Source organism: Lampetra planeri, chromosome 4, assembly GCF_965212315.1.
Source record: "Lampetra planeri chromosome 4, kcLamPlan1.2.h2, whole genome shotgun sequence".
NCBI classification, from domain to species: domain Eukaryota; kingdom Metazoa; phylum Chordata; class Hyperoartia; order Petromyzontiformes; family Petromyzontidae; genus Lampetra; species Lampetra planeri.
The window spans coordinates 25880588-25952288 of NC_136110.1; the positions used below are offsets into that span (position 1 = coordinate 25880588).

The 71701-nt window shown below is 49.8% G+C and overlaps 2 protein-coding genes across 2 annotated transcripts; both read right to left on the minus strand.

Moving 5' to 3' along the window:
* Positions 1 to 370: 370 nt before the first annotated feature.
* LOC144718014 (matrilin-3-like) lies at positions 371 to 6680 on the minus strand. Its single transcript, XM_078593872.1, has 4 exons — positions 6584 to 6680; positions 3955 to 4048; positions 1993 to 2106; positions 371 to 1133 (listed from the first exon to the last, which is right to left on the minus strand). The coding sequence occupies exons 2-4, from the start codon at positions 4040 to 4042 to the stop codon at positions 460 to 462; spliced, it is 876 nt and encodes a 291-aa protein (XP_078449998.1). The 5' UTR covers positions 4043 to 4048; positions 6584 to 6680; the 3' UTR covers positions 371 to 459.
* A 6170-nt stretch (positions 6681 to 12850) lies between these two features.
* LOC144717978 (uncharacterized) lies at positions 12851 to 42480 on the minus strand. The gene is made up of 29 exons (XM_078593837.1): positions 42359 to 42480; positions 41663 to 41807; positions 40374 to 40457; positions 38849 to 38956; positions 37459 to 37524; positions 36986 to 37108; positions 36061 to 36152; positions 33673 to 33799; positions 32502 to 32685; positions 32168 to 32319; positions 30377 to 30528; positions 29324 to 29462; positions 28179 to 28372; positions 27335 to 27497; positions 26938 to 27021; positions 26388 to 26483; positions 26056 to 26154; positions 25612 to 25737; positions 25354 to 25451; positions 25050 to 25176; positions 23889 to 24072; positions 22924 to 23081; positions 22166 to 22344; positions 20583 to 20721; positions 19096 to 19289; positions 17368 to 17530; positions 16601 to 16684; positions 15811 to 15915; positions 12851 to 14561 (listed from the first exon to the last, which is right to left on the minus strand). Exons 1-29 carry the CDS (start codon positions 42478 to 42480, stop codon positions 14268 to 14270), a joined length of 3981 nt encoding a protein of 1326 aa, XP_078449963.1. The 3' UTR covers positions 12851 to 14267.
* Between the last annotated feature and the right edge of the window lie 29221 nt (positions 42481 to 71701).

Here is a 71701-nt window from a genome sequence, read left to right on the forward strand (position 1 = left end):
GCTTGTTGTGCTATACGGCTCGCCGATGTATTCTCGGGTTGTACCGGTGTTGTTTCGGCATTAATATCTGACGTTTCCTTCCGTGTGCTTGTAGTTTCTTCAGGAATAAAGGAAAAGTAGGTCAAGCTCCAAGGACATGGAGCGAAACTTCGGACGTAGTACTGAACAACACGCCTTATATCCTGAAAACTCATTGAAGACATGTGCAGCACAACCACGAAAATCTACGCAGTAGTGCATTTAAGAAAAGCTGTGAACCCAACCTGAGCTATTTTCAGTTCAAAAGCTCTAAGCCAGGTGAATTTCTAGACTCGGGTTAAGCCAATAGCAAGCACCCTGCTGAAGCTGTGGTTATGCATGTGGAACACTCTGGCGGATCAATGTCTGTGCATCATTAACCGCGTTATGGGGCTGTGCTTGGTACAAGGGAACTGCCGTTTCAAAAATCAGATAATGAAATCACGAATTCGGGCGTCTTATTTCAGTCGGCGCATGCACGCTCTGGGAGGTCGGGCCGCGCTTGCCTGGCGCGTTCTGCCGCCCGACGGTGCCCCCGCACACGTTGCCCTCGCATATCTGCCTGGCCAGACGCAGCTGCAGCTCGTCCAGGAGACCGAAGTTGTCCACGTGGTGCACGTGCGTCTCCGACGGCTCCGAGGCGATGGCCCGCAGCTCCGCGTCGTCCACGCTGTCCGTGACGCCCACGGCGAACACGGTGACGCCGGCGGCGTGCGCGGCGCCGGCGGCCTCCCGCACGCTGTCCGCCGAGCGCCCGTCCGTCACCACGACGGCGACGCGGTGGGCGCCGATGCGGGCGCCCCCGGCCTCGCCGTAGGCGCTCTCCGTCAGGTGCCGCAGGGCCCCGCCCGTGACGGTGCCCTCGCCCACGTAGGCGATGGCGCGCACCGCCTGCTTGAGCTCCTCCTTCGTCTGGTGGGCGTCGAGCGGGAAGGCGACCTCCACCCGGCTGCTGTACTGGACGACGGACACGTGCGTGGCGGAGGGCCCCACGTCGAAGGCGTCGATGAGCTGCACGACGAAGTCCTTCACCTTCTCGAAGTTGGGCGCCAGCACGCTCCGCGAGCCGTCCAGCATGAACACGAGGTCCATCGGCACGTCCTTGCACAGGCCGCCTGTTGAGGGATGAGGAGGAGAGGGGAGAAAGGAGGAGGAGGAGGGAAGAAGAGGGACGAGGAGGGGAGGGAGGAGAGGGGAGGAGGAGGGAGGAGGAATAGTGCCACTTTTTTCCCACTGGCACATCCGAGCTGAGCCAACGCGGGGGCCCTTGCTCTACGAACGTTTTTTCCAACTGCGAAATTTGCCGAGCCCGAGCCAGAACGGAGCCGTAAAACTCTGGACTCGTGAGGCGATCTGAGTGTTGCCTCTCGTGCCCAAGCAGGGCCGGCGAGAGGAGTCAACGACGCTTTCACTGCGTGTCCGTGAATACGCCGTGAGGACGTGGCGTCACTCCGTCGCCGACATGCGTTGCTGCGTGTGGCATCATCGGCACGGCTCAGCTTCTGCACGCGGACAGTCATTCTGGCGCCTCCTGAGCTGCTCGGTTTTACAGTGGACAAATAGCTCTGGCTCTTGACAAAAAACACACCAATGCCATGATCTTGTGTTCCACCAAAACTGCTCTCATATTTTTCAAAAAGATGCATTTCTGTCATCAGCAATTCAAAGTCCACACATGTTGTCACTTTTATATTGTATACATATTTGCGAACAATGTTGCAGCATTTGGTATGTCGAGGCCCCGTCGAGACATCTGACACCCTGTTGACATCATTGCCATTCCTGTAAACGGGCTATAATCGTTAATTCTCCACACCGGCTGCCACCACAGGCACTGCACTGCACCCAACGCCGGACTACTGCACGTTTAATGAAGGCTGCCCACCATACTGACGGTATTTCACTCCCAAAACACCGCAGTGGGTGTTTCCCTTTACACACGTCTGAAGCTGTCCGCTCCGTGTTTCGCAATACCTGCAGGTGCCCTCTCCGCATTGGGGTCTGGGCTCCCTCTCTGGTGCCAGTCCACGGGGGGGTACGGGCGCTCCTCACCCCCGGAGCCAACGCCGAGGCCCGAGCTGTCACCATCTGCGACGCGGCATCGAAGGTGACAGCAACAGCACCACAAGCGAACGGGCCGACAGAGAGCGGCATTCACCATAAAGGTTTTCGTGGGGGTTAGATCGCGTAAGTATAAATGCGTCGTAACCCTCCACTACCCGACACAGCAAGTAAGGTTTGTCACGTAAACAAAACGCCAATTAGTTACCACTTCAGCCCACCGGTGTGTTGGAGAGTAAATCCACAACATTTGAAATTTGAGTACGACGTTTCGCTGGTAATTACATCCAGGATCATCGGGCGATTTACTCTCCAACACACCGGTGGGCCGTAGTAGTGACTAACTGGTGCGTTGTTTACGTGACGAACCTTCCTGGCTGTGTCGGGTGGTGGAGGGTTTATTACGAATAATATTGGTCGCGAAAGCCTCCGTGTTAAGCAGAGAACAGCATGCAAACGGATACGGCGGCTCATGGTCTCCCGGGATAATACTTGCTTCCTCTGTGGCTTAGACTGCGATAAAGAGGTTAAAAGTAAAAGAATATATAAAGGTGCAGCCCTGAAATTTCCTGCTCGCGAAACTGCCCGGTGGCATTACCGCCACCAGAGGGAAGCGAGAGAGAGAGAGCGGCTATCTCGAGGCTTTGGCTGACTCTCTAGGCTGGGGAAGACGTCTTGGAAGAGGTGGGCCTACCCACACTTTACCTCCCATCCAAACACGACCTGCTGATCAACGAAATGGTCGCGTGGCCATTCCACGCCTCCCCCCCCCCGATTTCCCGCACCTCCCGATGAGCACGGCCGGCTACGTACGGTGTGAAAGAAGTTCAACATACACACGTACATTTATACTGCGTGGTGAGCAGAAGGGGCAGGATTCAATAAACCTGCGTCATTGTTTCAACTGCCACGCCTGGAGGTGGCATCGAGCCGAGGGCCTTTTAGATTGCAAGTCAATCGTGGTCATCGTTGCACCACAGCATCATCCAATGCAGAGGTACAGAGAGGTAAATTGATTTACGTTGAATCCTTTCACCGGAAGATAAAATATAATGAGATGGAGACGGTCATTGAACTCCACTGTGATCGGGCATTATCGCGCTAAAACAGTTAAGAACACTTATTCGTTTCCATGCGTCTATGTTGAACTTCTTTCGCACCGTGCTAATCGGAGGTGCTGGGGAAAGACAACAAACTAAACACAAACAACATTCTCAAGAGAAATGAGTTTTCAATCTAGATTTTAAATTGCAAAACTCCAGTGGCTTCCTAATGTCGGAAGGAAGAGCGTTCCAGACGGCCGCAGAAGCGCATCTGAAAGCGCGCGATGCAATGACCGTCTTTGTTCGATGTTGAAGGGAGAGAGGGTGGGGGCAGGACTGGTTCTGATATCGCTTGCCACTGATGTCAGCCATAGCTGCCAATCGAATGCGGGTCGCGGGCTTTAGAGCGCAGTGCGCTAACCACTGCACCACAGCTCCACCCCTCCCTCAATATGTGTATCTGTCGGTGTATCGACGGAGAGCAATGGCGCTTCTCTATGCTGTGAAAAAAATTAATTGGTCAAAACAAACACCTGCCTACCATGTATATTATTGGTTCTTTCGGTAATTAAAATGTATTTAAAGTTTAAAATGTATTTTTGTTTTATTTTCTATCTACGTGACTTTACCGAAAGAACCAATAATATGAATTCCTGCAGTCACGAAAGTTTTAAGTCGAAATGCCTACCATGTATTTTTTATTTATTTAGGCAGTGTTAACGATGGGCATTTAAATTGCTCCTTGCTCACCACTGGTTATTCATTCATGCATTGCCATAGCATGTCCCCCCCCCCACCGCGTGCGGGAACAACGCAATGCTGGTGCGAGGACCTGTGGTGTAGTCTTGCGACGTGACAACGCGTTGTTGCAGCGACAGCAGGGCACACACGGCCAGGATGGCTGGAGCGCAGCCTGTCATTCTGATCTGCAACGCGGAGACAGAGTTCCAGCACAGAGAGCCGCTCGACCGACCGCCAGGGGCAAGCAATCTTCAGGCTGGCACGTTGGAAACAGCGGCTGGGGTTGGCAAAAACGATGCCCGTGTGCCACCTTTGTCTTCCCACCCAGTGCTGATTTAAGTTTTTTTTTTTGGTACGGGGAGGACAGCTCTGATAACAACTCGCCACTGATGTTATCAGGTCGACGGGATTGGTTGGGCACTCTCCTGACCACGATATCACTGCCACCGACTGCCACACAGACGTACATTGTTCTATTCAGTGCAATCCAGTGCTAGATAAAGGCCTTCAGATAACCTCTCGCCACGGTGGTGAGATGTTATCTGCCTCGCCTGATATTCAGGACTTTGTGGGTTCGATCCCGATCCCGACCCTGACGCCTTTATATTTGGAGTTTGCGTGTGCTCCACCGTGGTTGCGTAGACTTTTCTCCAGGTCCTCGGGTTTTCCCTTTAAATTTAGAATCAACGTCACGCGTTTAGAGTATTTGGCTGCTATACATTTCCACGCGATAAGCCCCTTCGTTGGGCTATCATTTGTGGCCATGTGGCTTCTAAAATAAAGCTATGTAGCTCAGGGGACCTTACCTGGTAAAATCAATTAGTATATATATTTTAAAAAATGTGATTACGATCCCTCACGGCTCTATTACGCCACAAACTATTTCACACCTGCACATGAACTCCTCTCATCGCTTCATCTCCACGGGGGTTCTCTTATTGGAGCCATTCCATCACCGTTCTCAACCCTCAGCCATAATCCCTTCAAGCGATTTGTTATCGTCAAGCCCCCTGAATATAATGTCTCTAATTTGCATTTGCTATGTGATGTGTTCATTTTCCTGTCTCAGTAGTAGACGTAGTTCCCAGCACGTATTTCTCCTTGCTTCTTTGCACACTTTTTAGCTTTTGTTCCACCGATTCGTATGTCATGGCAGGTAATGTTGCATTGATTGCGAACGTTCTTGTTAAGGCGCATCTGTATGTTGCTTTTCATTATCGAAATAAACATTTCCAAAAGCATAGAAGGGTGGGCTAACCCATGCCTGGGGTTTTAAATTTCAAGCTTCCCATGACAAACTTCACACTCTACCCATGCAGCACTCGGACAAACTACATAATCGATACTAAACTGTCAACACATTTACATTCATATTTTTTGTAACTTCATCATTAATCCATGAGATAGCATTTTAAACTAATGTATTATATATTGTAATGAAACAGAAGACATCTATTAACTAAATCGCTATCAATCAATATTGCACTCCCAACAGTTCGGGACAATTAATAATTAGAGAGATATTTTCAGAATTGAGCAATTTTGGCTTTAACATAACAATACATGCCAACAGAGGATGAGCCGTCCCAACTCAAGTGAGACTCGTTCTCCCACTTCACAGGGGGCGCTGCTCTGCCCTCACAAAGAGCCTCCTTGTCAAGACTGCTGCGGTGATAGTGGGTTAACGAGACCGCGGGGGGGGAAAACACCCCGACTAAATAACCACATTAATTGACACGTTTTTAGTACGTTGGCACCACAATATTGCTGTAAATCTGAATGAGAGCTTTATAGCTCATCGGATTCCTCAAGTAGAAATAAAATATTCTGATTATGAACTCAGCACGGAGCACAGTCCAGGCATTTACTAATGCTAATATTAAAATGTATTTTTAGAGAAAATGTTTGTAAAAAAAAAGTTCAGCGGATGTCGAGTAGAAAAGAAATGCACGTTGAGCGAATATTCTGCCATAACAAGGTCTTAAAATTACTTTCATGAAATGTGTTTTCATTTACACATGAAATTACAAAAAAAAATACTAACTAGTACCGAACATTAATACACTACAGTCATGGAATAATCTGCCAGGCTTTCTTGAATTATTGAATGTAGCTAAGTAGTAAATGTATTACAATTTAGCAATGCCCCCCCCCCACTACGCATTGCAAATAACTTAAATCATTACATCTCATTTGCATCTAAAAACAACAAAGATATGCAATGCATGATGGTATTGCCTGAATTGAAGCATCAATTTTTCACGGTGGTTGCTGAGGTCCACTTTCCCTCACAAAGATGTCTATAATTACTTGTCAATCACCATAGTCAGTTGGCTATGGAATATATGCGAGGAAGGCTGTTTAAAACAACTCAAAATCTTTAAAGCGTATATATTTTTTGTGGACTGTGGCTGACAGCAGTTTTCTGCAGAATAGCAAATGCCCACACAATATTAACTTATAAAAAAAAAATTCACAATGTTTTTTTTGCTCATGCCAATATTATTTTTTGCTGAACAAAACGTCGGCGCCTCTTTTGTGGCGGGCATAAATCTGCCACCCAAAAAGCGCCATCGCATTAACAATAACCCGGGTTTCGCAATACGCGCTAAGCACGCGGTGTGCAGGGCACGGTACGTGTTGCTTCGCTGACGACGGTGGCAAGCGAAACAAAACGAACGAAAAGAAAGGGAGTTCGCGACAAACGGGCGAGCACTTACCGCTTCGTGAGCCGCCGACCGCAGACACAACTCCGCGTGGCTGCGCACCTCTCTGCTTGGCCTCCGCGGGACCTCTTCAACGGCAGAGGGCACGGCTGTGCGGTGCGGCTGGGACCCCCAAAGGACCGGGGAACCGCCGATGCACGCCCTTTCTCCCCCCCCCTCCACTTCCCTCCGGGGCCGTGAGACTCTCCACTGGCTAAACAAACACCCACAACGCTTGCCCACCCCACCCCTGCCACCGGCCAATATGCCCGCGGTGCCCAATCCCGCGAGCATAAGTCACACAGCGGCGTGCGAACGGGCTGCTTCTCAACACTTTGACCGATTCCACAACCCCCCCCCCCCCAAATGGTCTCTGGTCAAAAGGTTGACACGGGTATGCGCTACGTGGGTCGTGACATAATAAGATTATCGCCGTGATTTAACCACCACCATCATCATCTTCATCAGCCATTGTGAATCCACTGACGGATGAAAGCCTCCAATGGTGCCTCACCGAATCGTTGTCGTTTTGCAAACAATCTACATCGCACCAGCTCGTAACTGTGGGTTTAGGTGTGCGGTCATTGGGGTAGATTGCCCATACCACGCTGGATCATAATAAGAGGTTGGTGAAAGTGGCAAAAACGTTACTCGCCTCTTAACAGCAATGCATGCACCATCCCTACTTGGAACCTGGTAGATCAATTATAATTGGTAGATCCAGCAATTATTTTCAGACAGTCAACAGACGTGAGTTCACATGATCCGGCCATTTAACCAAATATGATGAAATTGGATGATATTGGCCAACATGATACGAACACTGCATAAAAAAAACCCTGCAATGCAAGGTTCGGATAATTTGCACGAATTTAAGAAGATGCAGAGTGGTTTCTTCACATTGGATTGAGATAACGCTTCAAAATCAAGAATCAAGCTGGACTACACGAATCACGAATCAAGCTGCAAAGGTGTATTCAGTGGCAAAAGTTCGGGTGCAATTGTGGCACAACCCCAAAATAAGCCATCACTGATTCAAAAAAGTATGCATACTTTTCCCAACACAGTCAATTTAATACATTCAATGATTGCCTTTATTTAACAGCACGTGGCATGAACAACAACTTGCCCTTGGAGGCCAGAATATTTGCGTGGTTTGCTGTCACCTGGATGGGGTTTTAGAGCCGTTTCTTGCCTCCGCCAAAGTCCATCATCACCACCACGTCAACGTCAACATTCGGTGCAACACATTTGCATCTATTGTTGTGGATAGCTGTCAAGATAACACCATTCCGTGGAGTGAGCAAGTGCTCCCGCTTGTCGAGGGTCCAGCACGCTGATATGAGCGCGTGTACTCAGATCATCATTTGCACGTAGCCATAACTGAGTGTCGCTCGCTGGTACGTGATATGTTAGCATCGATAACGCGTCTGGCACGTATTTACCAACACCGTTACATGGCAGAACCGTGAGAGATGGAAATGGCTTGGGGGACGCCTTGATCCAGCAGTGGATTGATCATGGCTGATGATGATGACGATGATACCAATGCATTGAAGCTCTAGGCTACCATGGGATTCATTCGCCGCCGCGTGGATTGAAACCGCCACAATAGTCATGCGATGCACACTGCAGTCGGCTTACATTGGTTTTTGTTTTAGCGGTGTAAAACGTGGCCCTTGAGCCAGGTATATCCGTGTGTTTGAGACCGTTTTCATTCATTTTATTTCATGTTTTACCTACGTGACTTTACCAAAAAAACAAGAAGTATTTACCCGTGTGTTTGAGCCAGGTTTACCGTGTGTATGAGCCGGGTTTACCCGTGTGTTTGAGCAAGGTTTACCCGTGTGCGTGTGCGCCAGGTGTATCCATGTGTGTGTGATAGGTTTTACCCGTGAGTGTGTGTGTGTGTGGGCCAGGTGTATCCATGTGTGTGTGATAGGTTATACCCGTGAAAGTGTGTGTGTGTTTGCCAGGTTTATCCATGTGTGTGTGTGTGTGTGATAGGTTTACCGGTGTGTGTGTGTGTGCCAGGTGTATCCATGTGTGTGTGTGTGTGTGATAGGTTTTACCCGTGCGTGTGTGTGTGCGCCAGGTTCATCCATGTGTGTGTGTGTGATAGGTTTATCGGTGTGTGTGTGTGCCAGGTGTATCTATGTGTGTGTGATAGGTTTTACCCGTGAGTGTGTGTGTGCACCAGGTTTATCCATGTGTGTGTGTGATAGGTTTACCGGTGTGTGTGTGTGTGATAGGTTTACCGGTGTGTGCGCGTGCCAGGTGTATCCATGTGTGTGTGTGATAGGTTATACCCGTGAGTGTGTGTGTGTGCACCAGGTTTATCCGTGTGTGTGGTGTGATAGGTTTACCGGTGTGTGTGTGTGCCAGGTGTATCCATGTGTGTGTGTGTGTGATAGGTTTTACCCGTGAGTGTGTGTGTGTGTGCACCAGGTGTATCCATGTGTCTGTGCCAGGTGTATCCATGTGTGTGTGATAGGTTTTACCCGTGAGTGTGTGTGTGCACCAGGTGTATCCATGTGTGTGTGTGTGTGATAGGTTTACCGGTGTGTGTGTGCACCAGGTGTATCCATGTGTGTGTGTGTGTGATAGGTTTACCGGTGTGTGTGTGTGTGTGCCAGGTGTATCCATGTGTGTGTGTGTGTGATAGGTTTACCGGTGTGTGTGTGCACCAGGTGTATCCATGTGTGTGTGTGTGTGATAGGTTTACCGGTGTGTGTGTGCACCAGGTGTATCCATGTGTGTGTGTGTGTGATAGGTTTACCGGTGTGTGTGTGCACCAGGTTTATCCATGTGTGTGTGTGTGTGATAGGTTTACCGGTGTGTGTGTGTGCCAGGTGTATCCATGTGTGTGTGTGTGATAGGTTTACCGGTGTGTGTGTGCACCAGGTTTATCCATGTGTGTGTGTGTGTGATAGGTTTACCGGTGTGTGTGTGTGCCAGGTGTATCCATGTGTGTGTGTGTGATAGGTTTTACCCGTGAGTGTGTGTGCAGCAGGTTTATCCATGTGTGTGTGTGTGTGATAGGTTTACCGGTGTGTGTGTGCACCAGGTGTATCCATGTGTGTGTGTGTGTGATAGGTTTACCGGTGTGTGTGTGTGCCAGGTGTATCCATGTGTGTGTGTGTGATAGGTTTTACCCGTGAGTGTGTGTGCACCAGGTTTATCCATGTGTGTGTGTGTGTGATAGGTTTACCGGTGTGTGTGTGTGCCAGGTGTATCCATGTGTGTGTGATAGGTTTTACCCGTGAGTGTGTGTGTGCACCAGGTTTATCCATGTGTGTGTGTGATAGGTTTACCGGTGTGTGTGTGCACCAGGTTTATCCATGTGTGTGTGTGTGATAGGTTTACCGGTGTGTGCGCGTGCGTGTGTGTGGAGAGACCGAGTCATAAAGCGCCGCATTCACCACGCCGGAGCCCGCTGCGGCCGGCACACCCGTGTCACATTCTTGAGCAGCAGCGCTCGTTCCCAGGGCTCATATCCATCATTTGCACCCAGGAATCATCGCCCCCAGAGAACCTATCCCCTGCCAACGCCATGCCAAGCGTCCCTTAGGACCTACCTGCCGCTCAGGGAATCCACTTTTTTGCAACACGATAAAGAAAGCTCTTTGCAAAATGCAGACGCTTTTCCCATCAGCCACTAGTTGGTTCACGCTATGGCCAATGTATGAGGGAGTGCATCTCGGATGTGGAGTGGGACATTTGAAGACTTGGATCCACGTTCTTGCAGATTTCAAATTGTATACACGAAAAAAAAGCTCGTTATGACCAAACCACGTGGAAGGCGCCCGATCCTGTCACATCTCGTAACCACCGTGCGCAAAGGTCACTCCCCCCCCCCACGACCAACCTGCACCAACCCACACTGATCAGGGTGTGAAGTATGGTCAAATGTCCCTTGTGGCCCACAATGTGCTGGGAGGCCCTTATGCAGCAGTGGATGTGCAGGAGGAGGGTGTGCAATGAATTAACGATTCACAGGAAGCCCTTCCCTCCATGAACAAAACATTTTAATTGAATTCTGGACCTTCGGGGACTAATATGTTCTATTTAGGCAGGCAACGTCTTGGCCGATTTCAGTCTTTAAGGTTTCATTAGCAGAGTCAGGCCTGTGGGGTGCCACGGTGGCAAGATGTTACATACCTCGCCTGGTATACAGGAGGTCGTGGGTTTGATCCCGACTATATTTGGAGTGTGCATGTTCTGCCCGTGGTCGCGTGGATTTTCCTCAGGGTCCTCCACATTCAGGTCACCGGGTGTCCGAGTGCAGTGTGCAGTGTGCAATGTGTTAACTGTGGTGGTGCAGTGTGTTAACCACAGCACCACTAACCACTGCGTGTGCTAACCACTGCACCACCGCTCCACTACATGTGCATCTTCGTTCATATCTATAGATTCATAGTTTGTACAAATTAAGATTTTTTTTCCCTTGATTTAACGGTCGTGTATTGTTTGTACATTTGTTTCGATCTATGGCGTTCACAGGATTACATCTGTTAGGGCCTTTTTACCCCCATCCCTTCTGTGCGTTTTTTAACTCGCAATTTGAGGGCACTTATTAAGCAGAGCTAATGAGTTTACAGTTGTCCGAGGTCACACGCCCCCACCACAGCGCAATTCTCTGCCTGGGTCTCTTGCCACACCATTTTAACCTTTTGACCTACAGGTTTATATGGTTAGTTATTTGTACTCATCAGAAGGCAGTGTGTACAGTTTCATTGTATTTTGATTTTAACGATTTTTGCTGTTATTCATGCAATGTATTTTGCAACTTATATAACATTATTTTAGGTTGGATATTCCAAGAGCTGGGACAGAATGGAGATGCATTTGTGAGCGCTCTACATCAGTTACAAGTGATGGCATTACCGGTCATGCCTCCCCCCAACCTCTACCCACCCCCCCCCCCATTACTGATCGTGGTGAAGTATGGACAAACAACCCCCACCGCTGGGCCTGAGGGGCACTAATTCAGCAGCGTATTCCAAAGTGGCTCTAATCCGTCTTTGTTTTGTGAAGGTCATTATGATAACGGCCGTATTCGTTGTGCAGTCATCGCGAAACGTCTCTACCAGCCGCGCCGTATTTCTCACGCTACTTTGGGCCGTCACGATGGCTTGAGTTGTTCCTCTGGAGGCCGGAAGATCGTTGGCCGACGTTCGTTCGGCCGGGTTGATGATGTCGTTGGCCGTGATTTTTAGTTTTTTTTTCCACTCAACAAGAGTGGCTCGCGTGGGAGGCTGTCCTGTTCCCCACGCCGTGATTTTTTTTGTCGTGCTGGCACGGTTGAGCAACAGCTCGTACTGATGATGCTCGGAGCTAAAGCCCGCGACGGTGCATTGAGGCCAGACGTATGCACGTCTAACTTATTTCGCACTGTATGTAGCCAGACAGCATAGGCAAGAAGCCTGTCCCCCAGCCCACCACCCCTGGCTCTGTACAGCACTCTTGGGTTTTGGGTGTGAAAGCTGACGGTAAACTCAAGACTCGGCACCAGGCTGCAATATGCAGACCCAACCCTCAGCTATTCGCTGTCCGTGCACCGGATTGGCATTTCACAGCTTGCCACCAACAATTAGACGTCAGCCCCGAGCCTCATCTGAATATTAAACAGGTTACCTGGTTTGCAAATAGTCGGCACTTGTCTTTACGATTCTATTGGGGTTGCCTTTGATGTCGTACGTCGATGTTCAATGGCAGTGGAGGGAAAATTATTGTCAATTTGTGCTGCAAAATGACAGTAATAAAAAAATTCATATTTTACTGCTTTGGAGTTTCCAGGATGGCTTTAGCAAACACATATCAGCAAATACATATTTCGACGAAAAAATGTTGGGAGGTGCAGCTTAGATATCGAAATGTGTCCAACTGCTTCACACTTTCTGATAGAACATGAATTGACAGCTATTGTAAATTAACAAACGTAATTTGCAAACCGTTCGTTATCTGTTAAAATAATGCGTTAATTTTGACTGAAAATGCCATGATTTGTGTTTTGTTGAACCAAATGCAATCACTTTTTTTGCAACCAACGCGAAAACCCCATTCGTCAGAAAAATACACGCTGTCAGTATAAGTCCCTCGTGCACAAAGGCTGATGACTCCTGATAACAATGAAACCAGCAAACGAGTTGTCTTTTCCTGCTACTGCCTAAAATTAAGAGGCCGCATTTCTCAGCTCCGTTTACATTGTTGGTCATCATATGCCGTGTACAAAATATATACAGAAAAAAATCTCATCTTGACGTGCAAAGTATGCCAAGATTTTGTCTTGTGCTTTTATTGTCTGGAACGTATTCTTTGCTTACACTACTATCATTTGCTGTACCATTTACGAAGAAGCCGTTTAAAGTAATACAGTGAGGCGTTGCTTTATTTCTTTTTTAAACCGAAGCCAGCAAAACAATAAAAGATGAAAGGGTGTAATTTTAGAGCTTGACTACTTTGCTTTCATACCAAACGTTTTATAAGAAATAGCATATCCCCTATAATGCTCAAAGCAGCAATAAACACTTCAATAAAAGCATACACTTAGCATATATGAATCGAGCATTATATTCTACGTTTCTGCCTGTGTGTCGGATAAAATCCTTCGCTAAGTTTGATTAAATCTCAAGTGATAACCCATTGCTACGGTTTGCAGAAGCACCAAAGAAGGAGAGCGTGGTGTAGTATGACCAATAAACAAGAGCCTTCCCATGTGTCCCGTGACAAATACTACGTATGTATGTATGTTGAACTTCTTTCGCACCGTACGTAGCCAACCGTGCTAATCGGAGGTGCGGGAAATACTACTGTGGCATTCAAAATACTATTCTTTCTACTTCCATTGAGCCTCCATCTCCTTCCACGCAACAATATCCCTATAAGCCCGCGGGTTTAAAAATATTTTGTCTACCAGGCACATTTGCTCGTATCATTGAGCTTAAGCAGATCAAGCACTGCACTCTATCTTCTAAAACCAGGTGTGGTGGCGCAAGCTTGTAGTCCGGCACTTTGGAAGGTGGTGGTTGGCAGATCACACGAACTTTGTGACATTTCCAAACCCACTAAGCTGCGAGGTGACCAGGAGATGGTAGCGCAGCAAGTGGAATTAATCGATCTGTGCAGAATTTTTGATTGTTATCCCATCGATGCTGGATTATTCCTATGGATTGGCTTTTGCTGCCCCCTTGAAGCCAACACACACATTAATGCAATTGGCCAAACATCCCAATTCAGCAGGATCCTCCTGAAAGAATCCTCATGCTTGTTGAGGCTGTCCGTCCTGAGTAAACAGAGAGAATTGTTATTGTTACACGAAACCTTGCATCCTCACCAGAAGTGGTTCCCAACCTGTGGTCCGTGAACAACTGGTGGTCCGCAAGGCTGTGGGAATCGGTCTGTGGAACTGTTGTAGATACGGTGATTTTTAGTATTTTGTCTTTTCGAAAAAGATGTTATTGGTGCATGGTGGTCTGTGAAAAAAAAAAGTGAGGGTTGGCAATACAGAAGTTTCTGGATTAAGAAATATTGAAAAACCACTTCTCTAGAGGTTATCCCAGTTATGGTGAACTTTTCTCTCCCTGCTACACCACGTGATAGGCCATCATCCTACAGAGCAAATCAGTCAGCAGTGCCACCTACTACCCAGGAGTGCCCTGTAGTGCCGGACGCCTTTTATCGGTGAGACCCAAAGGCCTTAGAAGGCCGTGGCCTGGTAGTTGATGCCGTCTGCCGAATAGATCTGGCACCCCTCGCTGATGAGCTCCAGCTCCTGCTTCTCTCCCTGCCAGGACACGAGCTCGGCGAACTTCTCCTTGGAGATGTGGCCCTGGTCGAAGGCGTCCATCAGGGGCATCTCGATGCCGTCGACCATGACGAGGACCTTGCGGAGGATGTGGTGCACGCGGAACGTGAGCTTGGCCTGCAGCTTCCCCTGCAGGTCGTGGATCACGCCGCTCAGATCCTTGAGACGAGACTGCAACTCCACGTACTGGGAAACGAGAGGGTGCGTGGTAAAACGCACGCGCGGCAGAGGTCAGCCCAAGGGTATTCCACACGAGGGATAGGGATTTGCATGCAGAGGAGAGGGCGCTCCCCCAAGTGTCTCGGCGGCTGAAAGCGCCTTCACGTCGCTCGTACTGTCAAGAATTCCGATGCCCTGCTTGAAGGCTATCGAAGGGGACCCTCCAATTTCCTCGTCGATCTCGTCAAGGAGCATAAACCATCACGCAAACTCCCGGTCATCCTCACAGCAGCTTTTAGCCATCAAACAAAGATGGTCAGTGCATCATGCGCTTTCGGATCTGCTTTTGCGGCTTTCTAGAATGCTGTTCCTTCCGATATTAGGAAGCCACTGGAGCTATGCACTTTTAAATCTAGATTGACATTTTTTTTTTAGAACTGCTTTTTGTGTTTAGTTTGTTATCCTTCCACCCGCACATCTGATTTGCACGGTTGGTTACGTACGTTGTGAAAGAAATTCAACATACATATAATGGCAGCTGTCCCTCTGCAGTACAATATATATACAGCACCAGCCTGCAAGATGGCATGAGACTGCCAGTAGGCGGGGGAGGGGGGCGATTATATGTGGATTTTGCCCAATTAAGTAATTTGCGAGCAATTTATCATGTTGGTAAATTTGGATCGTGACGCAGTCACACACGGCCTACACTTATTCGATTGACGTCAGAGGCTCTTGGATGTGCACTGCGCATCAGACGACAAGCGTAACATAATAATCATGGGGGTGGAGCGGCGGTGCAGTGGTTAGCGCACCGTGCTTTGAGCCCGGCGAACTTGAGTTTGATTCCCAGCCGTCGCCAACGTCCGTGGCGAGTGATATGTGAACTGGTCATGGACACCAACCAGCACTGGCCAGTGTGGTGAAATATGGTCAAGAATGACACGTTCCTAAATGCAGACTGGTCCTCACCATGGGAATAAAATACAGCCTGTTCTCATATAATGCTGTCGTTGCGTTCCCAATACATTCATCGCGTTATATCCAATTCGCGTTATGAATACACGCATTATAGGAGAACGGACTTCACTTTCCACCGCCGGTTCAAGACCACCAGTGAAGATGAGAGCTGTCCAGTATTCATTTGAACGTGAGGACACTTTTCTTTATTCCCAGCAAGATAACTTTAGAGCCAGTGCACTTGGGCTCCGTAAATCAAGTGCAAAGGAATCACGGACGCGACCTTAAATCCAACGCAATGTTGTCCGTCTCTCACCTCCTTCAGGAGGCCGTCGTACACCAAGTTCTTCTGCGGTGGCAAATTGTAGCCATAATCCTTGGTCAGCAGCACTCGGTACTTGCGCAGAATTGTTTCGTAAGCCTGAGAGAATGCGATCAACATTTGCGTTAACAAGCGTATAATTAAAACACAATTCATCTGAAATGGAAACTGGTAAGCGCCGCCATCATGCACACAAGTGGGTACATTTCTAATTTCCACTTATGAAGATTATTTTACCAGGTAAGGGCCCACTGAGCTATATAGCTCTTTTTCACAAGCAACTTGGCCACAAATGATCGCTCAACGGAGTGGCTTATCAGGTGTAAATTTATATCAGCCCAGATACTCTAAACGCACGTTGATTTTAAATGTGGAGGGAAAAACCGGATGACCCAGAGAAAAATTCCACGCGACAATAGGGAGAGAAACATGCAAACTCCAAATTTCGAGGTGTCAGAGACGGCTTCGAACCCACAACCTCCTGCATACCGTGGCGCCCTAAGGCGCAGTTGACCCAACAAAGGGCTTCAGGACGCCGTACAGAAAATATATGTAAACAAGAAATAAATATAAATCTTTAGTTTATCTAACATATCATAGGAAATCAGTTTTTGGTTTCTCTCTAAATGGGAGAATCTCAGCCGTCAGACACAGTTCTTCAGGCAGAGAGCGTTCCAAATCTGAGGTCCAAGGACTGCAAAGCCCGAGCTCTGAAACTTTGTTGCCGACAGTGTGGCTGACAGAGGAGCGTGGCGTATGATGACCTCAAACTCCTAGGGCTTACCTTCAGTGCCTCTGTGACCTGCTCAGCATATTTCTGGCAGTCGCCGAGGCTGCGGTTGTTCTTTTCAATCTCTTCCACAAGTTTCTGAAAAGGCACGCAAAGAGGAGCAAACCAACGGGACGGTTCGTGTGCGGCACACTTCGCTGGGATGGCTGACCCCACTCAGCAGTACCCATCGCGACGTCCAGTGTTGATTTTGTAGGTGGAATGTTCGTCTACTCGTAGTCATCATCATTATCATCTACTCATGGTCAACAATGTCTACGAGTGAAGGAAGATTGCCACGCACAGAGGCATGACAATTACTGTAAATACTCGCCAAAGACCACAGCAAGATTAACAATGATGAGACAAGGTTAACTCGTCTGAATAAAAACAGCGACTAAGATCATTTAGGAAAGCTGCTAGACACTATAGTGCAGCAAGGGAGTTGACAAAAATGGGTAATTGTATATTTACTATGAAAAAAGATTTACTGAGCTTACCGATCGGCCGAGCTGATAATATTGGGACAGGAGAAGTGCACGCCCCTCACTCCAAGAGACTGGATTGAGATGTTCACAGCTTTCGTGAACTAGACTGAGAACGACCCGATAGGATCCATGGACTACGACGCGGATAGATTTCCACGGGCCGTCGTCGATTGACTAAGACTACGACCAAAATGAAAAGGGCCGATTCAGTTAACGCCGCACACGCTCAACACCGACGCTGCACTCTGCTGCATCGAGCAACGGCAAGGACAGAACGGTGACCGTGCCGGGCACCTCCAAGCGGGCGATGGCCATCTTGAGCTCGTGGTCGTCGTCTCCCTTGATGCTCTTGAGCTGCTCGAGCTGAGCCATCACGCCGTCGTACCAGCGGCGCAGGCTCCCATTAGACTGCTCGTAGTTGGATATGGACTGCAGCGTGGACTCCAGCGGCTTGAGGCTGCAAGACAGAGCGAGGCGCACGGCACTCCGTCAATCGTTGACCCTTGACCGGGACACAGCCCGGTGGCTCGAGGAGCTCAGCGGTTGAAATGTCGGCGAGTAAGCGTTCATGGCAGCGATGGGGTTGAATTCAGGTGGCCACCCATGATTAAATCAGGTTACCAATTGAAGTGATTTTGACTGATTCAGTCCAGTATAAAACTTTTTTTTACCAATTCTTGTCCAGTTAAAACAGTAATACATTGAGTTATCTCACATAACCAAATGTAAAGACCTTTCATAATTCATAATAAAGGCCTTTGTCAATCCCCCGCCTGCTGAAGGCCTCCTAAAGCCTTTCCGGTGCTGTGGACTGTTTGACCATACTTCACCACGTTGGTCATTACGGGAGGGTGAAGATGGAGCGCAGAATCGGTGCAAATATCACTCGCCACTGGGTTCAGCCGTGGCCGGGAATCGAACTCAGGTCACAGGGTTCATCGGGCAAATTGCGGACCATTGTTTGCCAACCCTTCCACCCCAAAATTTTTACGTCAAACAAAACTCTGCCTATGCGGTATGAAGCATGGTGTTGGTAACAGAGGCCTTCTAAAACAACCTCAGAGTGCAACAAACTTATTTAATGATACTGCCTTGCCAGTGGTGCACAAATAACAAATAAACACGTTTATCAATAACACTACCATTGCTCAAAACGTCCCCTTATTATACACTCCATATACTTTCCGAGGCAGTGTTATTGACAGTAGTGCAATGATTGCCCAGGCTCTCAGGCATTAGCAAGAAGCAAGAAACACCCAACAGGGCACTTGTCAAGTGTTTAAACGTCAGTGACTCCACCACTAAGCGTCAACAGGCCTAACGTTCTCACTTAAGCTCGGCATTTGTGGGGAATCTTTGCTCTCATGAACCGGTGCACAGATGCTGAGAGGTCCTCCATCAAGGTAAAGGTGCAGCCCTGGAATTGCGTGCTAACGCCACTGTACGCACGTTGAACTTTATTTTCGCACTGTACGTGGTTAACCGTGCTCATCGGCGGATACGGAGGAAGGACGCCACCAGTAGACGGAGCTCGATGGGACCCCTCTCTCGGGAAAGTTTTCCAACCCTTTCACGCTCGCCAGATGTCTTGGAAGCGTGCGTGTCAGAGTACCCACACTTTATCCCACCACACGCAACCTGCCGGTAGGCTGAATCTGGTCTACCCATTTACACCGCTCAGTGGACAGCAGCGGAGAGGAGCAGACAAAACGTGCCCCCATCGTTTCAGCTGCCACACAGGGAGATCAAATCGACCTGGCGACCTCTGCACTGCAATTTCAACGGGCCCTCACCCAATCATCCTATGGACGCATCCTGTAAGAAGAAGGAGTCGAGCAGCCTTGCTTTTTTTTGCGTGTGTTCGATTGTTGTCCTTCCCCCGCACCTCCGATTAGCACAGTTGGCTATGTACGGTGCGAAAGAAGTTCAACGTACGCGCGCACATACACAGCCACGGCCTGTGCCGGCGGCAAAACCGGCAACGGCTTTGCGGGACTCTGCCCCCCGAGCGTAAACACCCACCACTCTGTGCCGTGCGCGCGCACTTGGCGCCAGCGCTTGACCATATCGTCCGCCCTGCCGCCGTAGCGCTCCAGATTGCCGTCACGCTCGCCGTGCGCCGCGTGCATCTTGTCGTTGGAGGAGCGTGCCGCCTCCACCTGCCGCTCCAGCTCCTGGAAGGCCCACTGGTTCTCGGCCGCCTGCCTCTCCAGGTGCTGCGGCGAGGGGCGTCGGGTAATTAGTTCATGACGGAAACACGTGGGTAGGAGAGGCTCCCGGAGACCCTTACGTTTGAAGGGCCGCCCAGTGCCCAAGTATGAAAATGGCGATGAGTGGTTTAAAGTGGAGTGACTATGGAGTGCAGATCTGCGGCCGTCTGGAACGCCTCTTCCTTTCGGTATTAGGAAGCCACTGGAACTATGCACTTTTAAATCTAGTTTGTTGTCCTTCCCCCGCACCTCCGATTAGCACGGTTGGCTACGTACTGTGTCCACACATACACCAAGAGATGGCAATAGAAGCAGATGAACACAGTGGAAGAGATGTCGGTGAGAAAACATCACAGAGGTCAGAGGTCACTTCTGGCCAGGAACAACTGAGGAAAGGAAAGAATATAAGAAAATGGGGGAGGCCTTTTCCCAGCAGGCTAATATCAACATAAGAAAACAACAGCAGCTTTACAAACTTTTAAATTGCATGAAAAATTAGGCACTGACGTTTTTCAGGAATCAGAGCTTTGGGCCACCAATGTTAAGAGCCTGAAGTTGAATCTGGGTAGTCACCCATGATTAACAAAGTCTCATTCCCATCACCAATGATTGCACAAAAATCTCTCAAATAAATAAGATGTTTCACTTAATTTGGCAAACTTTTCATGTGCAGGATGTGTGGGAAAGTGCATCACCTTCGAGTATGGATAAAATAGGTCACTTCAAGGGATCTCTGCAGTAGTCATATGATATTTACTTCCACAAATATATCTATAAAATGGGGTAATGCACTGCTTTGCATGAATTTTAAACGGAAACTTCACCTCTTGACATCATGCCAATAGTACAATAGGAATAACATTGGGAAACGTATGAAGGCTTCTACAGAGTTTTCCAGCTTATCTTCTGATGTAATGTTTTAAAGTCGACTGCTGCCACGAAGGCCTCGCCTCTACACACCATGTTGATCATAGGGGATGTTTCACCATACTTTACCATGCTGCTCAGTGTGCAGTGGTGAAGGTGGGGAGGGGCACAGGACCACAATTCAGATATCATTCACCCCTGATGTTAGCCATGGCCAGAGATTGAACTCAGGTCTCCGGGCTCATAATGTGGTGCCCGAATCATTGGTAGCAATCAAGTAGTAAAACAAACAAACAAAAAAATCGGCTTCATTTTAATGCCGTGACATTTAAAAAAAATTATCCAGCGCATAGTTTTGAAAATCAAACTTTACCTAATATTTTACAGTGAAAAGCTAGGCTGGTGTGAAAATGTCAATGGGAGTAATTGTACCTTGATGTGGTTGATTTGAGTCTTGATGCCGTTGGCGTCGCATGTACGCAATTCCTCTTCGCACAGTCTCTTCTCGTAATCCTTCACTTGGGACTCTGCCCGCTCTGTGTTCTTTACGACAAAGTCTATCTTCTGGAACCTGGGTCAATAAAACAAAAACAATTAAAATAAAACGTTCGTGGCAACAAACGGCCAACTCTTTGAAATGCCAACAATAATCTCTGTCAACAACGAAGCGTAGACCTGTAACGATGGGCAGTGTGGTTATTGTTTGGAATGTACCACGTGCCGGAAACGCGAACATAATTAATCGTTGGAACATTTGGTATTCGTGCCATACTGACAGCGCAAGGCTATCATGAAGGCACGGTGTTTCACAGATGATTAGAGTCAGCAGTATTATTACAGCAGGGGGCAATGTCGCTATTTGGTTCTGCCCATTTAAGTACATTTTGATAATATGGACCACCAATGACGCCCACATAAATGGCCTTCTAATTTTCAAACTATTTAAAACTGAAAACTATCAAAACTACTCTTAAAATGTTACCATGTAAGGCCCACTGTGCTCTATAGTTCTTTTTCAGAAGCGACCTGGCCACAAATGATAGCACAGCAAAGTGGCTTATCATGTGCCAATGTATAGCAGCCAATGCTCTAAAACACGTTTCTCAACGTGATCAAACATGCAAACTCCAAATGATCCTTTTGGCGGTACCCCGGGGTACCAAGTAATACAAAATGGCCGAAGCAATTAAATATGTTATTTCTGGGACACTATTTTTTCCCAGGGATGTACTTAACTCTGCGACTGGGGTACCAATCAATCCGAAATCGGTGGTGCTACTCTGCGATGTCGAAACGCAGCGAAGACGACTGTGCTGAAACCCTGAACGCTCGTACGCACCGTGGTGGTGCATCGCGCACAGCTCGTCGAGATGAGTCGATTGCCGCATCGCCGACCATCAACAGACTAAAAATGACTGCATCGTGGACTTTATGCGAGATCCGGGGTACCACCATAAGGTTCAAATATACAACAAGTGTCAGGGTCGGGATTGAACCCACGACCTCCTGCAGACCAGGCAAGATAGCTAACATCTCGCCACCATTGGCGAGATGTCCAATGTGAAGCAGGTGCCGTATAAATTTCGATTTAAAGCTTTCGTGACTGCCGGGATTCATCTTCTTGGTTCTTTCGGTAAAGTCATGTAGAAGGGAAAAAATAAAATAATACAAATAAAACATAATAAAATAATTCTCACGACATTTCGGCCACAACGCAAGCATTTCATTCTTCACCTGAGGACGGCTGCTTGTGTTGTGGCCGAAACGTCGTGAGAATTATTTGATCATGTTTTATTTTTATTATTTGATTATTTCCCTTCTACGTGACTTTACCAGGTGCCGTATATTTATGGTTAATATGGATAAACGTCACGTAAATCACCTCGCGTACTCCACAGACATGTCGCGCGTCGCCCTGGGGGGGTTCCGCGTGTCACACCTGGGGGGGGAGGAGGCGACGGGGGGGGGGGGGGCGGTGGGGGGGGGGGAGAACCGCCGCTCCAACGGGAACTCACACGTCCGTGGCGACGGCTGCGAGGCCGCACGCCTCGTCCACCTTCCTCTGGTTGACCTGCAGCAGCTCGTTCATGGAGGAGCGCCCCTCCACCTGGTGAGCGGCCGCCATCACCGCCAGGCACTCCTGTTTCATCCGCTGGTAGTCCACCTTCGCCTGCTCGGCCTCACGCCGGAGATCCTGCGGAGTGAGTGGAGAGCAGGGCTCGTTGAGCGAGCCCGGTCGCTGCGAGATGCCCCTGTTCCCCCTCCTTCCCCCTAACCCCCTTCGCGTGGTTCCGTCGCGCCGGATTGGAGCACCGTACATTTTCTGTGCCCCGTTGCTGGAATTTTTCGGCGTGCTGTGCCTGGCTCGCGTTTTGTCGTAACAAAGAAAAAAATCCGAGCCTGGTCGTTGCACCGGCATTTGACAACACCTCACTCAAGCAGCTCTCGAAAAAGTATCTCCAGTGTGTTTGTCAAGGTTTTATATGTCGCATGTCGTTGGGCACGGCTACGTTCCGTTAGAGGCTTCCGGAATGTAGAAGCGTTGGGCATCGTAGCAAATAATAAGCGGTGTAACGCCGAAAAGCTGTACAGCACAATTCCGTAAAAACCTAAAGAGTCATGTTAACCAAGCCTGTCCGTGGATCGGCACCAACAATGCCTCATTCTAGCGGCTGCTGTCAAGAATCACTCGGCTGATGCCAGGTAACTGAATAATTCGATCAATTGACTTTAGGTTAACACTTCTATTCATACTGTTGGACAACACACACACCTGGATTTCACGAATTCTCTGCGCGTTCTCCACGGCCGGGTTGCTGTGGAAGATCTTTCGGATGACGAGCGAGATCCTCTCTCTGCACGTGTCCATGCGTGTCCCCATGGACTGCAGGCTGCCCACCGTCTTCTTGCACATGGCGTTCTGCTCGGATTCTTCAAAAAACAAAACACACAGCGTGCGAGTATTGTATGCACTCAATGGAATGTTCACAGCGTATTTTATTTTTGAAAAAGCCAAAAATGGCTTTGATCAATTTTCAATACATATATAATGTGTAGTAGACCGGCTTAAAGGCTTTCCACATGAATGTATACCATTAGTATTTGTTTGAGTTAGGTAACCTTGAATTGTTTCCGCTGTAGTTAGCAAGGCATGAGTAAAAACGTCAGAAGGTATCAGAATTTTGACTCAATGCTAAGCAACAGATTAACATTCATTTGAAGCACAATGCCAACATGGATATTACCACTTTAGAAAAAGGACCAAATGGCAGGGTAATAGAGAATGCAAGTGGTGAGATGGGAAAGGTAAGAAACGACAAGGTGACATGACGCGGCGGATGGCACGTAAGGTTGCGAGATGATGTCACACGCAACGACGTCTCTGTAATTATGAATCCTTTTGGCGCTCGTTCTCATCTCTAAGTTTTGGGAAGAATTATCTCCGGTAAGTGCTTTATGGGAAGACAAATTGATGAGAAAAAAAGGCATTCATGTTGGGTCAACTTTACAATAGTTACTATAACCGCCCTCCCACCAACCCCAACCCCCTCTTACAGACTGATCGGGGGAGGGGGGGGGAGTGAATGCGTTCACGCGTTCAACCTTGGTTGTGAAGTCATACACAACGTGCGCCTCACTGTGAGTGACTTTCTGGGGCCAGGGTTCCCCACGGCAGTGAGCAGCCCCACCGGGGGTGTAGGCGGGAAGAGGGTGAGGGGGGTTTGCGCCACCACTGACCCAAGCGCAGCCTCTCCTGCAGCTCCCGGTAGCGGCGCTCGCAAGCCTCCACGTCCGCCTGCACGGAGGTCCACTCGGGGACGCCCACGCTGCCCGCCCGCTGCCCCGCGCGCCGGAACTCCTCGTGGTGGCCGCGCAGGCCGGACATGCGCTCCTCCCGCTCCTGGCTCGACATCTTCTTGAACTGATGTCGGACGGACGCAGCGGTGGTTTTTCCGGTTATCGCCGTGGGAGAGGAGAGAGAAAGAGAGAGGGGAAACGTCCGGCCAGCAGCCTGGGCATCTTCCACGCTTTCGTCGGAGCCAGGGTGTGGCTGGAGTTCCGCCATGCGCGGCTGACCCACGCCGTGCCGGCCTTCAAGGAGCAGTGGGCGATGGAGGAGGCCGTGTGCTCGGTGGCAGATGACGGGGAGCCCTGCATGCTGATATGAGCTACCCGTCGGAGGCCGTTGGACTGCGAGAAGGGCTGCGTGCAGATGCAGCACTTGTCAGAGTAAAAAAATATTTTAAAAAAGAGAGAGAGAGGGAGGGAATGCTCTCTCTCTCTCTACTGTGCAGAAGATCTCTCTCTCTCTCTCTCAACATTGCTCGCGACGTCACCTATCTTGTTAATTCCTCCTCTCTCGAGGGCGATGATTTTGACGAGACATGTTGAGATGTTTTCGTTATCCACGGCTACTTTTATTCGCGCTCTCAATCGATCCGTGTGAAAGGCCCGCTATCCGAGCATCAAGGGTCTATCATCGGCACCTTTCCGTTGATGCAAGGAGTCACTGGGAAATAAATACCATTATCTACTTTTATCTGCAGCTAATACATCCAGAAGTGGTCTCTCATAAGCGTGAATTAATCCTATTATGTATACCTTTCCGCAAATTAGAATGGTCACCCAAAGGTGCTGGAAAATGTATTCTATTATCCAATTTAACCTGCAGATAACCACACAAATAAGCGGCAACAGTGGAGTAAGTTGACAGCAGCGGGATCATAGGCGCCACCACAACCAAAGCAGTCAAGGGGCAGGTGAATAATGATGAACAACACCAACAACAACAACAGGAGTAATTTCCATCGGACAATGAAGGCATTATACCATTCACCAATAGTTGCCCCCGCATCGCCACGCTTAAGAGGGCATTCAGAGCAGGATGGCTGCACCCACCGAGTCGAGGTTCCAGGCCTGGATGACGGTGATGTCTTTCCTGACGCGCTGCCAGGCGAGGGCACCCTGTAGGCTGCCCAGTGTCTCCTGCAGCTGCTTGGGGATTTCGGCAAAGAGCAGCTTGATGCTGCCGCGCGCAAGATCACGCGGGAGAAAATTCGCACACACGCGCAGGGACACGAGCGCGTTCGTCGCAGCTCGGCAAAACGCACGTCGACGAGAATGACGGAGCGAAGGTTGATACCGAACAACGGATTGCGTCCCGTGCGAAGCGCAAAAAATAAAGTGGCAGTGCAATTCCTACCGGGACACCGCCTCGTGCTCAGCTGGAACCTTGGCCCTCTCCGCTAATGCGTTAAAGCGCCTCTGCAGTTCCCTATCGGGGACGTTCCTCTGCTCCTCCTTTGGAGGAAGTGGAAAGCGCACACGACGGGAGACAACACAACAAGGCGTTTGAGCGTTGGCGTCAAGAAATCGCGAGGAGGTCGAGAGCCGGCGGTGGAAAATGCGCGGTGCGGTGCGGTGCGGAGTGAGCGCCGTGTCCTCCCCAAGGACCCCTTGCCTTGCAGTCCTCCAGCAGGCTCTCGAGGCGACCCGCGCTGGCCGTGCGGTCACAGGCGTACTTGCGGCCGATCGCCTCCTTCCTGGACCGCAGCGACGTCTCGATCTCTCCAGCCTCCTTCAGAAACTGAGGGGGCGCACAAAGTCCCCGGGTCGGGGGGCGCGTTTACGCGATCGCCTTCGCGTCAGCGGAAGTTCGCCTCCCCAAGGCAACGTTTGCAACGGACTGGATATTGGGAATGAAATTAAAAGGTACCCAATTGTATTAACAATAGTTATACACGAAGAAGTGCAAGCGAAACCCCACCGGAGAATGAGGATTAATGAGAAGCCCTTCTTGTGTTGGCGGTGACTGCGGGGTTCAACGCACGACTCGCTTACGATGGGTTTGACACAAACCTAATCGGAGAGAAACGACGCGTTTTTATTCAGGCATCCAACCAACCTCATCGGCACGGAGCGGTAAAATGATTCCGTTGAGGAATTTCAGATATTCGTAGATCGTCGTCTTCAGAGATGTGAAGCGGGTGTAGATGTCCACATACTGCATTGCGAACACACAGAGTTTTTAGCTCTCTCGACAACTTAAACAACATGAAACAAACCGCGGGTAAATATGACACTGTTATCGCGCAACAGCTCACACGTGTGCCGATTTGAAAGCGGTGGCTCAAAAAACACATCGATATTTTTTCCCAGTGATGGTTGCCGTGAATAGGCTTTTACGTCGTTAAAAATGTGCCAAAAGTGAATGTGCCGGACGATGTAACATCCCACCTGCTTGATGATGTCATTGGTGGGCTTCTCCCTTCGGCCTTGAAGATCTTGGCCGCCTGCCACTCTCCTGAAGCTCATGAGGAGCACCTCATGGTCCTGAGGGAAACAAAAGCCAGAAACCGCCACTGATCCTGCAACCCACGGTATTCACCAATCACATGGTCGGACAGCTGGGCCTTTCCTGAGGCCGAAAATAAATAGCAGTAAATCATATGAGGACCTTCAAAGACATGCTAATTTAATTGCAATGTTAGCTTAGGAAAATGTAAGGTAATTTTTGTAAGCACAGTCAAACACGGAAACCCTAATAAATGAATTGGAGTTTGCAAATTCATGGCAATTAGGCCAATAATCCCCTCAAGAGGTGCTCCCTAGACCCTTCTGGAGGACCTGGAGAAAAATCCACGCAACCACAGGGAGAGAGACGTGCAAACTCCAAATATACAGCAGGCGTCAGGGTCAGGATCAAACCCACAACCTCCTGCATACCAGGTGAGTTAGTTAACATCTCGCCACCACGGCACACCTGTGTCATGCGTGCCAAGTTTACCTTGAGAGTGGCCGCAAACAGCTCCGATAGCTCCTTGCACTTATTCAACTTCAATTCATTCTCTTCGATCTTCGGCAGGAGTTTCTGAAACGTGGCAGCGTCACTGTCTTTAGGAAACGTGCACAAAAGTACTGCCATTTTGTCAGCGCGCTACTTCATTGCAGTGCTGTGTGCATCGTAGGAGGGTTACGTGACCATCCTCTAACGTGCTGGTTGCTTACAGCGGTTTAGAAACTGGTTCCGATGTTAGCCATGGCCGGGAATCGAACTCGGGTCGCCGGGTTCGTAGCACAGTGAAGGCAGTGGAGTGCAGACTTTGGATTACATTCAGAAACTTTGCACCTTACACATTCCAAATGACATTAAAATCATGCAGCGGAGGAAATGTTCAAGACACCTTGAGCTGTTCAATGGTGTCGTTGATGACCTGACAGTTGTCAGGCTTCATGTGCTGGATCTTCTCCTGCCAGATGGAGTTCTCGTCCAGCCAACGGTTCAGCTCCTCGTGGCTACCACGGAACGCCTGCAGGATGCCGCGCATCTGCTCCAGGCTCTGCCTCCTGGGGACGGGAGTGGAAGGGCCAGGCGTGTGCAGGGCCACCACCGGCGCAGCGTCCACAGGTCATGTTTATTCATTGAAAACTCATTCCTTTAGAACAGATTTTTTTTGTCTTCAGTTTGTTGTCCTTCCCCCGCACCTCCGATTAGCACGGTTGGCTACGCACGGTGCGGAAGAAGTTCAACATACAGACAGACAAACGTGTGACGTGAGTTGCGAGAGCAAGCGGAGATGATAAAGGGGTGAAAGGCCAAGGTGCAGCCCTGCAATTGCTGACTCACGCCACTGCTGGTGGAAGGGCATTCACAAGAACGAGCTACAGAGTGCCGCTATCATGAAACCCGAGGTGGAGCTTACTGCCGATCTGACCGGGTGCCATCGCACACCACTGGCTCGGGCTCAATCGTCCCAGCCAGCCAAAGCTTGTAAGCCCCAAGGAGTTGCAGCTGAACACTTTCATTACGAGCCACATTCACGTCAAACCGTACGAGCGAGCTCAGGATTTCCCTTAGCACTCACAACGGGCACGACCGGTGAACGCCGGCTACAGAACACGTACGCAGGGGCCCACCACCTGCACAGGCCTTCTCAGATACGCGCCACACCAGACCAAGGCCGACACGTTGCGGGCCCGACGGCTGTGCCTACGGCACCGCGCCGTGCGTGCGTGTGCGTGCTGTACCTGCTGTCGATCTGGGCGCGCATGGCAGCCCAGCGGCGCTGGAAGTCGTCGGCGCGCTCCCGCACCGCGTCCGGGTTGGGGTCTCGCTGGCCGCACGCGTGCATGAGCTCGTCGTTGGCGGCGCGCGCCTCCCGCACGTGCCCCTCCAGCCGCGTGAAGCCCTCCTTCTCCTGGTGCATCCTGTGCTCCATGTCCTGCGATCCACGTGGACGGACGGGTGAGCGACGTGATGCAATCGCCGCTCGGCGAGCAAACGTCACCCGCAGTTGTGTCGGGTAGGTGGAGTTGCGGAGGAGCATAGGCCTTGGAGCGTGGTACAGTACAACGTCGGCCTTTGCTGCACTGCTCTCTGCTGACAAAGTAGCACCACTGGCAACGGCATGTGAATGTCAATAACCACGCTGTGTGGTTATGGGTCGTAATTTTGCGTGAAAATAAATGCCAGCTCTTCTGTACGGTTGTTGTGGGTAAAAGCACAGGTGCTGCTGGTCAACCCCGCTTTTGTGTTGCTTTCCCACTGGCGCAGCCAACCCGTGCCAGCGCGGGTCCCTCACAGTCCGTGTGGTTTTCTATTGGCTCCTTGCCAATCCAAATCAGAACTAAACTGTGAAATGCTGGCCTCACAAAACATCTCATAATTTTGTTTTCTTTGCAAATCAACGCGAGCCCGATTCAAAGCGCCAGGGGGGTGGGGACAGAAATTCCTGCGAACAGCAATTCCGAGCTTGACGCGACAGGGCCCAGTGAAGGGGGGATAACTGGGCTCACTGCCGCAGCCAGTTGGGGAACACGAGCAGGGATAAGAAAGTTTATATGGGGAGTGGAAAAGGATAGGGGGAAAGATAACTAATATACTGGGGGGGGGGGAGGGGGGGGGAAGAGCAGGGGTGCAAAATATTTTTTCTTATCGAAACGTAATTTATACAGCGCCTTGAATCTGGCTCGGGCCAAGCAGGGCCAGGGGTGCGGGGTTAATCGTCTCGTTCGTCGCGTGCGACTTTCAGCGGCGCGGTCCGGTAATCTGCGGTGGAAAACAAACCGAGCCGTGCCGGGGTTGGGTTGGCCCGGCACAGCCTCGGCGTGGCACGAGAGGACATTCTCCCGAGACGGCGTGCACCGCAGGAGGGCCCTCCCCAACCCCTTACCTTGAGGCGGTCCAGCGCCTTGAGGATGGAGGGCACGTCCCCGGGCGCGACGCTCTCCTCCGCCAGCTTGTGCTCCTGCTCGGCGAGGCGCGGCTCCAGGCTCTCCGCGTCCTGCAGGGCCACGTGCAGGGCCTGCACCCTGCCACGGACACGAGGTGGGGAGGGGGGGGTGGCACTTCGAGTGAACGGCGCTTCCAAGTTTCCATCAGGCGAGCGCTGACACCCCCCCCCTACTTGCCCCCCCCTCTTGCCCCCCCCCCCTCCCCCATTTTCTGCAAAGTGAGCGGTGGCTCTCGTTGCCAACCAGGCCAGTGGTGACTGTGTATTTGGCTCTCAGGAGGGTGTCGGGATTGGTTTTGAGGTAATAATCCCCGGGGGCGTATTCGTTCGTCCAAACCCAGCCAGAGATCACTCTCACAGGGGAGAGTGATCTCTGGCTGGGTTTCTGGTGTTGTCCCCTCGTATGTGTGTATGGGTGTTCTCCGGGTATGCTGCTCATAATCGAAGTTGGCCAAACACCAGAATGTAGACACTTCCTAAACAAACAACAGTCTTGAGAGTCGGTGTGGATTTCATGAAAAAAAAACTACTTGCATTACTTTCAGAATTTATTCCAGTTTTACTTATAAATGACCACTAGACTCTCTGATGCATTACCCTCCCCACACAACTCCAATTATAAACACTCAGAGGATGCCGAGCTGCACAGTTTGAAGTCCCTAAGCTTTTTATCTTGAGGCAGGCCCTGAACCAGGAGGTCGTGGGTTCGATCCCGACCATGACGTCTCTATATTTGGAGTTTGCATGTCTCTCTCCCAGTGGTCACGTGAATTTTTACTTCGGGTCCTCCGGCTTTTTTCTCCCCACATTTTGAATCAACGCGCATTTACAGCATTTGGCCTCTATACATTTCCACGCGATAAGCCACTTCGTTGAGCTATCAGTTGTGACAGCCGGGTCGCTTCTGAAAAAAAGATCTTTACAGCTCAGCGGGGCCTTAATTGGTAAAACATTAAAAAAAAAGTTTTTTTATTTTCGAGTGAAGAGACTCACTCTGAAGTGGCGTGAGACGAGAGGTTCAGGATCTGGTGGAGTCTCTGGGAGGCAGCGCCCAGCTCTGGGGCCAGGGAAGCGGGGCCCCCGAGACCTGGAGAGCGCACGTCCTCCAGCGATGCTCGCAAACCCTCCACGTCCTGGTGGACCCTCTGCGGGTCGCAAAACGCAGCGGCGCAACGCGGGTCGTCAGTGTGGACACGGCTTTGTCAGTGCTGTACTGCCACGTGAGGTGGTGGTGGTGGTGGTGAGTGGCCGGAACCATGCCTGTTAGTCAGTCACGGTTGCCTGTTAGTCAGTCACGGTTGTTTAATCAACGTTTTTGGGTTTAGATCGCGTTATTTATAAATGTGTCGTAACCCTCCACCGCCCGACACGTCCAATCAGTAAAAAAGTGTCACGTTGACAAAAGACAAATAGTTCACTGCTTTAGCCCACCGGTGTGTTGAAGTGTGAAACCACAACATTTACAATTTTTGAGTACGACGTTTCGCTGGTAATTGCATCCAGCATCATCAGGCAATTCGCCAGAATGGTGAGGCTCTGCTCTGTCTCCCGTTCTTATATAAAGCAGCAGCAGCAGGGTGACGTCATCATTAACTCATCAACTCATCAGGTGTAACGATTTGAGGCGGGGGGGGGGGGTATTGTAATTATATACTAGATTAGTAATCAGGCAGTTGTGTGGTCACGGTTGGCTACGCACGGTGCGAAAGAAAGAAGTTCACGTATATACACATACATTTATTTTTGATGGTGGCCCAAAATAAGATGATCACAATGTACTTCTTCGCGTACTGCTGAGTCGATTTGCGTAATGCACAAAGGCTGAGTGAATCGTACACATCGTTGTTGTGTTTGTTTGACACGTACGGTTTTCTGCCCTGTGCGATTTTTCTGTGAAACTGCACGTGCGCCCCCCACAATTTAGAGATTTCATTGAGAACCATGACTGGCTGCCTCCTGTCACCTCAGCCTCTGTGTGACAGCGGTAATCGTCCTCTTCGGGCATACATCAGAAGCGGATGAGAATGGCGTACAATCTACAGCGACCAACAACCGCAGTACGTTTCACGTGTATCCCTCTGTGAATCGGTATTTCAGTCACAGCACTTACTCAAGTAATTTTCATTTGCAGGGAGTGGGTGCTCAATCTTGACCAGAAGAAACCTGGGACCTATCGTATTGATGATGATTCATGCAACACCCTACAACCCTTGACTACAATAAAATACAACTCTGTGCAACACGCATTTCACAGTGCTCATCTTATTGTGGGTTTCAGACAAGTGTAAACACTTCTTCCCATTCCTCTTGTGTTTTTGTAGTTGGGAGTTGAGAATAGATTTATAACATTAATTAATTCTGGGTAGAAGGTCAGGAACAAACTGAGTATTTAGGGTGTGGAACTTTGAACTGCAAAAGTTCGGTAGATATTTCACACTTTCGCCTATAATAACATTACATGAGACCAGGGTATTAGCGTTACAGGATAGTTCACGTGCTGCACTACACACCTGCAGCTCTGGCAAAGCAGGTCATACAGTCGTTGCCAATTTTCGCACTCATATAAATATGAGCACAGAACAATGTATATTTATAAAGCGTCCAAATGTAACCAGCGTACCTAGACCCTTCAACAAGAAACTAAAAACATGAAAAGGGGATGGGTATAAACAGGGCAATAGGCATACGTGCACAACGAAAATGAGCCTTAAGTCTTGGCTTGGCAACGCCAAGCGGTCCACACTGCTTCATTCAGACCGAGGGCTCACGGTCACGAGGCCACACCTGCAACTCTGAGATTCGCTGGGCATTTTCCGAGCAGCGGGTGACGGGCACGTGGATCTTCTGGACAATGAGCCTCTCAAAGTCCTCCATCTTCTGCCGATTCCTGCTCAGCTGCCTCACGAGCTCCTGCAGACGCTGCTCCTCTTCGGACTCTGGGCGGACAGAGTTGAACGATAAAGAGCCGCACAGCGCAACGTCGCACACCTGACTCGCTGGGCATCAACCGAGGTATCCGACGGATACGTCAAAAGATCGTACGTGTGAACATCCGTAGATGATGACAGTCGCACACCGTGCAGGGCAGGGGGAGGGTAGAGGGGGGGGGGGGCGGTACCTCGGCGGAGTTTGCCGAGCAGCGCCTGGTAGTGCTGGCGCGCCGTCTCGGCGTCCTTCTCCACCTTGAAGCGCTCGCCCACTCCCACCCAGCCGCCCGCTTGCGCCGCCGCCGTGAACTCGGCCAGATGCTTCTCCAGCGAGGCCATGACGCGCGACTGCTCGTGCTCCGGGACCAACTTCAGCTGCGTCGTCATCAATCATCATCGTCATGACGCCACAAGGCCACTCGTTAAACGTTAAACCTGACAGGCACAGGCTAAGTCTCCTCCTGTTCGAACATTCTAAGTGGGATAGCCCCAGTAATGCAATTGTGGCCGTGCAAATAAAACTGTGGACCATATAGTAAACCCATAGAGACACATCGACCCACAGAGATATTTGTATAGGTGCATAGCGATACACAGATACACGTGGCGATATAGACCAATAGAGATACTTAGAGACCCACAGAGACATGGATATATATGAGAGACAGACCATAGTGGTGTGATTGTGGCCATGCAACACAAGCTATGGACCATTTAGTAAACCTTCCCCCGCACCTCCGATGAGCACGGTTGGCTACGTACAGTGCGAAAGAAGTTCAACAATCATAAAAAAAATTCACCCAAAATGCACCTGATCTCACCAGATCTTAGAAACTCAAGCAAGGATGGGCCAGGAGAGTGCTTGGGTGGGTGACGCTCTACACACAGGAAGGCTGACATCGGTGTTACGGCGCTACGTGGTGAGCCGTAGGGAGCAGTGCTGCAACACCCATTGTTGTATCGTACTTCTGCACCTCCGTGTCTATGCTCTCCACCTTTACTGAACCTCACTGACCGGCACAGTCAAGTGTGTTCAAATAACCTCGACAGCCTACATGGCATAGGGAGGGTCCTCATCCAGTAATGTATTTTTAAAAAACGGGATTATAAGCACAAATTACCCTTGTAACCTAAAATATCCATGAGATTTATAGTTATCCTACCGAGTTTTTTTTTTTTAATGATTTTTATTAAGTTGCTACCGCGTGCTTTTTAGCATGACCTCCAACATGTTTGCACCCGGAACGAAACGTCGGACATCGTGCCGAAAGACACACAGCGCAACCCCGGAAAACACGTCGGAGACGCGTTTACATTCATTACGAAGCGACGTCGAAAGTGGGCAGGGGAAGGGCGTCTCACCGAGTGCTCGTTCCAGCTGGTGACGGTGCAAATGTCATCCTGCAGACGCTGGATCACCTGGTGGCCCTGCAGCCCTGCCGACTGGCGCTCCCACTGAACCAAGAGTTCTGCATGCAGCTGCTGGAGTCTGCGCGAGCCCACACATAGACACATGGGGTAAATGACAAAGACATATTCTTTTGGTTCTTTCGGTAAAGTCACGGAGATAGAAAAATAAGAATATTTTTACAATTATTTTTTTACGTTTTTTTATTTTTATTCACTTTATTTTTTTTCTATCTACGTGACTTTACCGAAAGAACCAAAGAATATGAATTCCTGCAGTCACGAAAGTTTTAAGTAGAAAATGACAAAGACAGTCAAGGTGCATTCACAAATACACATGCGGACATGTCTCCGTATATGACACATATATGCAAACAGATACGCACAAAGGCAAATACACACACGTGCAGCAAACACGTGCGCACACACACACACACACGTTCATGTCCATATATACAAGACAAAGATTCCACGTATAGCATCAACAGACTGTTGGGGTCAAGTGCTGTTAGCGACCACTTATGAAGGCCGGTACGACACACAAAGGGTTGAGTGGCCAACATCACGCCTGACCGCCTTTGTCTCCCCAGTCGCGATGTTTACACACTGCACCAGGTACTCATTTGAGGATGAGTCGATCTAGGGGGAGGCCCAGGATCACTTCAGATCAGCATCACTGGTGTTGGCCGTCAGCGGGAATTCAACGCGGGTCGCCAGGTTCGTAGCGCAGCGTGCTAACCGCTACACTACCACTAACCGCTACACTACATGTTCAATAGGTACAAAGACAAAAATCCCCCTTATAGCCTTCATGGACTGTTGGGGCAAGTGTTAGCGAACACCTTCTTATGTCAGAACAGCGAACAAATGGGTGGCGAGGCCTGCACGATGCCTGGCCACTATGGTGAGCCCTTTGCTTATTTTCACACAGAGCACCAGGTACTTTTTTATTTGAGGCTGAGTTAACCTAGCCTCCTTGACTACGTGGTGTGACCAAATTTGCACAAATACCTTAATTGCTAAACTGCCAAATGTATCTTTGTCTCCTTCGACAGATGAATATAAAAAAAAATGTCACGAGAAAATAATGACAGGATGTAGTCAAGACAACGGTATGTTTCAAGGTAAGATGTGTCAGCCAACAGGATATTTAATATAGCCTCAAAGTGTTAATGTGTTTTTGTAGGGTCACACAAACATGTATTGGCAGCAGCGCTGCAAAAAAAAACGGACAAATGTAAGCCCTTGTGAATTTCAATAAGCTCACGCTCACATCTCTGCCCACCTTTGCTTATGAGGATGGACAGCGAACACAGACAGCGAGGGAATTCCTTTAAAATTCCGTTTGAGAAAAATAAAATTCTATCAAGGCAAAAAAAGAAAAATCCATCGCCACATAAAAGAAATCCACAAAAGTAAAACTGCATGAAATGGCAATGGTCCCCGAGGCAACAACACATTACTGGCGCTGGCGGTGTGACGATAGCTCAGATGCGTTATTATTTAAGCACGTGCTGCGAGCACTAACTGCCAGAGGTGTGGACTCGAGTCATGTGACTTGGACTCGAGTCAGACTCGAGTCATGAATTTGATGACTTGCGACTCGACTTGGACTTGCATAACAATGACTTTGTCCCACCTATGAGATGTGGACTCGAGTCATGTGACTTGGACTCGAGTCAGACTCGAGTCATGAATTTGATGACTTGCGACTCGACTTGGACTTGCATAACAATGACTTTGTCCCACCTATGCTAACTGCAACATCAACGTCTCTATTTGTTCCCCGAATGTTACCCCACGTTGTGCTCTCGGCGTCATGTCTCGAGACGAAGAATGCGTGCAGATTTTTCGCAGACCAGAGTAAAAACCCTTCTTGTCTTAAAAACAAAAACAAAATCCGAGATCCTTTCGAGCGGCTTCTGGTGCACACTTTGTTTGGCCGTTGATGGCAAGGCTCACACCGACGGCTCCCTTCTCTTGAGAACCTGGCATTGTCGTGACCCTACGGTTGCCTTGATTAAAAACCCATCATCTCAGTGCTCTGACCCCCGAGCTAACCGGCCGCCTCCAACAATAAATATCGTTTCTTAAAACAGCTACAATTTCACATTCAGGTGGTCAAGCCAGATAATCGCGTCAGGAGCTGTAATATATCCTTTGTATTTGTGGATCGGGCATTGCATTGTCTGTTCTAGATGACCACGGTCGCACATTGGAGAGTTTAACATTTTCCATTTGTGCATCAGGTATCCGCATCTGCCATGGTTTTTACACATGCGGTTTAGGGTGGACCATGGCGATAGATCTAGAAACTGAAGCGCGGTAGAGCGAAGCTTTCACCTGTGGGCCTTCTCCTGTTGGTCCTTACTCTTGGCTCGGCCGGGCAGCAGTCCCACGCGGGGCTTGGTTTCCTGCAGACGCTGATGCACCACCTGAAGCACGCACACAACCCCACTGTCGTCACCCCCTTATGCGTCACCGTGGCGAGGTGGTTAATATCTGGCATACAGGAGGTTCGTGGCTTCGATTCTGATCCTGACGCCTGTATAGTTGGAATGTGCACGTCTCTCTCCCCGTGGTCGCGTGGATTTTTCATCGGGTCCTCCGGTTTTTCCCTCCACATTTAAAATCAACAACACGCGTTTAGAGTATTTGGCTGCAAAATAATTTGCACGTGATAAGCCACTTCGTTGAGCTATCATTTGTGGCCAGGTCGCTTCTGAAAAAGAGCTATGTAGCTCAGTGGACCTTATCTGGTTAAATCAGAATAGATAAGTTTCGTTTATACCCAACATATGCCGTTTCAAGCTCTCCGTTAGTGTTTTCTGGTTGTTCTCCGCCTTGTTCAGCACAACGTCCGACATTTCGCCACCCTTTTTCCTGGAAGAAGAGACTCAGATTCTGGCTAACCCCAGGGTGACACTAATCTTGAGGCTCGTAAGATGCTCAATTGCAATACACACGACCCATCGTTAACTGAAGCTCCCAGCTCCCGAAGAGGCTCCCAACACGTGCAGCGAAACGTCAGACATCTTGACAAACAACTCGCGGTGCATCCTAAAAACACATCTCAGAGATAGACGGCTACGACCGCAAACATAAAAATAAACCCCTATGCGGTAGACGTATTGCCGAGTGCTTAAGTGACGTTGGTGGCTGCACGCTCACCGCAAACTGAGTCGCAATACGGTAAGGCGCGCGCCACAACGGAGCATGCGTCCCCGGCTGTGTTCGCGGTGTGTGCGGTGCGGTGTGAGCAACACACGGCCATGTCGAGCAGCAGCTGGTCGAGGCGAGCCAGGCTGCCTGGCTTCTCAGTGGCCGCCCTCCTCAGGGTCTCCTGCACGCTCTTCAGGCCTTCTTCCAGCTCGTGCGCCTCCGCCAAGAACTGCAAACACAGGTGCTTGTCCATCAGATGGTTAACATGTCTGAATTATTATTTAGAAATAAAGGCACAGCCTTGCATTAATAAAAATGTGAAGGTACAGCCTTGAATTCCGATGAAGCCGAATGGGCTGCTAACGTTATTGCTGGTGGAAGGGCCTTCATGAGTGGGAGCTCAGGTGAGTTTTGTCAATATCGTACGTGGCCTCCTCTTCCACGCTGTTAGCATCATTTATATAGATATAAAACACCGATCTAGGCGGTGGATTGTGAGCGGTGTGTTTGGGACACGGTGCCAGCGCTCTCATCATGCATTTAAAAATCGCAGCTGACAAAGTGCAAAACTAGCCTTACCTCAAATTGCAAGGCCTGGTTTGTGGTCGCCAGCAATTCGTTATAGCGGGTGCGTAGGTTGATGTACTGCAATGCAAACACAGACGTTACACGCTTCATTACGTTTGCACGTCGGTCACGCTTGTGTAAAACACACGAAACGTTTAAGTCATCGTAATTGGCACCATGTCTCGCCACCGTGTCCGTGGACACTGGTGAACGTGTGAAGCGATGCACAAGCACAAACAATAAAACAACTAAATACATTTCTCGACACCACTGCTCTACAGAGAAAAAAACATATATAATAGGTGACATTGCAGACAATGATCCTACCTTATTGCAATTAGTTTAACACGTTAGGCTTTCGCGACCAATATCATCCATAATAGAGGTTTTTTGGCTTAGATCGCGTAAATATATAAAAGTGTCGTTTAAACCCGCCACCACCCGACACAGCCAACTAGCAAGGGTTGTCACGTAAACAGAACGTGGCAATTCGTCACTAGTACAGCACACCTGTGTGTTGGAGAGCCAAGCCACAACATTTACAATCTGAGTACGATGTTTTTTCCAGTAATTACAACCAGCTTCATCAGGCGACTGCCAGATTTGTGGAGAAGTCCACCTGTTTCGTTCCTTATATAGAGGCGTAGATGTGGTGACCACACTTCTGGCATGTTCTGTTTACGTGACAACCCTTACTAGTTGGCTGTGTCGGGTGGGGGCGGGTTTTAACGACACATTTACATATTTACGAGATCTAACCCAAAAAACCTCTATTATGGCAATTAGTACAGATGTTTTTCCTTCTTAGAGCAGTGTTGTTGTGGAATGTGTTGAGTGCTTGGACTGCTTCGGATCCTCTCGTTACAAGCAGAATAGTGGACACACATCTTTGAATAGCTCAATATTAATATGGCGACAAAAACTACAATGTTTCCGTACATCAATAGTAATATGATGAAGATGATGATTTGAATCGTGCCGTATCAGGCAACTGTCAATAGGTGTCCCTCGCCAGCAATCAACAATCACCTAATCACTTCATTGCCTGGCTGTGTCTGCACTCCAGGTCAAGACACGCCCTCTACTAATGAAAGGAGGATACTTCGCCCATTATTGATGTATTGCCTATCCTCGAGTGATCGGGCCGAATTACGAACACCTTTCAAAATTTTAATTTCACCGAGATCATATTTCAACTCAAAGCATCCCGATGTTTAAATGACCGCCGGATGGTCACAGGATTGATCGAAAAAAAGCGTTGACCATGTTTGTTAAGTCCTGAACCGGTGATGGAGAGATCCACATTCCTACGGCAAGGTCCCTGGGCCTTCGAAGAAGAACTTCTGTTGAATTGGTAATAAGCGGGCGGTGTTTGTTTAAAAAAAAAAACGACCGCGCTCACGTCCTGCGTGATGCGATCGGAGGGGGAGGAGATCTTGTTCCGGCGGTAGAAGTTGGGCTGGAACTTTTCAACGAGTGTCCTGTAGGTCAGAAGCAGCACCTCGTAGTCCTGCCAGGAAAATAAACCAACATTAACGTCACTCATCGAATGCATGTATGTGTGTTCAATGTATTACTTAGCCAACTGTGCTAAACACAAAAACCAGTACTCTTTGGTTCTTTCGGTAAAGCCACGTAGGTAGAAATCGACGTTTCGATCACAACACAAGCAATCGTCATCAGGTGGGACAACCACAGCAAGAACAACTGCAGAAATAGGCGAGAGATCTGCTGCGGCACGAGGTTATATAGGAGGTGGTGATGGGCTCTGTACGTAGCCAACCGTATCTGAACGCACAAATTAAGCACAAACGGTAGTTCTCAAGAAATGAGTTTTGAATCTAGATTTAAAAGCCCATCGCTCCAGTGGCTTCTTAACATCATAAGGAAGAGCGTTCCAGACGGCCGCAGAAGAGCATCTGAAAGCGCGCGATGCAGTGACCGTCTTTGTTCGATGGTTAGCCAATTGGATGACTGGAGTTTGCGTGATGGTTAATGATCCTTGACGCGATCAGCAAGGTATTTGGTTCATTTGTGCCAAGCACTTTGTGTGTAATGAGTGCGATCTTATAATGTATTCATTCGTCAACCGGAATCCAATGCAGCTCAACGAGCACCGGACGGACACGGTTGGATCTTGCAGTACCCGTCAGGACACGTGCCAAGGAATTTTGCACACGCCGCAGCCTGCCAATGTTTTTGCTTTGAGAAGAAGATAAGAAGGGGTGGTTTTGTAAAAGCTGCTCGGTAAAAATGAAAATGAAAGTGCTCACAACAAAAAAAGAACGAGCCAAAACACTGAAAGGGTTGCGAAAATGGCATGGATGTCCAGTCTGAGTTCGTGATGTACATGCTGCTCGCATCGTCCTAACTATCACGGTCAGGATTTGAAAGTGCTCAGCGCTTAAACGCAAGAGTATCACGAAGCACTCGAAAGTGCTCGCCAAGCAACATTTCGCGCGGGCAAATATGGGGACAACGAAAAATGAATGACGGGATTCGAGACAATACAGATTGACAACATACGAGACCCCCGTGTGCAAAACAGAGGGAGGCGGCAAGAACTCCTGTAAGTTGGAAGCACCAGTACGTGTACCCAACACAAGAGGGTCTGCCACGTGATTACGACATTCATTCAACATTCAAAGCACACTGTCTGCTACAAATACACCGGCCGCACCACACATAACGACTGCCTATAAACCAGGTGCGTCTCATGGCACCTATGATGTATTTTAGTCGATCGTGTTGAGAGCCCTTGAGACGAGTATCAATAATGGACTCGATGTAACTGTAATCATGTGGGATTGTCACTCGGATCAGGAATGTGTTACAAGGGAACCGGGAAACCAATCGGACCACTGGACCGCCATGTGGGATGCATGTGTGCAGAGTGCAATCCTGGTCTGAGGCCGGGTGTCAATTACCTTGAGGTCAGAGCAGCACTGCTCGCAGATCTTCTGACATTCGTCCATCGTCTGCTGTTTGCTCTGAATGTCCAATATGAGGTTCTGAAACAAAAACGAGATCACGTATGGCAACCATCCAAGCTCAAAGGTGCAGCGCTGAAATTTCAAGTTCACGCGGCTGCTGGCGGAAGGGCCTCCGCAAGAGGGAGCTCAAGAGCTTCCTGCTCGAGGGTATTTTTGGCCTACTCTTCCACACTCCGATCCGCAGAGTTGGCTACGTGCGATGCAATATATATACATATACACTGGCCAGATGTCTTGGAAGAAGTAGGAGTGCCGGGCACTTTACCCTGCCACCCCCGACCTACCAATCACTGACTACGGTTATACTCATGAACAAAAACAAAAAGCAAACAACAACCGCCATTCGCCGCTAAGTGGCGGTGACGTCACCACGGCGCTTGTGCCAGGTTATGTGCACGTTAAGGCCACGTGAAGTGTCGAACGCCCGCTGGAAGGAGGTCGCGTGGCTGACCCAGATGCCACGTGTTGACTGACTGAGATGACTAGCCGATGCACCACCTGTGCCCCCTACTGTGCCAACCCATGAACACTGCTGGGTGGACAGAGGCAAGGGGGGAGATTTAAGAAATCGTCGTTTCAACTCCCGCTAGCGGATCCAACGGAAGAGGCAGCACCGCCTGAAGCGCGCTCACCACCGTGCTGTTGTCCTCCCCGTATTTAAAAAAAATGGCTTAACAAGTCATGACCTGCCTTTGAAGGCTACATGCTATTGCATTCTCTCGAGCAAACGTATTGAACGGCACGCCAACAATTGCACGCACGTTGGTGCTGCGTTCACGATGCGCATGCTGCTGCTGCTGCGTGCGTTTGTGTGTGCGGAGCGGTAGTACAACGTTTAGCGCGCTGCACTACAAACTCAGCGACCCGAGTTCGATTCCCGCTCACGGCCAACATCAGTGATGATTATCTGAACCGGTCCTGGGCCTCCCCTAGGTCGACTCAGCCTCAAATGAGTACCTGGTGTGGTGTGTAAACATCGCCACTGGGGAGACAAAGGCGGCCGGGCGTAGTGCTGGCCACCCACCCCATCGTCTCGTCGTGTCGGCCTTCATAGGTGCTCGCTCACAGCACTGGCTCCAACAGTCTGTCAAGGCTACACGGGGATTCTTCTGTCTTCTGTGCAAACTATTACCATTACACCACGCAACATCCTGCAAAGAACGTTATGACCGATTGAACGACTTGAACGAATGACTAAATGATCGAACGATGGGCGTAATCACCTTGAGATCATGGCCATCGTCGCCATGCAGGGCTCCCTGCAGGGCTTCGTGGCGACGCGACGCGTCGTCCAGCCAGCGCGTCAGGCTCCCCGAGCTCTGTGCGTAGCTGTGCAGCAGCTGCCCCAGCTCTGCCAGCTGCCCCACGCTGCGGGCAGCACAAAGCAATCGGTCACTCACCCCCCCTGCCTGCCTGCCTGCCCGCTCGGCATGCAGGGAATAGGACGCCGTGCGCTACCCCACACGTAGGCCTCGGCAGGGTAAGGTAATTTACCCCTTTTTACCGGATAAAAGGGTAAAGGTGTCGACATGCTAAGGGGTAGGGTAAAGGTAGCGCGAAGTATTAACCGGTAATTACCCTGTTTACCGCTCGCTAAAAGCTCCGTGGCGCAGTCCGTGGCCTCCATTTAAAATTTGAATCATCGAGAGTATCCTATATGAATAAAGCGCTCTACCTAGCATTTACCTGTTACAAACCTTTTTCATGTGTAGTACCCCAGTAATTACCCTGTAATCGGGTAATTTATATGGGGTAAGGGTAAAAGGTAGGGTAAAGGTAGGCTCGTTGTTTTTACCTTTTACCTTACCTTGCTAAAGGTAAAAGGTAAGGGTAGAGTGATTGTTTTGTGGTAAGGTAAAAGGTAGGGTAAAGGTAGGCTCGTTGTTTTTTACCTTTTACCTTACCTTGCCGAGGCCTACCCACACGGCGGGCAAATGGGTAGAAAACCGCACGCGATCGTAATGACGGGGGCAGCTCTCCAGCCTGTGGGGGAGTTGTTGAGAACCGCTGGGGAGTTCTTTAGAAGACGGTCAACCGGCATCGCGCTCTTTCAGATGCGCTTCTGCGTCCGTCTGGAACGCTCTTGCTTCTGAAATTAGGAAGCCGCTGGAGCTATGCACTTTTAAACCATCTAGATAGAAAGCTAATTTCTTTAGAACTGCTTTTTATGTTCAGTTTGTTGTCCTTCCCCCAGCACCTCCGATTAGCACGGTTGACTACGTGCGGTGCGAAAGAAGTTCAACGTACACACGCACAAAACACTTGCCAGAGTGTCGGGTGCCGAGAGGTTCCGAGAGAAGGTATGAAGACGCAGAGGTGGACAGGGGAAAGAGACAGCAGAAACGACGACGGAGAGGAAGTCACAGAATACAACTGGGGGGGGGGGGGGGTTTGGGAGGCGAGGGCTTTAGCCCACAGTGAAAGTTACCGGCTGATAGCAGCAACAACAACAACAAGATGCCCCATTCGGAAATTTTACTTTGAAGAAGGGTAATGGGTTTCATAGGAGAGAGATCTTTGTTTTTTTTTAGAGACTTCTCTGCTACGAAGAAGGGCCATTGTCGGAAATGCCACCTCTTCGAGATCTCTCTGCCACGAAGAAGGGACATTTATAAGTTCTCCTCTTGAGGGTGGCGTGATTTATTGAGTTTTATTTTAGTTATTTGTTGTACTGTACTCGTGCGCAAACCGCCAAACTCGGCATCAGCAGCTCGCGTTGCACGACGGACAGCGCACCGCAACGCGCCATCCCGAGCCTCTCCACAAGCGACAACGTCAACAGCAAAGGGGGGCGAAGGGGGCCGCTCGCTCACCGTCCGTCCAGGTGGTGTCGCACGCTCCTCCAGCGCTCCAGCAGCTGCTCCACGTGCTCGCGGCAGCGCTCCACATTGGCGTCGCGCTCCCCGTGGTGGCGCGCCAGGCGCTCGTTCACCTCCCTGGCGGCCTGCAGCTCGCGCTCCAGACGCGCGAACGCCGACTCCTTCGCCGTCGCCACCTCGCTCTGCCTCTGCTGCGAGTGGCGGGAGGAGGGGGCAGGGGGGTTACGGAGCTGACGGCTGGCGCGCGGGCCCCCTTCGTCAATGCGCTGCTCGATGGAGACCTTCCCTCCGCGTTCAGCGAGATTTTGATTATTTGGCTGCTGTAAATTTCCACGTGATAAGCCACTTAGTTGAGCTCTCATGTGTGTTTTATTTTTATTTTTATTTTATTTTACTTTTATTAATTTTAATGTTTTTACCTACTTGACTTTACCGAAAAAACCTAAGAATAGGAGCTAATAGCTCAGTGGGCTTTAGCTGGTAAAATAAAAATAGTTTATTTTTGTATTTGCTTACCTTTTGTACAGATTGCAACTATTATCGTGTTTGTTTTTGACACGTTCTGACCCACCCCTACCGCGCATCTGTTAAAGGAGAGTTTTATAGCGCATCGGAATCCTCCAGTATAAATATTCCGCTTTTTTGGTCACGGGGGTTATTTATACTTCACTTCGCCATGCTAGCCAATTCAGGTGGGTGAGGGGGGCGGGGGGGTTGAAGACCGGATCAGATATGACTTGCCCACTGATGTTAGCCGTCGCCGGGAATTACATTTAGGTCGCTGGGGTGCTAGATCAGAGTGCAAACTGCTGCGCCACCATCCCCATGACTGAACAGCTGATGGACATTTGAATCCTGCTCTGGAAGAATTAGAAATCTCAAATAGGGCGCAATTATTGGCTAGCTCCGGTCTCTCTCTCTCGTGTCGGATCGTGGACTCTGCCGACTCCACCGACCGGAGAGAGAAGCACCTTTACGGCTACCACCGGCTTCTCCCCAGACTCCCTATTCGATCCCTCTCTCTACCCCTGGTTCCCTCTTCACCCTTCTCACTCTACCCGTTCCCACAGTGACCCCGCTTGCGTCACGGGGTCTCCCTTAAGTACCCTAGGAGACGTGACGTCATCGCACTGAACGGCACACCTGACGTCACGTCCCCATTTTACTCCTCTACAAAAGTATAAAACCAACAATTTAAAATATTGACTGGAGGTTAATTGATTTCATTCTTATGGCAATGCCTAAAGTTCTAAATCATATATATAAACAAAGTCTTATGCTAAACGTTTAAAATGCATAAAATCTGGAATCAGGAGTGAACCAATTAATTTGCCTCCCTTGGAGTGTGATGCTATCAATTTCTAGAAGTGCACACACGTAATAGATGGACACATGAACACAATCCATGCAACACATTGAGAGACAAATAGTTGAAGCACGTGGATTAGCTAACATGCGCAGGCTCATGGCAATATTCTAAACTGGGATTCGGGCTGATGTTCAAGAACAATAATGGAGTGGCAGCTAAGGAATGGCACTCATTCAACAGGACTCCAACCCGAGAAGATGCGGCAGTGAAATCAGTTCATGGACAGGTTCTGAATGTTGCATTTCAGGCTCGTGAGAGGTTGTGGCAGCTTGAGAAGGCCTTCATCCAGCGGTGGATTGAGCATGGCTGCTGCTGCTGGTGATGGTGATATATGTACGTATATTGAACTTCTTTCACACCGTACGTAACCATGCTAATCGGAGGTGTGGAGAAGGACAACAAACTAAACACAAAAATATGTTCTAAACAAATTAGTTTTCATCCTAGATTTAAAAGTGGCTTCCTAATATCGGAAGGAAGAGCATTCCAGACGGCCGCAGAAGCACGTCTGAAAGCGAGCGACGCGGTAACCCTCTTTGTTCAATGGCCGGCCAAAAGCCGCTGCGAGGATGAGCGGAGTTCGTGTGACGACGGGCGCACACGTCAGTGAGCGTGGGGAATACAAGTTGAAGAAGAGGCATAGCCAGGCGACCTGCAGGCAGGAGCGCATGCGGTCGGCCTCATCGCGGTCGGCCGGCACCACGTCAGACTTGAGCAGCTCGCTCTCCAGTGTCCCCACCACCTCCTCCGCCTCCTGGCAGCCCTTCACCAACACCTCGAGGCACTTGAGGCTGGAACGCACGCAAACGCGTGCACGTGAAGACGCGTGCACGCAGGACGCGCAATGAGAACGCGCAACGCAAAAGACAGAGGCGTGGATTTGCATTTCAGCCTCGAAAGCTACCGAGCAGGCTAAGGCACAGCTCTGCAATTGCTCGCTCACACCACTGCCTGGCGGAAGCGCCTGCGCTGGTTAGAGCTCCATAGAGGCCTTCGAGAGGGTGTTCGCCTTACTCTCCCAAGCTGCCTTGTAATCGGTGAGAACACTTACACTCAACCCCATTGCACGTAACCCGCCAAACGAATGACTGTTGTTGTACCCGTTCACACTCTGGGGGCATGAGGAAGGAAATTCCTTCCCCCGCACCGATCCCTTCTCCCGTGCCTCCGATTAGCACGGTTGGCTACGTACGGTGCGAAAGAAGTTCAACATACGTACGTACATACACCGCTTGGTGAACATGGAGTCTAATGTAGTATTTATATTTCCTAACTCCGTGCATGGTGCACTGAGATCCGTGTATGAATTGCGCCTTATAAACGTAAATTATTATTATTAATGAACCGGTGTTTCAAACCGCTGCAGCGGAAAGATGGAGCCGGCGTGCAACCGTTCCACCAGGTGCCAGCAATCGGACGCGCTGCAACTGCCGACCGTGACGAGGAGGGGGAACCCACTCGTCGCGGCAGTCGGAGGAGAGGCTGACGATGAGGTCGAGGTGGCGCGAGGCCTCGACCAGGTCGGCCTCCAGGCCGGGCAGGAGGGGGCAGGACGAGGGCTGCGCGTGCTCCTCCACGCAGGCTGCCCCCACACGCAGCGCCGTGTCCCGCAGGCTGCGAACTTCGCAGTCGAGCCTCTGGGCACGTGGCAACGCAGGTTGGGGGGGGGGGGGGGGGGGGTCGCGCAGGAGCGGAGGGTCACAGACAGGGGGTCACGTGCGCCGCTCGCCGACACGTGTGTAGGTATGAACGTTGAACTTCTTTCGCGCCGTACGTAGCCGACCGTGACGATCGGAGGTGTGCGAAGACACAGCGCGTCCGCTCGCTCAGCCGAGAGCGGCTCGCTTTGCGCGGATCGCGACAGGACTTGTCGCCGTCGAGAATGGAGCGGTGGGACGGCGGTTTAGCGAGATGCGCCGTGAGCACGACGAGCCGACCGAACGCTAAAGGAGCGAGTTTTCGATCTACATTTCAAAAAAGAGTGCATAGCTCCCAGTGGCACGAGTCGGCGAGGTCACCTCCTGCTCGAAGATGCGCGTGGAGATGTCCTGGGCCGCGTTGTGCTCCAACGGGGCGCGCACGCGCTGCAGGATCTGCTCACGGAATCCGTCTGCCAGGCGCATGAACTCCCGCAGGCGAGAGAGGCTGTCGTGGCACAGCTCCTCCTCGCGGCACACTGCTCGCCAAAGCCCAAAAAGCAAAGGTCACCCCACCCCCCTCCGTACTCGTCATACTCTCCCCCAGAAGTCCGGCCCGTGGCTCTTGCTCACGAAGGTGCCGTACCGGGAGGCTAGCTCCTGCACGGCGACCTACCGGCTCCTCCTCGCGCAAACTTCTTCATCCGCTTGCCGCGGTTGGCCACGTACGGTGCGAACGAAGTTCAGCGTACGCACGTACATAGCCAGACGGCGGTGGCGCACGCCTCTAATTCAGCACTGTGGAGGTGAGGGTTGGCGGATTGCACAAATGTTGCAAAACTCCCTTCCCATGGGCGTCGAGGTGTCAAAAGCCTGGTTGCTAATTGCATCACCGGCAATTAGCGCCAGCGTTGCCGTCGGCGTTGCCATGGGCACCACCACTAACGTCGCCAGCATCGTCATCAGCATTGGTACCTACGCCACCAGTATCTGCACATGTACAGCCCTTTTGTCAATCCACTTCTAGATGAGGGCCTCCCCACAATCTGGTGGATTATTTGACAATACTTCACCACCTTCGACAGTGAGGCTTGGCAAAGGCGGGCAGCATAGACGCACAGTACAACAATGGGTTTGTCTGCACTAGCTTCTTACTGCCCACTACATGGCCCTGCAGCTCTCGGTAGCATTCCGTTGGCACACTGTGGTCACCTATCCTAGCAGCTGTCAGGCTCAACCTGATGGGGCGCAATGCACGCGATTGCCATAAAGTCAGGACACATAGGCTTATATTTATTTTAAAACTGGCATTAAAACATTTTACTTGTTCATTCGCTTTAGTTCATATTTTGTCTGTCATAATTATGAATATCACCTTTTATTTTTCCTTTTCACGGTAACGTTTCAAAATGTAAGGAAAATGTACTGAATCGAGGCAAAACATAATTGATGACTGTTCAAAGAGTTCTAAATTCATATCACAATATAATGCATGCACGCCTTAATATTAATTGAAGTCAGTTTCAGCATTTGTAAAAATAAATTAAACAACCCGATATGATTTGTTAAAACAATTCAAATGACCTCCAGTTCCTGTCTTTTGGGCCATCCAGTACGTACAGCAATCCTGGCCAGAGTTGACATAGCCAATAAACCCTCCAGGATCAATAAAAATGAGTACCACTCGCTGCACGAGGAACACTCAAAAGCTTCGCAAACTCACTGACAGGACGGTTCAGTCAAGTCGAGCTGAGCGGAGGCCACCACTGCACAGCAATCTGAGCAGCAAAATCCCACGGATTCTTCTTGTGCGAGACACTGCGAGCTCACCTTGCGTGAGGCGGGTGAGAAGCATGTGGTAGTGCTGCTTGCAGCCCCTGACATCGCCCTCCGACTGCGCGCAGTCGTCCGGAAGAATGATCTCTGACCCGTGGCTCTTGCTCACGAACGTGTTGTACTGGGAGTCGAGGTTCTGTATGGCCCCGTCAAGCTCCTCCTTGCGCAACGTCTGGATCTAAGCGCACACGCACGCGCACACATGTTTTGTACCGCGTGTTGCTCGGCGTGATGTCCCACGTTTCTTTCCCCGTGCTGTGGGATTTTTGAGAAACTCAATCGAGCGGCTCCATCAGAGAGCTGTACAGCAAAGATCCCCCGTGCAGCCTTAACAGGCGGTTGGGAGGGCAAGTGCTGTTTGCGAGCACCTATGAAGGTTGGCACGGCACACGAGTGGGCGGGTGGCAGCACCACACGCGGCCACCTGTGTTCTCCCGAGTGGCGATGTTTACACAGCGCACTAGGTGGAGAACCAGCACCGGTTCAGATAATCGTCGCTGATGTTGACTGTGAGCGGGAGTCTAACTCGGTTAGTGTAGCGCTGTGCGTGAACCGCGTTGGGCCACCACTCCACTGAGCTCTACGGCACAACCACCAACACCACCTCGGCAGTGCAGCACTGCTCGAGTAGAATATTTTATAATTTACTACTGGGACCCTCAGTGCCGGATTATCGTAGTAGCAAAAGTAGCTCTATTACTATAGTACTATACTGCCTTCAACTTTCATGAACGACTGTGTGTTCAAGGTTAGCGATTTGTCATCTTATCTGGCTGTATAGCAAATTAAAAATACAATTACTTTACTATGTAAAATTGTGTGTTTTAATATTTATGTGTTTTATTGATTTAGGGCCCCTTTATAACATATGCTACAGGCCCCGCACTAGCTTCGTCCGGCACTGGTGACCCCGTTGTGTTTTCACTCGTCTTGTGTTTGCAATCTCAGGTCAATAATATTAAAAATGGCTCGGTTACTCGAGTGCCACGCCACCGAGTTCAATAAACACATTTCCGTTCCGCCGAGAGCTGCAGTCCTCGGCAATGGGGGCGGCCGTCCATCACAAGTCGGGTTGAATTGATCATCCAGGTCAGCGGTGGCCAGCCCGGCGTCACCCGAGCCGCATGCGGCTCTTCAATGCGCCACGTAGCGGCTCCATCGAAGGGGTCTAACGTAGAACGCGACTATCGCAGTAGAAAAAAATAACAAACGTCTCCCGTGCTGCGCTGTCATATACACTTGGCTCTTTGCACCTCTCAAACTCATGAATTGTCTGATGACACCTTTATATGTGGGGGACGGCAGAGCTTGGGTGGCGTTTGGTACCGGCTCACCGCGTGGGGCTGCCGTTCCCAATTGGCTGTGCTTACTCGTGCCTCGGAGCTGCACTCTCTCTCTCTTTGAGAGCGAGCGAGTGCTGCGCGGCACGTTGCGATGTTTGCAATTATTATCATCGGGATAAAAAGTGAGTGGATCGATTATAGTTTCTGAAGAAGCTCCCAGCATGCGGAACGAAACGTCGGACATAAAGACGAATAACGTGCGGTACAACCCGAAAACAAAACCGAGGTCTTTTTTTTTTTTACCGTGAAACGGATAATTGCCTGTAACTGTATACACCTTATCCTGTGTGCGACAAACGCTGCCACGCAATGTACCGTGGGCAGGGTCCACCCGGAGATGGTGGCCACCGCCTTCTGCAGCTGGTGCCAGGCCAGCAAGCTCTGCAGATTCAGCTCCACCTGCCTCCACGCCTCCTGGATCTGCTGGTACAGCCGCTCGATCCTGCGGCACACAGCGGTGTCAGCATCGGCTTCGGCGCAACGATTGGGGGGTTGGGGGGGGACAGCCGGCGGGTGGGCGGTGGTGCTCGCGCCCATTCGCCTGCCCTGCCGTGCGTGCGTGACCTCTACCTGTCCACGGCGTCCTGGTGCTTGGGGGTCTTGCTCTGCTTCTGCAGCGAGTCCACGGAGTGGCGCTCCCTCGCTATCTTCTCCGCCTCGCCCTGGCGTCACAGCGTGCGCGTGTGTGTGTGTGTGGTCATGCTATTAACTGTTTTAATCTTTTTGTTGCTTATAAGCTGAGAGTTCGCTTTTGCATTTTGCCTTCCACTGATCTCTTTTACGCAATGGCTTTATTCATCTACTAACGCACGTTCCCATTTAAAAAGATACCTATAGTCTTAATGAGCTCTCACCTCGTCGAAATAAAGGGTCTTATCAAGGCATAATTTCTACATGGGTCACCGACCCCGAAAAATATATTTCTCACCCGGTACACCACGTCAAGTATACCTATATCGCTATGGCTGTGGCTACTCGTCACACGCCCGCTCCCATTCTCACCGGCGACCCAGCGATGTTTCAGTGAGGAATGAAACCCTCGCTGTGACATGTGGTCCCACATGGCTCTGCGTGTGACCTCACCTCTGCCTCGCGCACCAGCACCTCCAGGCGAGAGAAGCTCATGCACTTGTCGCAGCCGTACTTCCTGCGCAGGGAGTCGAGCATCTCTTTGAGGAAGATCTCAGCCTCTTTGGCCTTGAGGAAGAACTGTAGGGAAGAACGGACAGGGCGATAGGCGATGGCTTCCAAAGACCATAACGAGCTGCTTTTGTAAGTTGTTCATCATCATCGTCGTCGTCGTCATTAGCCATGATCGTTCCACTGCTGGGTGAAGGCCTCCCCATGCTCTGGCTACCCTGTGACCCGTCTCACTCCTGCACGTGAGCTGTTCTCATCCCTCCATCTCCACGGCGACTATCGTCCCTGGTGCATTCCCTGCACTGACTGCTACTCTGCAATCAATCACGTCCATCGATTATCATTCCGTCCAGCGACATGTCCTGCCCAGGGCCACTTACTTTTCTCAACAGCTTGCATTATGACTTTAAACTGTGCATGTTCTCTAATCCATGCGTTCCACTTTCTGTCTCTCAGTGTAATTTCAAGTGTGGATTTCCCCCATTCTTCTCTGCAGACTTTTAAACTTTTATTCCAAATTCCGTAATCGTTTCTGATCCACGTGAAGGTTGAAAACCATTGCGTTGTTGATAACGGTTCGTTCAATTTCGACACAATTAATTCGAATTTAAATGTGTTTGTTTTCCCCTCTCCCATATATATATTCACGTTATGAATCACATTTTATTTGTTTGTGGTTGTGGTTGAATTGAACGCACGCGCTTTCTTTTTATGGTATTTTTTCTTCCAAAAATGTTTATCCATGCGTAGAGAATGTGGAGTTTGCAGTTCTAGTTCCAAGGGCAATTCATGATCGGTGTACAGTAAGCCTAACGGCAGAGGAGGGGCACAAAGCCCCATTCCAGATCAATGCAGTCTACCCCAGGCACACGTTTATTGTGCAGTCATCACTGACCAGGTTGAGATCATCAATATTCTGAATGCGAAGCCCCCTCTAGACCAGGGAAGAACCTTCATTTTTCAGCTCTCTGCCCCAAGGCTTTAACACCGCATCTCACACGGGGTGATGGGCTGATGGCTCACTGCCCAGAAAGGAGGCATTATCGACCGAGTCCACCGAACTACGGTTGAACAAAGCTGATTCTGAACACAGGCAGTAACGAACATCAGGCCGTATTTTTCCCTGTGAATGTGATCGAACAAGACCCCTTTGAAAAACATGCAATTACCACATGCTGACGAACGGTCACAAAAGCATGCAAACAATGTCAAGCTTAAAGTGAATGTAAATGCAGTAGAAGCTGAATGTGAGCACACCTTACACACGCACACTTTTGGTATAAGCAGTGTGTTGTTACATGAAACTGGTAGGGGAAGGTGATGGGGAACTACTGACACAAGCGCTCGACTTCTGTGCCCCCAAAGGAGTCGTGCCTACATCCAGTCTCTAATTAAACGTCTTCATAGAAGAGCGATGTTTCAACGAACAGATTTCATAATATGAGAATACGACATTGTTAAGAGTGAAAAGTAGATTAACTGCTATTGTCATAGCTCTACAGCAGTGTCGCGACGGCCAGCTACGAATATTAGCAAGTGTAGGGACATCCATTCACACAATGATAGCGAAGAGATGTGCCCTTTCCCATTCTCATGACCTACGAGTACATCATCAGTTTTTCTTCCAATTCCGTTCCGATGACGTTTATGTACGCAATTACTTTATCGGTACGTCTTGAGGTCGGAAGACATACCGAGGCTCCCACAAGGCTATGCGGGAGGGCGTGTGTTACAGTTTGGCAGCAGCTATCGTAGAGCGCGGTCGTGTCACTACAGTTCTCCGCGGTGAGTTTGATGCCTTTAAAAACAACGGCGCCATGGCACTCGAAATACAACTAACGCGAACCGATTACGCGTTCCGAGATTCAGCGGTAAACGGGACAGACACCCTGCAACTTGCAGACGTCTCGGAACGGGAAAGGGTTAAAAGGGAATGTGAACAATGGACGGCTGCAACTCACCTCCTGGTCGGTCTCGTTGATCTTCCGGCGAGTGACCAGCAGCTGCTGAGCACTGGCGTTGAGCAGCTCATTATAGCGATTGAATATGTCCTTGTACTGCCGTCGGGAAGAGATGGGATAAGGGGGCAGGGAGGTAACAAGACGGCACGCCGGATATTCATCGCACGAGCAGAGAGGGTGGAGAGGGAATCCAAGTGTGGCTTTCCAGGCTCGCCTGCTTGTTGGGCTTTTCTTCTCTCAAGTTTTTGCCACACGCAACTGCGTCACCCATATCATCACACCTCCTGGCTTTGGCATTTGTCCTCGAAGACACTGGCGGAAGCATCGGCTACATCAGAACATCCAGAGTGCACATCTCCTTCATGAATGGAAAATTAAAGCAACAAGCCACAGTAGTGCGATTGTGGCCACGTAACCCAAATTATCGACCGTTTATTAAACCACTATCGTCTGCGCTCCTTCAACGGAGGAGGAGGGGGAGGAACAGCAACACGACACAAACTCTTTCATGAAGCCCTCTCATTGTGGCAAGCAGACCTCGACATTGGCATTTAGCTCCTGAATATATTGCTGCCATACACAAGTATAGGATATTATTTTTGGCCAACTATCAGATGCGCTTCTGCGGTCGTCTGGAACGCTCTTCCTTCCGATATTAGGACACCACTGGAGCTATGCACTTTTAAATAAAGATTGAAAACTAATTTATTTGGAACTACTTTTGGTGTTCAGTTTGTTGTCCTTCCCCCGCATCTCCGATTAGCACGGTTGGCTACTTACGGTGCGAAAGAAGTTCAACGTGCATACATACAGGATACGAAAACACATGTTGAATCCACTGAAACAAAACGGATTCATCAAAAGTCACTGATGTGACATGTTCACAATACTGTTTAGAAAGGGGCGAGGGAGGGGGGCATACAATACTACGACGTTTCGATCGCAACACCACTATCGACTTTACCGAAAGACCCAAGTAAAATTAATGCAAGCTTGGGCAAGGCAGCAAAACAACAACAAGAGTCCCAAAAAACACATTACCAATTGCACAACAGCCATGGAATTTGGGGGTGGGGGGTGGAAGGGGCAATTAATCAGATGCGATCGGTGTCCCACCTCCTTCTCGATGGTGTCGGCCATGCACTCGTGCTGCATCTCCAGGTGTTTGTTCTGGAACTTCTGCACGACGTTACGGTAGGCGGCCAGGTGGCCTTCGTACTCCTGCACGCGGGGCGGCACAGGGGAGCGAGACGCCAGGGCGACGCGCGGAAAATTGTGCCAGGCTCGCTAAATCATGATGTGCATTTAGAAAACGCAGCCTGTTCTCCTATAACGCGGTAGTTGCGTTCCTGAAGAACACCGCGTAATGGAAAAATCGCGTTGTAATAAATGAAAAATGTATAATACAGGATAAAGCACAGTCCGCGATAGCGCGTGAGATGCGTATGCAGGTTGAACAGAGACTGAGGCGCGTGGGCAACATCGAGAAGCATCCAGCAGCATCCCGCCTTGTGCAATGCTATGCCGAGGCAGCCGCACAACCGCCTATTTCTACTCGCGTGATGCAGTGACGTTTGCTCGATCGCGTTATATTCAATTCGCACCCGTGTTATAAAATGTTCCCACATACATTCATCGAGTTATATCCAATTCGCGTTATGAAAACACGTGACATTATAGGAGAACGGACTGTCACTGAATGGTCAAATAAATACGTCAGTTTTCTTTCTTACATCCATAGGAGGACGGTGCGAGTAATCCCAGTGCATCCTGGGGGCTTGTAATGAGTCGTGAAAAAATCCGCGACGAATCAGTGGATAGCAGCCGTGAGGATGGTCCAGGCACGGCATTAACTTGTGCTACGTTAAACTAAACCCAGATTTTTAAGGCAATAGCATGCCACAAAGCCAGAGCCGGCCCAGCCACTAAGCGACCCTTGCAATTGCAAAGGGCCCCGTGGCCAGCAGAGGGCCCCCTAGAGTCACTGCTAGCGAGTGGGTGAAAAAAATCATACATCAAAGGGGCCTCCAACCAAATTTTGCTTAGGGCCCCCAAAGGTCTAGGGCCGGTTCTGCACAAAGCCCTCATTCAGGGCGAGCAGTAAAAATAATAAATTCATCACACCGTATAAAACTCTCAGCAATTTAACATCGTGCTGTGATTCGTGTGCCATCATTGCATAAATTCATAATGATTTTAAAGAATAACTACTGATAACACCACAATAACTACAACAATAGTTGTGATTACACTTTTCTATAGTTGTAGGACATTTATTGAAATGTTATCAACTATGACAAAGTAAAACATAACGATTACGTGCAGAGCGGCCAAATTGAACGATGCAATCGACCGCGAGTTCGGCGCTCTTAACGATTCGAATGCAGCACAAAAAGGGATGCATTACCTTGATTGACTTGATGCAGTCTTCTGAGAACGTGTGCAATTCATCCACTTTGGCTTTGTTGCGTTCCAGATCACTCACCAGCGCCTGACGGGGGAACGTTCGCGTCGTTACGTTTACACGCCACGCGTCAACGCAGCAGAAAGATACCCAACACAAAATCAACGACTGTGACTTATTCACGAAACCTAGAGTTCTAAATCAAACGCTTACACGCTATTGTGTCAGCGTTAACCCTCACCTCTCAAAGCACCATTGGTTGTTCACTCAGCGCATGTGCTGTAACTATGACAAATCGTCAGTAAATAGAACCGTGAGTTTACGTTGAATTCTAATCGTACAATCCTTTCGTTAATCCACTGCTGGATGAGTGCCTATTTACCTACGCCGTGCAGGTCGTGGGGATTATTTAACCACACCCCTCCACGTGGTCAGTGCCGATTGAATGCAGTGAGGAAGCTTAGACGCGGGAGCATAGAGAGTACAGTACAACAATGCATTTTGTTGCCCTGGCTGCTGCTGCGCGCCAAGTAGCCACGCGGCGGCCTGCAATGACCTCTCTTTAGCGCGGTGGTCACCCATCGAGGGAGCACCGAGCGAGCTCGATCCCGTTCAGCTTCCGACATGCCGATGAGATTGGGGTGCATTCCGAGCGGTTTGGTCATCGGCGACTGAATGTTGACTGGGTACGAAGGTTACACTCCACGCTGCACACAGCGGTGGTGCTGGCGCAGTGAGGACCTCAAGCAAGATGCATTTTGGAGGCCGTAACCCCTTTCAATTTACAAAGACCGCAGAAAGACGACAGACAGAAACAAAAATATACAGAGGCGAGAGAAAGTAGATGTTTTGAGATGCGTGAAAATGTAGATCACAATGGAGACATGGCATGAGAGAAGAGAGCTGGGGACGAGTGAGAGATGAGAGAGATTAATGGGCTCGTTTAAGTTCATTATCTTGCTACGTGTATAAGTACTGTAACATAAAGCGTATATTTGATGCAACCACCCCCTATCATCTGTGACACAATGGAGACATGGCATGAGAGAACAGAGCTGGGGACACGTGAGAGATGAGAGAGATTAATGGGCTCGTTTAAGCTAATTATCTTGCTACGTTTATAAGGACTGTAACATAAAGCGTATATTTCATGGGCCCCCCTCCCCCCTATCATCTGCCATTAATCCGGGACCCCTTAAGCCAATTGGGGCCCTAACTTACGCCGAGCGCCGCCACTGACGCTCAACGTAGGGGGGCTGGGTGGCAGAGGTCGCAACCGGGTACCCGATACCCGTACCCTACCCGATACCCGGCTACCCGTACCCAGCCAGGTACGGGTACGGGTAGGCCGTGAGTCACTGGTGAGTAACCGTTTGTCACTCATTTCGGGTAGGGTACGGGTAGCGTACGGGTACCCATACCCGGCCGGGTACGTGTACGGGTAAGGAATCAAAACCCGTTTGCGACCTCTGCTGGGTGGTGGGGTCAACTGGGTGGGGTCGGTCCCTTCCCACCCCTCCTACCGTCTGCTGCCGGATGCGCTCGTCCAGCGAGGCGGCGTCGCTCGCAGCGGCCGGCAGCTGCAGGCGGTCGTTGCGGGCCGACGCATCGTCGAGCCAGCGGCTCAGCGAGCGCTGCCGGTCCTGGAAGGTGGGCAGGAGCCGCGCGCCCAGGCGCTCCATGTCCCGCAGCCTGGGGAGGGGTGGAGGGAGATTTCGCGACAAGGTTGCCGAATGGGGTGGTGCGGCCAAGTGGGTTTTTAGATGTCCGGAAAAATATGTTTTGTGATTTGCGCTGGTTCAGCAGTGGGACTGCTGGATTATTTTTTGTTCCGCCTGAGGACGACCGCTTGTGTTGCGATCGAAACGTCGTGATGTATTATTTTTTGTTTTATTATATTTTTCTACCTACGTGACTTTACCGAAAGAACCAAAGAGTTTGTATTCATTTATCACGAACCGCTCATGCGGAGAGTTTCCCCGTGTTTGAGCGAACGCGTTGTTTTCTTTCAAATGAATGGTCGCTGTTAATTGTTTTGTTTTACAATATGACAGTCGTATGAATTTCTGATCGTAAAATTAATGACTCAAGACATTTTTCTATTCGGCTATCAGGTAAGAGGTGTTCTTTTCATCAGCAGTGCATTTTTAATGCTTTTCATCTAAGGTTGAAAGTTTCCATGCCATAGCTCTGCCTGTCCATCAATCCATCTGTCCGCAACGAGGGGGCGCTACGAATTTCGCAAAGATTACCCAATGTGAACCAAATTTGCGGTGTAAAGCTGCGTTGCCATGCAGGACACACCCCATGGGATACACCCAGGGCCGGATTCAGATTGTATAGGCCCCTGGGCTACAGGTACTGTGAGGCCCCCAGTAATATTTTCAAAAGGAAAACAAAATGAAAGAAAAGTAAAATTTATTTTTACAAGGCTAACAACAAATAAAATTCACCATTCACAAACGAAATCACTTTTCACTTCATCTCTGGTGGTCATCCAGCTGGCGGAGGCCCCTGGGCTCCAGCCCCTAAAGCCCCCCACGCCTTAACCCGGTCCTGGATACTCCCCATTTAAAACTATCCAATTGTTGCAAGGGCTCCCGAACACTTGGAGATACAAACCAGAGCAAAAGCGACTAGTTACGCATAAGCAAATGAGTTTCCCCCCGATAGCCATAGGTGGAGTTTCACTTTTATATTTGGAGGGGGGGTGGCAGGGGGTTTGCTGTGTGCCTCACATTAGCAATCGCGGGTGAATACAATCGATGCAATTTTAATCTCAATTGTAAACTACTGAAAATGAATTCATGAAGGTGTCCAGTTTGGGGGGAGGGGGGGGGTTGGAGGTGGGTGGGGAAATTCCCCTCCCCCCCCTCCACCAAACTCTGCCTTACGCTGACAGCCAGCCGCGAGCCACCTCCAATGTTGCTTGGCGTGGCCTCACCTGACTCCCATCTGCTCGTGGAGCATGTGCCAACGCTGGGTCAGCTCTTCGGCCCTGCGCACGTGTCGACCCAGCTCCTGGCCGCTGCGGTGCGAGCCCTGCTTAGAAGGCCGCCCACAGCCGCCACCGCCGCCCAGCAAGTCCCCGGCCTTCTGCAGCTCCTCCTGCAAGCGCTGCAGCAACCAGCCCTTCTGCTCCACCTCGGAGACCCATTGCTGCGCACGGGAGAAACGCCCGTCGGTCCGTCGTCACGCGTGAGTCTGCAGCGCTCTGTGTGTTTCGTGCGTCTCGACTGTAACGCGGCATTGCTCTGGTCGTTGTGATAGCATTGGCGAAAGGCTGCTCTGTCTCTTTTTTCGTGAGGATACATCACTGCTTTTATTACGGAACATTGGCATTTATTTGTATTTATTTCTCCCCCCCCCCCCACCTATTTAGCTCGATTGTGCTATTGGCATCACATCATGAGAGCAGTTGCTTCCACCACCATTCGGGAACGACCCGCAGAAGAAGATATCATAAAACTGCTTCTGGAATAATCATCAAGTGATTGTTTAATATACACGCGGGGGGAGGGTAGAATTTCCCAGTGAATCTCTCTGCTTTCTCTCGTTTGCTCTGAAGAAGGGCCACTTCCAGAAGCGGCAGGCTAATTATACATTTCGATTTAAAGCTTTCGTGACTGCAGGGATTCATCTTCTTGGTTCTTTCGGTAAAGTCACGTAGAAGGGAAATAATAAAATAATAAAAATAAAACATAATAAAATACAATTCTCACGACGTTTCGGCCACAACAAACGTCGTGAGATTTATTGTATTATGTTTTATTTGTATTATTTTATTATTTCCCTTCGACGTGACTTTACCGAAAGAACCAAGAAGACTAATTATACATCTCCATGACATACGGCAGCTCTACTGACGCGTGCGGTGGGTTATTTTTGTTGTCACCGTGAGTACGCATCGGAGGGGAAAGCCAGGGCACCTTGAGCAGGGTGACGTGCGACTGGATGCCGGGGTGGCTGACGGGAACACAGACGCTCTCCACAAGGCGGCCTTCAAACAGTTCCACCTGCGATTCCACCTCCCCCAGGCAGCGAACCAGCCCCTCCAGTCCCTTGAGTCTGGCGTAAGAACACAGTGCCGCATCACGCGCTCACGTGTCAGATACACACGCTGATATGAACCTTCCTTATTTGACATATGTGCATGATTCTAAACACGTTTCTAAATGTGCAGGGAAAAAGCGGAGGACCGGGTGCAAAATCCACACGATCACGAGGAGAACATGGAAACTCCAAAATTACAGGTGTCAGAATCGGGATCGAACCCACAATCTCCTGTATACCAGGAGAGGTAGTTGGCACCTCGCCACCATGGCATTATATAAATGCTGATGACCATATGTAGGTATGTATCTGTATGAATGTTAAACTTCTTTTGCGCCGTACGTAGCCAACTGTGCTAATCGGAGGTGCGAGGAAAGGACAGCAAACTAAACACCCAAAAGCAGTTCTAAAGAAATTAGTTTTAAATATAGATTTAAGATTTAATAGATCCAGTGGCTTCCTAATTGGCAGGCGATTATGACATGGAGGTCACGTTGTTAACGCGTAAGGTAAATTTAAATAAAGTTTGTGAAATCGTGGAGATGGTGCTCCCTTCCCCCCCTATATAAAATTCCGTACATTGCGGTGGGAGAGGGGGGTACCGCCGTGACCTTTCCCTGAATAAAAAGAAAAATTCCCCGGTCCTCGGCCGTGAATTTTACTAAAAATTACCACAGCAAAATGGTAGCCTTAGTAATCACATTTGGCACCGGCTCAGTTTTTGCAGTAATTGCCCCACTCTCGCCGAGCCCCTCCCGCCCCGTGGTCCGTGTGTGCGTGTGGACGTGTGTGCGTGTGTGTGTGTGCGTGTGTGTGTGTGGACGTGTGTGCGTGTGTGCGATGGGCGTGTGTGGACGTGTGTGCGTGTGTGGACGTGTGTGCGTGTGTGCGTGTGGACGTGTGTGTGTGTGTGCGTGTGGACGTGTGTGTGCATGTGGACGTGTGTGCGTGTGGACGTGTGTCCGTGTGTGCGTGTGGACGTGTGTGTGTGTGTGCGTGTGGACGTGTGTGTGTGTGCGTGTGTGCGTGCGTGTGGACGTGTGTGCGTGTGTGTGTGTGCGTGTGGACGTGTGTGCGTGTGTGCGTGTGGACGTGTGTGTGCGTGTGTGCGTGCGTGTGGACGTGTGTGTGCGTGTGGACGTGTGTGCGTGTGTGCGTGTGGACGTGTGTGCGTGTGTGCGTGTGTGCGTGTGGACGTGTGTGCGTGTGTGTGTGTGTGGACGTGTGTGCGTGTGTGCGTGTGGACGTGTGTGTGTGCATGCGTGTGGACGTGTGTGCGTGTGTGTGTGCGTGCGTGTGGACGTGTGTGCGTATGTGTGTGTGTGCGTGTGGACGTGTGTGTGTGTGTGGACGTGCGCGATGTGTGAAGCGACACCCACTGCTGGTGGCATTTCTCCAGAAGGCGCATCAGCTGTTCCAGCCTCTGGCTGGCACTGCTGAGCTCCGAGTAGCCCAGCGAGTCGGGCGGGTACTGGTACAGGCGCTCGAGCCTGGAGCGTGCCACCTCCGCCTCGGAGCACACGTTCTGGGGCCCCGGCAGAGACACATAAGAATCAGGATATGTATTCGTACTCGTTTTATACAGATGTCCGAAGCAACAGACGTCGGGAAATGTCAGTTCTCGACTTCTTACAAAATAAATAAATAGATACCACGATGGGCAGGCTTTTGTGTTTGTCTGCGCAAATATGAATGGCAATTTATTCGGCCATCAGCCTACACACTTTCCAAGCCAATATTATCCACCAGCATGGGTCTCAGGAGTGTCAGGTTAGTTATGAGGAAGAACACTCACCAATAACAGCCCAGCAGTATTTGTTAACATGGACAAGACAACATTGGAGGTCTATTTATCTGTTTTATTACACAATCAGTGTTGCCATCCTTGCACAATCCACTGGTTTTTAACCTGTGGTAGCATCTTCTTGGTTCTTTCGGTAAAGTCACGTAGAAGGGAAATAATACAATAATAAAAATAACCTGTGGCAGCATCTTTGCGAAACGAACCCCGCTAGATTTCCAGATGGTCAATGGCGAGAGGAATCAAAATTGGCCCAAGCTTTTTGCCATGTAACAAGACCAAATGGTTGCGCTGTTTACTCAGTCCAAGCAGGAGGCAGGGCCCGATGAGGAGTGGACGGACAGTCGGAGCGACGGTCGACAGGGACGTGGCATACCTGGTACTGGGACATCTTGTCGTCGACCTCGCGGGAGAGGTTGTAGCCAGGCAGCGGCGTGCTCGACAGCTGTCCGACCGTCTCCTCTATGCGCTGCAAATGCTGCAGCAGGAGCTGCACCTCCGGGACGATGTCACGTAGAGGTGCCGGAGGAGGTGGCGGTGGCAGAGTAATGGTTGGCTCCGTCACCAGCACTGCAAACGGAGATGGCTCAACGGTCATGGAATTCTCCCACCTCTTAGACCTTCATATTCAATAATAATTGTGATCACACAATACCATTTATACAAGGGATGGTGCCACGATGTAATGGTCAGCACATGGGACTTGCAAGCTAGAGGTTTCTGGTTTGATTTGATATCCCGGCGGGCTAGTGGAAACAATAGGGGCAAATTTCTTAAATCTCCCCGCCTCTGCCCATGCAGCAGTAGTACAGTAATGGGTATGCGACAGTTGGTCGATCTGCAGGTCGTGTGTGGTGACGTGAAGTCTGGACTTCCACCTCTTCCAAACATCTGGTCAGCGTGGAAGAGAAGGCCAAACATCTCATGCAGGGGCTCTCTAGAGCACCCACTAAAGAAGGCCCTTCCGCCAGCGGCGGTGTGAGCAAGTAATTGCGGGGTTTAATGATCTATTTAACCAGAAAGGTCTCTCTGAGTCCCCAGACTCATTTTCAGGAGGGTCCTGCACATTGGTAAATTTGGCCAACTCCATTCGTGAGTGTATGTCATGTGGGAGTGCCAAGAGACAATCAACAGTGGAGGACGGTGGTGCAGTGGTAAGCAACAGGTCCTCTGGAGCTGGTGACCTGAGTTTGATTCCTGGCTGGGACTAACATAGGGGGCACGTGATATCAGTTCTGACCCCCCCACCCCCAGTTCCACCACCCCCCCCCCCCCCCCAATATGGTCAACATGCTATAAATGAATCCACTGCTGGTTGAAGGCCTCCCTGTGCTGTGTCAGTCATTAAGAGTTGCTGGATTGCAGTACTTTTAGTCCGTCAGCCAATTATCTTTCCAAACCAATATTAACCAGCAGCATCGGTCGAAGCAAGAAAATTCTGGACCAGTTCTGACATTCTGAGTCTCATCAGTGGAGCCAGGTTTCTTAAACGAATGCTGCCAAGTCACCCAATGTTAGTTTAACACGTACGCGACCAATATCCATAAAACAGGTTTTTTTTTTTGTTATTTACGCGATATAACCCCAAAAAAACCTGTATTGTCGATCGCCCAGTGTTATTGGCAAGTGCACTCCAGCTAAGCTATGGGCCTATTTTCTCAGCAGAAAAAAGCAATATTTGTGTGCAAACTCATCATGCATTGTTGAGGAGCATTTACAAGTTGTCTCCACGTTTAAATATATAAAGGGTTGTAAACCTGCGACGAATCGTATGTGTGCATGTTGAACTTCTTTCACACCTTATGTAGCCAACCGTGCTAATCAGAGGTGCGTAGGAAGTACAACAAAGTAAACACAAAAAACAGTAAAAAAAGAAAAATGAGTTTTCAATCTAGATTTAAATGTGCATTGCTACAACATCTTCCTAATATCAGAAGGAAGAGCGTTCCAGATGGCCAGCCAAAATCCGCTGCGAGGATGACCGGAGCTCTCGCGACGGGACGTACCTGGCACCGTTTGGCGCTGCGTCATCTGCGACACGCACGTCTGCGGGTCCACGTCGCTCGCGTACTTGAGCGCCTGACCAAACTCCACCTTGATCTGGTTGATGTCGTTGATGTCAAACATCTGGGCGTCCTGGCTGAACTTGACGAAGTTCTCGTAGTGCGACTCGAGGCTCGCGATGAGCCGGCAGTACTCGTCGTGCGAAGGCATCTGCGGTCGAGATGCGTAACAGAGACCAGAATCAGATTATTTATTTATACTCGAGGAGGGACCCGATGAGCTATGAGTCTCTTTTTCCGGGATGTCCAGTAGGGGGCAGGAGGTCAGAAAGTTTTCGACAGACAATGCAAAAACACGAAAGGAGTGCAAATAGAACAAACAAGCAAGCAACACACGCGAATTCAAGGCTGTCAACGTGAATTCAACGTATTTACTGTTTCTGTTGAATGATTATCATAAGGCCTTTTACCCAGGGAAATTTCAATATTCTGTTTTAGGAGGGTCCTACCAAGTTTTGATGATTGCTGCGTAGAATCCCAACCTGGCAAAGTTTGGACCACGATTCCGACGCATAACGGCCTCCTACCCTTGTGAATGACGTCACAGCATCTTTACTGTCCACTGCGAGGTCGAAATCCTGAGAGGGAACTGTGAACGCACCTTCTGCACACTCCACGAGTAGATCTTGCCCATGTCTCTCAGCATGTAGCGCCAGTACAGCAGACACTTGAGGCTGATGGTTACTTGGCACCACAGAGTGAGGATGCCTTCGTAGAGGTGGTCAATCCTGCACAATACAATTCAATCAATCGACAAAGAGGGTTTGCTAAGACATAAAATTACGATTAACCCTTTCCCGTTCTGATGACGTATGTGTACGTCATCGTACACTTGCTTAATTGGAAAAGAATTGTAAGAAAAAATGAAGTAACTATATCGGTACCGAAGCTCCCACAAGGCCATGCGGGAGGGCGTGGCACAGTTTGGCTCCAGTTACCGTAGAGTGCGGTTGTGTCGCAAGCTGGCACTGTCTCTCACAATCCAGCTGTCTAATAACAGCACCCTGATGAGATGTCATTATAAGGTATTATTGCAATGTGCCTCTCTCCCTAATCTCTCTCTCCCTAATCTCCCTCATTAACACAACTGACGTGCTTGCGAGCGGGGATGGAATTTCTTTCCAGCTCAGACCGCGCCTGCTTGCCCTACGCCACATTTATAACGTCTTGTTGTAGCAGCTCTCTCGCTGTGTTTCTTCCTGGATCAGCAGTTCCACTGCTGGATTATTTTTTCCGCCTGGGGACGACCGCTTGTGTTGCGATCGAAACGTCATGATATATATTTATATATTTTTTTACCTACGTGACTTTACCGAAAGAACCAAAGAGTATGGATTCCTGCAGTCACGAAAGCTTCAAATCAAGAATGTGCCTCGGAGCTTTATAAAATATCAATGCACTACAATCGTGCGTCAATAATGGTATCATCTATTACTAAATAATTGTAATCCACTTGCAGTTTGAACTGTGGGGTAATTTTGGTAATATATTCCTTGTACTCTTAATTTTTTTTAAACCGTGCCACTTGAGTGATTTTCTGCAGTACGCTGCAGCAGGACTGTTGCTTTTGTTTGCACAATGCTTGCTATTGCAAGCAGCCCACAGAAGCATGCAAGTGTAGAGGTGTTACGGGAGGGCAAACAAACACACCGGGTGTGGTTATGCCCGCACGCGAAAGGATGCTTACATCCACGTCCGCACCGTTCAGCCTGGGGGGCTAACACGGCGCTGTGATCCCCCACGGCCCCACCCCTCGGGGGGGGTGGGGGGGGAGTTGCTATATAAGGCGGTGAGCCGGAGGGCTCGGGGTTCAGTGTTCAGCTTAAACCAGCGAAGCAAGAAGACCTGCTAGATAGGCCCTGGGACTCCGCTGGATCGCCGTCCTTCTCAGGACCGACCAGGGCAAGCCAGTGGCGTGGCCCTGAGAGCCCAGAGCCGATGTTCTTCAAAGAGCCGGTCTGGGGACTCAGGGTGCCGTAATCCCAGCTTGACCAGAGCTGGGTCAGCTAGCCTCCCCTATCCCTGTAGTGGAGGACCTGGGAGTAGGCTAGCCGGGACAGAGATTGTGGGATCTCCCTGTTAGACGGGTGAAGGGGCCGATACCCCTTCAAGTGTTGTATATCTCGACCTGTAAAATACAACTGTAGTTCAATAAATAAGTGTGCCTCCGACTACGTCGTCCAAGTCTCCTTGAATCTACTACACAAGGAGTCCCTGCTGGATATCTGTGACAAAGAGCATCATAGGTCATCGGATTCCTTGCAGTCTAAATAGATAGGTTCTGATTCTGACTCAGCCTCAAATGAGTCGCTGGTCAAGTGTGTAAACATCGCCACTCGGGAGACAAATGCGGTCGGGCGTGGTACTGGCCACCCACGCCCTCGTGTACCGTGCCGACCTTCACAGGTGCTCGCTAACAGCGCTTGCCCGCCGAAAGTCTGTGTGGCACATTAGGAATGGATCACTCTTTTAATTATGTCCTTGTGCAGCAAGGGAGTAAAGTGTGGTTCTGTGAAAGTCCTGATGTGCTGTGCAGTGCATCAATGCATGTGTGTACAGCAGCATGTGATGACTGAATTGGGCCTGTAGGTGGCTGTCAGGGTTATTGAATGACCGCGCGGATATACCAATCACATGGTTAATGGCTGCTCGGGAGCAAGGCTGGTTGTAACACACGTGTTGTTGCATTTTACAGAGTGACGGTGCTGTTCTTCCCAAGATTAATATTAACCACAATAAATAAATGTGCTTGCCCTCGATTTGGAGCACCTGCCCACGTCCTTCATTTCGAGTGTGCAACATCTGTCCAAGGCTACACACGGGGGGGGTGGGGGGGTGTCTTTGTAGCTCCCTGCACCTGTTCGCCATCTCCAGAGCGTCCTTGTTGATGGGCGGGATGATGAAGCAGAGCGACAGCGGCGCGACCTCGCGCCCGCCCGGCCCGATCACCCTCCAAGTGACGCGGCGAGAGTTGTCCATCAGAATGCACTGATCGCCAGGGGCGATCATCATCTGAAGCAACGTAAACAAAACAAAAAAACAATAAGCGGACGGAATAACAATTTGAAGCCGCTCGCACACTGATGAAGTTGGTTGTAAAGCATAAAAAAAAACGAAATGATGAACGAAGCAAAGTGCCGACTACACCGAGCATCTTCTTGTTTCCTCTGATCGTAAAAAAAGAAGAAGCTGGTTGTGATCGTCGACGGAACGTCGTACTCGATTGTAAACGTTGTGGGGTTTGCTCGCCATCGCAACGATGTGCTGAAGTCCTAGCTAATTGACATAGTTTTGTCCACGTCACAAACCTTACTAAGTAGCCTATTTCAAGAAATAAATTTAAATAAAACACACAGTGAGATTCTAGATTTTAAGCTTTCGTGACTGAAAGTATTCATATTCTTAGGTTTTTTCGGTAAAGTCACGTAGGTAAAAAAATCTAAATTAATAATAGTTAAATTAAAATAAAATAAACGTGACTTCACCGAAAAAACCTAAGAACACAGTGAGATGCTCACCGGCCATATTGGTCGGCAAATGCGTGCAAAAGACAAAGTTCACGCGGACAGGATCTTCAAAATGGGGCGCCAGTTGGGCATGGCGATGCTGCCCGCGCTCCTCGTGTTTATTGTACTGCACCTCAGGCATCGCTCCCGAACTTTGCCGCCTGACTGAACGATGAGCTCGCAAGCGCGGTCCGTACACCATGGCCAACGCGCTGGGGGCCCCGTTATTTCAATAATAGTGCGCGCATGCCGACAATAACTGTCAATTAATCTAACGCGCTCTTTCAAATTCGCGTTACGTAAACGCGCGTTAAACGCGAGTTCGACTCTACTGCGATCTCTCCTTCCAATCTCCCAAAACAACGCTGTATGCGAATCAACGCCTTGCAAATTGATTTACGTACTCGAATGTGTTGGCGATTTTGCAGTGAAACAACGCAAATAGGGGGCGTGCTGTAGCCTCCTCAACATGCAGGCTTGTTTTTTTGAAAGAGCATCACCTGACCCCCAGCAATTAAGCGACAGACGGCTGAATTGCAATGTTTTTTTTCCAAAGCATTATAATTATACTGCAATAATAATCGAATGAAATGTGTTTGTCCATCATTCCGCTTTGAACCCAACAACTGAAGCCAGTACAATGATGAGCCCCTGTGTACGCAGCTACGGTGATTAAACTGCGCAAAAGGCTCCTCTGAGCCTATATTGCATGATGAGCACAATGTGCGTTTGCACCATTGGTACCTCATTTGCCAGTAAAAAATATGATAATAGTTTTTTTACCCTTTTATCTGGCAAAAAAACTGACACCTTTTTTACGAGGAGTCATGTTTGCATAGACCACAATACCTGCAGTCATAATGCAAACAAAAAACATAACTCTGATAATGTATGCACTGTCCTTGAAGTTGATTGGTCCACACCCGAGACAGCTTTCCTTAGAGCCTAGTCTCACATGGGTTGGACCAGATGACGCCGTCATGTTTTTGTTTGCATTATGACTGCAGGTATTGTGGTCTATGCAAACATGACTCCTCGTAAAAAAGGTGTCAGTTTTGTTGTCAGATAAAAGGGTAAAAAAACAATTATCAATGTTCGTTTGCTTCAATCTGTACGCAAACATACGTACACTCTTCCTGATCTGGGATCAGATGGCTGGTCTCTTTCAATACCAATTGTGATGAGCTGGGAGCATCTTCGGGACCCCCCTCCGCCCCCGACTCCCCCCCCTGCCCCCCATCCTCACCTTCTTTCCCTTCTTTCTCCCTTCTAGTTTCACACACACAGTTCTACACCGTTTCATACTTCGCCAAAGTTGCGGAACCGCATGGCGTCCGCACGACTAACAGAAGTTGCAACCTCAGCGCTCGCGATCTCGAATACACAACAGATTCCGGATGCTTCGACCGTCGAATATAAACTCACAAAGACGTACGCGTACTCTTTGGTTCTTTCGGTAAAGTCACGTAAGTAAAGTCACGTAGGGATGAAATAAAACAAATCACGACGTTTCGGGCGCAACACAAGCGTCCGTCATCACCTACGTGACTTTACCGAAAGAACCAAAGAGCATGAATTCCTGCAGTCACGAAAGCTTTAAACCAAGATTGACAATTACGCGTCAGGGATCAATTCCGCGAACGTCCACGAAGCCCGCCTCCGCTGGAGAGCGAGGGAAACCCCCCCCCTCCCTCCCGAGTAGCTTCACGGCTTATTCAGGTGAGAAAAACGTGGCCGAGGATGAGTGCCCACCCCCTCACCCCTACCTCGTCGAGTTTGTATTCGCACAGGGCCTTGATGGGCAGGGCGCCGTGCACGGGGTGGTCGGGGTGACGCGGCTTCAGCTGCACGACGCTTTTGGCTCGGCCCGCGACGTTGGCCACCGTTTGTCTGTAATTCATGTAGGAGTCTCTCTCGTCCTGTGGCGACAAACAAACAACAACATAACGCGAGAGGCTCCACGACGCGAAAGAGGGGCCGGGCAAACTGCACGTGAGTAAGCGAGCCTGCGACCAAAGCACCCGGAATGCGTCCCTCGGCAGATCTCAGGAGCTGTGAAGGGTCGAGTGCTGGGTTGCTGCTTAGGGATGGGTGGCTGTGGCACTGTACTACCAGGTGGTAGAGGTGGCTGCAAGGGTCACTTTGTGGGTAGCGGAGGGTCAGTGCAGCAATAGAGATTGTTTCGTACCGTGCTGTTCTCCAACAGATATGCTCATTGCCTTAACCAGCCCTCACTGGCCATCGTGGTGAAGTATGGTCGTCTCACCCCCATTACCCACACGATATGCTTGACCTCGGAGCACTGATATGAGTCAGCGCAATTTGTGCGATTTACTAAACTAAAAATTTTTTTTACTAGGTAAGGCCCACTGAGCTATGTAGCTAATTTTTTTGTCAGAATTGACCTGACCACAAACGATAGCTCAACAAAGTGGCTTATAATGTGTAAATCTTTAGCACACGACCACGGGGAGAACATGCAAACTCTAAACATACAGGCGTCCGGGTGGGGATCAAACCCACGACTTCCTGCATGCGAGGCGAGGGAGTTAACATCTCGCCACCGCGGCACCCCATTTAGTTGTGGGCCATTGAAATGTAACTGGGGGAACTAAAACGAACGAATTTTTTTTTTCGCGGCTTGTTCTGTTGGTGAGCGGCCCTTTTCGTACCGCTCGATGCGAATTTGTGTCGTGCAAAATGTCTCTCTGCTGCTCCTGTTCTCACCGCCAGATTCTGCAGCAGCTGCTCCACGTGCTCCAGGCTTGCGTGCTTGTCGCACGTGTACTTCTGGCGAATGACCTCGTGCTGCCTCTTGAGGAAAAGCTCTGCTTCCTTGGCATCGCTAAAGAACTGCCATCCCAAGGCAAGGATCAGCAGCACACACGGGAGCACTATTGTAATGACAAGGTGGCAACAGTCCATCCGATGAATGGCACGAATATTATTTCCTAAACGAAAATCGTTGGAGCGACCGGAGGTCATACATAGCCTTGTCAAGCACAGGCCGTTGGGTTTTCATTCAACTCCGCTGGGGCATGCAGAGTTATCCACTCGGTACATTTCAGTACGCGTGGTACGTGAATGAGAATGCGCACGCGGCTTTGCGTTCAGTTAGTGCGACAATTGTAGGAACTAAGCCCAAATAGTGTACAATAATTGTCCTTTGTGTGCAGATTGCTTCACTGTTAATAAGAAAGCAATGTAAATCTTGACTTAAAGCTTTCGTGACTGCAGGAATTCATATTCTTTGGGTCTTTCGGTAAAGCCACGTAGGTAGAAACAATTATAATTGTTATTTTTATAAAATAATAATAATAATAAAGACATTTATTTTTACATTATTTTTTCTATCTACGTGGCTTTACCGAAAGACCCAAAGAATAAGAAAGCAATGTGTTCGTCGTCTATAATGTGCAGAATGATAATTCATCATTTACAGCCTTTGTAGATCCACTGCTGGATGAAAGTCTCCTCTTAGTGTGTTGGTCATGGGGGTAAGGGGGGGTTATAATTCACCGCACTGGTCAATGAGTGGTTGGTGAAGGGTGGTGAGGCGTGGGTCGGAACCGTTTCAGATATCGCCCGCCACTGATGTTCGCCGTGGCTGGAAATTGTGCCCATGTGACTGGGTTCGTAGCGCAGAGTGCATTAACCACTGCTTCATTAGTCATGCGCAACTAAACAGAAGGCACTTACTTGGCTTTCGCGTGAAAGAGCTGATTCAGCAGAGAGACGTGAACTCAAAAGTGGACGCTGCTCAGTAACATCACACTAAAAAGACTGATGCTTGAATTCGTGCATTTAAGATACCCAATTACAGTTATGTAAATCGGGAATCTAAAAATTGTGAAATTGATTCCTGGGCATGGCTAACATCAGTCGTGAGTGACACATGATCTGGTCATGAGCTTCCCTCTCTGCCCTACAACCAACCCGCACTGACCAGTGTGGTGAAGTATGGTCAGACAATCCCCAAGATCGACTCGGCATGACGATGCCTTCACCCAGAATTGGACTAAATGAACACTGTTATTCTACTGCTGGCTCTTACCTGCTGATATGTCGTGTTCTCTTGAAGATGCACCTCGATACATTGCCTGAGCTGCAAAAGCCAACTCCACTGGGTCTGAAGAGCCCCCATGAACCCCTGCACAACCACACACACAAATATATACTGACACATAACGGCAAAGAAACCCCCCCCCCACCCCCGTATAGCCTGAGCAGACTGTTGGGGCAAGTGCTGTTAGCGAGCACCTTTGAAGGCCGGCAACGGCACACTAGGGGGTGGGCCAACACCACACCCAGCCACCTCTGTGTCCCCAGTGGCGATGTTTCCACACAGCACCAGGAACTCATTTAAGGCTGAGTCGACCGAAGCAAGGCCCAGGACCGAGTGATATAATCGTCACTGGTGTTGGCCATGAACCGGAACTGAACTCGGTTCGCCGGGTTCGCTGCGTGCTAATACGAAAGTGTTCTTTGGTTGCGCTGCTTACAATATTGACCAGCAGCACATCGCGTACACACGGCCGCACACACACCACCGGCCACTACACTCATCACAGCGAACCTCCAGGCCACGTGAGTGGGCTATGGCATCGACAGGAGCGCATGGTCTGTGCCTCCTACAGGTCAATCGGACCGATCTCAGATATTTGCAACTACATCGGTTACCGAGTGAATGATCAAATATCGGTGTCCGGCATTTGCCTTGCCTGCGTCAAACTTTTGAGCTCAATCCAGAAATTGGGCTTTGACCGCCCATCGATGTGGTTCTCTATTGTCCATGAGTTTCGGGAAATGTCCCCAATTAACGACGGCAGGTTCATCATGTGCGCGCAGATGATTAGCGTTACTCTACATGCAGCCCTGTAGGGTTCTGGGGGGTGGGGTGCTGGAGAGGGGAGAGCTACCCCCCTCACCTCCCACCCTCCTCATGAAGGTTCAGCCGCCATTCTCATTCTCACAGTCAGGTCAAAACTGCTGCTACAATATAAACACCAACGGTGGGTTTTTCATCAAGGTTCGCCACTTCAGCGAATACCCGTGACCACGTACAGCCTTTCCTCATGCACACAGGGGGTGCGAGCTAGGGCACAATATACAACACTGTAGATAAAAGCACATCACAGCATTGCTCATTCCGTTCAGCGTTTAACATTAAGTTGAAGTGTAGTTAACACTGGCCGTGTCGTGTGTCCCCAAAGTGTTTGTACCTTCCCCCCCTCTCTCCTTTTTAAGCCAGGTTACGCTACAGGGCCGTGCCGTGGTTCAGGCTGTCCGTGTGTGTCTGTGTGTGTCTGTGTGTGTGTCTGTGTGTGTCT

Excerpts from the sequence above, each read along its gene's own strand:
- LOC144718014 (XM_078593872.1), bottom strand. The coding sequence starts at position 4,042 with ATGACAGGCTGCGCTCCAGCCATCCTGGCCGTGTGTGCCCTGCTGTCG. Across the intron at positions 2,107-3,954 it reads GTCGCAAGACTACACCACAG|ATGGTGACAGCTCGGGCCTC; the intron begins GTCCTCGCACCA and ends GCCGCGTCGCAG. Across the intron at positions 1,134-1,992 it reads TGCGGAGAGGGCACCTGCAG|GCGGCCTGTGCAAGGACGTG; the intron begins GTATTGCGAAAC and ends ATCCCTCAACAG.
- LOC144717978 (XM_078593837.1), bottom strand. The coding sequence starts at position 42,480 with ATGCCGGTTGACCGTCTTCTAAAGAACTCCCCAGCGGTTCTCAACAAC. Across the intron at positions 26,155-26,387 it reads CCAATGACATCATCAAGCAG|TATGTGGACATCTACACCCG; the intron begins GTGGGATGTTAC and ends TTCGCAATGCAG. Across the intron at positions 17,531-19,095 it reads CGCGCGCACGGCACAGAGTG|CCTCAAGCCGCTGGAGTCCA; the intron begins GTGGGTGTTTAC and ends TCTGTCTTGCAG.